Below are 72,089 nucleotides of genomic sequence, written 5' to 3'. Positions count from 1 at the left end.
ATGGGGTTTAAAACAAAATTTGCCCAAAAACTTAAATATTAAAAAGAAAAAGAACTGCAAAATGATGGAATGAGAATGACAATTATATATAAAGGGAAAAAACAGGTCACTGCATAATTACTACATCAAGAGCTACAACTTACTAAAAAAAAAAAACCATGAAACCATAAGTGGCAGGCTTACATGTGAAGTTCTGATCTTCCATTGCAGTTGATCATGTAACCGCTACAGAGATTCAAGAAAATTGGTTAATTGACTGATATTTAGCAACATATAGCAGAGTCTCCAACTGCTCCTATAGGCCTAAAAGCAGAGGCCTAAATGGAGCAAAATGAAAAATATAAAGAGAAAATACCTTTCAAGCTAGGGACCAGGGAAAGAAAAACGAAAGAAAAAATACCAGTAAGTGGAACAGATAATAACTGAGATTTAAATATTGCATCCTTAAATATACTGCCCCTTTAGTACATTTCCTATGTACTGGGCTGTGTTATTTTTTTAATAAAATCTTTATGTTACTTATCAAAAAATATATATACATATACTAGAATCATTTCTACACTTTTAGCTCAAGAATTTGCAATACTAAGGTTGTTACATTTGTCCAACAAAAATGTTCAACTCTAACACCACTCAAAAATCAACGACGTGGATTTCAATCTGTTTTCAACCATACATTGACTTTGAGAACATTTAAAATTAATAAAAAATAAAATTGTTCATCATTATAAAGCTTAACTAAATTCCATCTACAATATGATTCTAAGTAACTTATCATCTAACTCTCAAAATCCACCACCTGTAGGGCCAAGATTCTTGTTTTATTTGTCCCAGTAATACCATAAAGTCTCTTATCAGAATGACTAAAGTGGTTAATGTAGTGCATAGAAGCACTGCATGGGACCTTTGGATGGTTTTTGGCAAAGCATGTTAAGGTTTGGGACCACCAGATCTGCTTCCTTGATGAACCATAGCATAGGGTTTGTGCTCAGTGAAAAGGATAAGTAGCACTTAAATGATATGCAAGACAATTCCATACAGTTTATCATTACATATACTTGTGTTCCATACTATTGATACCTTTAAATTATCGGATATGACAGAGGCATTTAGAACGCGCGGCCAAATACCATATTCAGCCAATAACCCAAGCATGGAAGACATGAAGACATATCTCTCATCCTCTGCAGCCTAGAGAATAAGTATACCATTAAAAAACAGCTAACCAAAAAAAAAATTATAAACAAGATGTGAATAGAAGACGGGGAAAGAAAAAAAAAAGACAACAGATAAGGAGCATTGCAAGAAAATATAAAATGATTTGATTCATCCAAAGCATTCAAGGCATCACCCATTAAGCACTTAAATTCATATATCACTATCAGAGCAATCAACCAGGTTTTCTAGATTGTCTTCTAAATATTCGGGCACTGATGTCAAGTAACTTTATTAATGAAAGATAATCTCTGACATCTTAATCAAGAGTACATTAATATATACATTGGCATGTGACAGAAAATGCATGTTTTCCAAACATTCCCATTTTCTGTTTGACTATATCATGTAGCTAGCAAGGGCACAACTTTACACATTATACAAAGATTAACATATTAACTTTTACTTGAAGGACAAATTGCAAAACCTTTCAAAAAAGGTGGCCTCACTGAACATAAATAAATAAATAAATAAAATGTCTAATCTGATCAGGATAATAATAGCTCACGCGGTTCTTCAGATTTTGAAGTTTCCAAAAGCACATCCAGACATCCTGGTCTTGGAGTGAGGAATAGCCCGAGTCACATCTAAGACAACTATCATTGTAATAGATATAATTATTGAATAAAAATCAAAAAAGGTGAGGCTTTGCTCTTCCTTTGGTTCTTCAAGAACTGTGAACTTATCAGGGATTTTTTCTTGTGGCGTTCAAACTTTATACATTTGGTTCGTGATTCAATTATAATCATTCGATCAAGGTCTTACACTTATACCTTTGGTTCGCGTTTCGATTATAAACGTTGTGTCAGGGTTTCTATCACAAATCAAAATTTTAGTTTTCTTGTGCAAGTATTCCAATATTTTTGTTGGGTCTCAAAGCGTGTCGATTGAAGTTCGCATCACATCTTGTTCAAGAAAAGATAGAAAGTAAAGTTATTGCTACCCCAAATGCATCTACAAGAACTCAAATTGCAAATATGTTTACTAAACCCTTATGAAGACTAGATTAGATTTACTATGTAACAATCTAGGATTATATAATATACCATTTATTCCCAGCTTTAGGTGGGATTTTTATGAGCAGTGTTTACATAATAGGAGTAAATGTGTAATAATGTACAAATGTTATTAGTATAAATACTAAGAATATGTGTAGGTAAATTAACATACCCTAAAAGGACTTTCCCTGTATGCAACAGATATAACAAACTCTATCAACATTATTGCAAGGGTACTGAGAGGCATGAGTTGACTGAGAATATATAAATTTACCTTCAAATCATGAGCCAATTTCAAATTTTCTTCAAGGTCACCTTTTCTCCTAACCAACTCGTTTAAGGCAGAGGTAATGGCTTCATTTTGCTTCTCATCAATAGCCTAAAAAATAAGATTAAATTCATCAATCCAATTTCCAACACCACCAAGTACAATCAAAGGAGAGAGAGAGAGAGAGAGAGAGAGAGAGAGATATATAGGTACTCTCAAAAAAATAAACAACCATTCGTAAGTCAGAGAATTTCATCTCTAATGCATACTTCTCATTCAATAGCCGCATTTCCTGATTCAAAAGACATGTTATTTCCTCTCATTTCAAAAATGTAGAATTACAGTGACTAACAAATTAACATAAGCATGTAACTAAAAGCCTTTGAGGAAATGCTATACCTTCAAACATGCAAGAGCAATTTGTTCACGAAGAAATTGGATCTCCTCTTCTTGCGCTCTGGCTCGTGAATAAAGTTCCTACTTGTGAATTTAGTTAGTGTAAAGGAAGCATATCAAGCATTATTGTAAGTTCAAATTCAAATATTCTGCATGGAAATGTTAGTTAACAATACCATAGCCTCTCGGTCTTGAAGATGACTAAAATTGACATCTCCTTTCAAATTCCTGGAATCAAGTTATTTCTCAATATTAGTCCTACAGAATACAAGAAAAAAGATACACAAACACAAACTTTTCAATATTGACTTGCTTCCTACCTCAAGTGGTAAAGATAGAAAGCTCTATAATGCAGACTACAAGAAGCTCAAGGAAGAGTGAGCTTAGAGACTACAAAAATAAATAAAAAATATACACGCTAAATTTTCCATGCATCCCAGTTAGGATTCTTCACAAACTTGTTTATATTACTGAGTCTATGATTCTAATTCCCTTTGCAAAAGTATGCAACAAGCTTATCATTGGCTTTATTCAAATATCAACATCAATAGTAATTTGGTAATCTTACAGATTTTGGTTGTCTAGTTTCATAGTTAGTAGCTAATAATGAACTTCTGTAAAGTCTTGCCAAGAACCTTATAGCTCAACTAGCACCCCCTTGTGTTCTCTTTAGTGTAGACATCCAAGATTCAATTCCCCTCTCTCCCATTGAATCTATTGAATTATAAAATTAAAAAAATAATNAAATGCACCTTGAAGAGCTGCCGAGGAACTGGGGACCTTTTTGAGCACAGGATAGGCAATTGAGAGATAGAGCTAGCCTATTTGTTATGGGTAATCAATGCTCCAAGCTGAATAGAGCTTATCTCCGGCAACTTTGTGGTCTTTTGATCTGTCAGCAACTTTTGTAAAAGGCTAATGAGCATTTACAGGGTGTTTACAAACTCAGATTGTACAGAATCACCCTTAGATAGAAGATCAACTACTGGAGATTGCACCTTTCTATGAGGGAACTTGATTACCGGAAGCGTAAGAAGCAAAGTGAAAGTGCTATGTCCCGATCTAGTGTAGAAGTTGAGTAGAGCCGTAGCTCATACCTCATACGCCATATGAGCTTATGTGGATGAAGCACCTACTTTGTGGAGTTAAATCTTAACACTAAGTTACCTTTGACCATGTAATGTGGCAACCAGAAAGCAATCCATATTGCTTCAAATCATGTCTTTCATGAGCAAACTAAGCATATAAAAGTGGAATGCCATCTTGATGAGAATCAACAAGCATTCAAGGATCCATTGCATGTTCCAGTTGGGCCTATTACTAAAGCAAGATTCAAAAAGATCAAAGATGCACTTAATGGGCTGATTCAAGAGATTTGGGCTAATTCTAACGGAAGACGTTCCAAACTTGGCCCAAAGGAAGATGAAGGCATAATAAATTTAATCCAAGCTATTGAGGGCTAATTTGGCTTAATTGGGCATGATTTATGGCGTGGATTAATGGTTGATGGATTTTCCAGCTCCATATCAGTTAATAGATATTTTTCCTAATCTGGAGCATCTAATTTTGGACTAAATCTACCTTAATTTTATGCTTTTATTATTTAGAACGTTTTTAGCTATTTTTCCTATTTTGGATCTGCTAATTTCAGACCAAATCAACTTTTATTTAGGGTTTTATTATTTTAGTACGTTTTTTATATTTTCTATTTCCAGTCATGTCTTATAAATAGCATGCACTCATTGTAATAGATATAATTATTGAATAAAAATCAAAAAAGGTGAGGCTTTGCTCTTCCTTTGGTTCTTCAAGAACTGTGAACTTATCAGGGATTTTTTCTTGTGGCGTTCAAACTTTATACATTTGGTTCGTGATTCAATTATAATCATTCGATCAAGGTCTTACACTTATACCTTTGGTTCGCGTTTCGATTATAAACGTTGTGTCAGGGTTTCTATCACAAATCAAAATTTTAGTTTTCTTGTGCAAGTATTCCAATATTTTTGTTGGGTCTCAAAGCGTGTCGATTGAAGTTCGCATCACATCTTGTTCAAGAAAAGATAGAAAGTAAAGTTATTGCTACCCAAATGCATTTGAATTATAAAATTAAAAAAATAATAATGATAATAATAATAATGATATTTAAAAAAAAAAAAAAAAAAAAAAGGATTTCTGTAAAGTCTCATCCCACTCCATTGTCACCAAGACTTTGCACAATTGATAGGGAAAATTGTCTCCACACATGTATAAATACTTGCACGACACATTTCTTCTTTAACAAACTTAATTCAAGTAGTACCTGTCTACAAAATCAGTGCTTTGTTTCTGAACCCCATTATCATCAAGCCCATGCGAAGCACTCTTACTTGAAGACATTGGATTGTATAAGATCCTCTTCCAGACAACCTCTCATTGCATCTGGAATTTTCCATCATCACCAACAGAATCCTGCATTTTACCTTACTTTATCTCCTCTTCCACATTTCTTCATCCAAGCAAAATTAAATTTTCTGTACTATCCGATTCCCACTCCCAGATGTTGCAAGAATCTATAACTAACAATGACAACTACATTATCAGATATGAAGAAAGAACAAAATAATCAAACTTCTGTTTTCATTAGGAAAAACACAATTACAATATATATAACATAAAATCAAATATTGCTAGAAAAAAGAAGAAGAAAAATCAACAAATACTAGTGTCAACAGTCCATATCAATAAATAAGACAACCTATCACAATTGCTTTTTCATTAGCTGAACAAGATTTGCACCTAATAGTAAGAGCACTTCATATTGATGATACTGCAGGTGCATGATGATTGCTAAACTATCAGACAAACAACATCCACAATGAAAATAGTGTACCACACTGAGACAATATTCTCAAATAAAACACATCAAAAGAACATGCACATAGCAATAAACCAATTATTGTGGGAATATTGTATACACCTCATCTCAATATCAACAGCTAATGCAAATTTGAGGCTTTTTATTTTTTTATTTTTTGGGTAAGTTTACACACACAAAATGGGTTTTGAACCCAAAATTTACCCTTAACCCTTTCTTATGGGGAAAGGAGGAATAGTTTGAGCTAGAGCTCATTGGCTTCTTCCCTTCAACCCCCCCCCCCCCAAAAAAACCACAAAAGAGTTAGATAGAACAGAAAATTGCACAGACAAAGCTGACAGAAAAGCTTTTGCTGTGCACAAAACTTTCGTATTTTCCAGCAATTGTTAAACAATCTGACAGCCAACAGAAACAGAAAATTCAAACCAAATTAATATAGCATAGTCAAGTGAATTCAGGAGTAGTCTATGTTGAAGGAAAACTTTGAAGAGTACAACAACAGATGGATACAAGCACAATTTAGCATGGCATATTAGACTATCCCAATAAGCCAATTAGGGCTGCGGGTAAAATGTGTCACACAGAGCAGTTTTTTTTTTTTTTCTTTTTCACAAATAAATATTAATAAAAAGACAAAAAGGCCAAGTAATATATGGAGAGTAAAAAAAAGTACAACACAAATCTACTTGCTGGTAGAATGGGTATGGTGAAAGGTGGAAGCATTGGATTCATTCCTGTATAACTACAGTGCATGGGTAGAATGGGTTTGCTTTGGCTAATGGCTCTCCATCAGGAGTCTTGAAGAATTCTGTGTCATACCTATACCAAAAAAAAAGGGAGGGGTTGAGTAGAATGCTAATGAAAACTATGGAAGAGGGTTTCATATTAGGCTTTCAGGTTGAGGATGGATCTAGTGATAGCTTGATGATTTTTCACCTACTTTTTCTGATAATACTGTACTTTTTTTCTGTTGCAAATGTTGAACATCTCCTTTATATTAGATATGTTTTGCTATACTTTGAAAAGGTATCAAGCCTGACAAAGAGACAAGAGTGAGATTGTTCATGTTGAGAAGAAGATGATACAGATGACTTGGCAGATATCTTGCATTGTAAGGTTGGATGTTTGCCAATGAATTATCTTGCATGCCATTGGGATCATCATTCAAAGTGAGAAGAATTTGGAATCCTACCCTAAAGAAAATATGCAAAGTTAGTAGGATGGTAGAAGTTTAAAATATCCAAGAGCGGAAGGTTGACTCTTATAAAGAGTCCGTTATCCAATTTTAGCAGCTTACTGTCTATTATTATTTACCATTCCTACCTGTGTGGATAATCAATTGAAGAGATTGCTGCAGAATTTTTTGTGGGTGGACCTGGGATGAGTTTTATTTCCATCTCGAGGAATGGAATGGAATACATCGTGTTCTCCAGTTAAGAATGGGGAGTTGGAGATGAGAAAAATGGGTACCTTCAATCAAGCTCAATTTGGTAAATGGCTATGGTGCTATGGGAGACAGGAAACTACTTTGGAGAGGGGATGTTGGCACTAAGTATGAGGAAGCTTGGGAACAATGGACAACGAGGGTATTTAAAAGTACTCAGGGTTGTAGCTCAAGGTGAAGTATTAAAGCAGATGGGGAGAGATTTGTAGACTACATTCATTAAGTGCATGCATTGTTAGGCATGGCTTTTGTTTCATGCCTACATTAAATATATGTCGCTTGCGTGCACGGCAACAGATCCTCCTTTCCTTTTTCTTTTACTTTGGTTTTCTCTTGATCTAGTATATATGTTAGATGCAGCCTGTTATGTGAAATGTGGTGTGGTGCAGCAAAAATGTGAGAGTGAAATACCTCTTTGAAGGGGGTTTTATGAAGGACGTTCTGCAGAAATCCTAGAGAAGTGAAAACTTCTCTACATTTTAGAGATATATGCATTTGATTCTGGCATGAAATTGGCTTGAATTTCCATGCCTCATTGAATACATGCATTGTCAGGCTTGGCTTTTGTTTCACACCTATATCATCATGTCTTTTGCATACACAGCAACAAATCCTCTTTTTTTAACTTTGGTTTCCCCTTGTTCAAATATATATTTATCGCTCTCGTTTGATTTGTGAGGCTAGTCTAATAGTTTGGGTGCCGCAAAATTAGAATGTGAGAGACCTCTTTGAAAGGGGCTTTGCAGAGGGGCTACGCAACCTAAAGAAGAGAACTCTTCTCTTTGTGTTTTAGGTGTGGCCACAAACTTTGTATTTGCATAGAGAGAACTCTGTGTTTGTATGAGAGAATAACTTTTGGTGTATTGAGATTTGGGTTTTGTGAGAGTGCCACTACACTATTTTCTATTCCCTTTGTTAGTGAAATTTATCCTCATTGTTGCCTGTGTACATAAGCCAAAATTCGAACCACATAAATTCTTTCTAGTTTTCTTTGTTCCTATCGTTTGTTTGGAGATCTTCTAAACCCATATTACACAATCAATCTTATGTAGGATTGTTATCTAAAGGCCCTTTCCTACAACAAATTGGTAATAGAGCTTCTATTACAACAAATTGGTACCAGTGGTTCTGCTGTTACAGCAAAATGGTCATAAAGTGAGCTTCTGGCATAACATACAATGTGGGAATCAAGCATATTATATCCATAATTTTATTCAATTGCAGCAAATAAGGATGCTTCTATTCACTCATATTTGGAGCTTCCCAATGACAGGGGAAATGTTCATAGAATATAATATTTATAAGAACTTCCAATGATTGGAAATTGGAATCAATTGACTCTGTCTGACATGTTGTATTCAAACATCTCAAGAGGAGATGAATAATAATGGTAAGTTCAACCTTTGTTTATATTATGAGGTTTTAAGAGGTTCCAATTGTGTGCATTTCTCTTGGAAGAGTATTTGGCGTAATATGGTTCCAAAAAAAGTCACATTTTTTTTGTGGATAATGTGGGAGAAAATTTGAACAGGTAACAATCCTGTTAAGAGAGCTAAAAAAAATTGGCAGAATGGTGTAATATGTTCAAATATAATGGGAAACTATAGATCACTTGTTAATGCATTGCGCAGTTGTCCATGAACTCTAGTCTTTTGTACTTTTTGTGTTTAGGATTCATTGAGTGATGCCTAAGAGAGTTGAGGATTTAATTTTTGATGGGGATATTGCTTTGATAAACACAAAAACTCCTATTTGCGGAGTGCAGTCCCCCTTGTTAATGTGGGAAGGAAAAAGTTTGGCTCCAAACTGATTTGGGGCTATCTTGCTCCAACCATGATGTGGTAATTGAACAAACTATCCATATGTAGTTTTAGTCACATGACCCCTTTAAAGAATCGTGTAACTTGTTTAAATAATACGCATGGATAATCTTATAAATCACCATGTAAGTTGGAAAAGATAGCTCCAAACTAGTTTGAAGCCAAACTTTGTCCATGTGAAAAATTTGGAGAAATAGGTACAAGATGAAGAAAAAAAAGGTGGGGTTATCACCATTTTCCTTTGTTTGGTAGAGAACAAAACTCGTTGAAAGGAAGAGAGGCGGGGAAGTATTTTCTCCCAAAGCCCACAAAATATTTTCTCTCCATATCAGAGAGGAAACTTACAGGAATGACTAGCACCAAGTGACTAGCCCATTTGGTACAGCTTATTTTTCAGATTATTGAAAATGGGATTGTTTGAAAAAGGTTGTACCTAAAAAGGGTGAAGTTGTAAGTTGAAAAAGTGCAGTTTGAAACCGTTTTACCAAAAGGGTTATGGACAAGAATTTCATTTCACATCACCACCAAAAAAAAATTTTTGAAAGGATGTGGAGCACACACCATGACAGTACACCATTTCAGAGAAACAAAGAACCCATTTGCTTAAAATCGGTATTTGACAGACTTGCATCTGTTAATAAGAGAAGCTGACTGACAAATCTATCCTTAATATCAAAACCCACTTCATCATTTCATCAACTACACCAAACTTCATAAATACAACATAGAATAGATCAGTCCAAATCTCACACACTATTAAAAAATAAAATAAAAAATTAATGTAGCCACAAGCATTAATTGTGGACAGTAAAACCATGTGTGAATACCCAGAAAAAAATAATAATAATAAAAATAAAAACTAAATAAAAAAATAAAAACATAGATTCCAGGACTAACATTAAAATTTCAGAAAAGTAGGTAACAGATACATAGAAAGCAGTTATAACTGAAATACACAAATGGGTATGTACCTGTGGTTTGTTGAATTAACAGGTGAAAGATCTCAAGGCTCTATTCTATATATAAGGAAAAGTTTAAAGTCTACCCAAAATTGAAATGGGTTTATTAATATGTATTCCAGGGAGAGAGAGAGAGATAACAGATAGATAGGAGAAGGAAATGATGATGGTGGTGAAGAGGTGTGTGGGCTGCTTTGGTTTAAAAGTCAATGCAGGAAGGTCGTTATGTTTTGTTCCTTCCACGTATTTCGTACTATTCTTGGTATAATGAGGACAAGGGAGTGTCTCGTGTGGTGTGAATATGGGACTTGTTGAAGGGAATTGTGAAAATGACACTTTGAGCTAATCGGGGGGGCAAGATTCTGAGGTTATTGGATTATTAGTTGACCTTTTAGGTCTCTAGATAGATCTGGAGTGATTGCAGGGTTTATACGATGATGATTATCTCTTCGATTTAAATCCTCTAATTTTCTCCTATTTTTAGTCCAATGAATGAGTGATATTTATTTTAAATGCTACATATTTTGCGTTTAAATAAAAAAAAATAAAAAAAAGGGGGAATTGAAGAATTCAATAGGAATGAATGTTATCCAATTATCCGATCTCTCGTTTGTGATTCAAATGCCGTTTCACCTTTCCCCTCTATTTATCTATAAAAATAATAAAAAATTAGACTGAAGTTGTTTTCATTTCTTATATCCTTTCATATTTTAAAATTTTCATTTTGGTTATTTATGTTAGGGTAAATTACGTATTTGGTCTCAATATTTTACACTATAGTTTAATTTGGTTCTTAACTTTTCAATTGTGTTAATTTGGTCCTTAACTTTTTAATATTATGTTAATTTAATATTTGTTATTATCTCTTTAATGAGAATTGATAACATGGCTAATGGCCAAAATAAAAAATTAGTTTCTGCAGTTCAAAGGTTATGGACCAAATTGAAACATGGTGTAACAGATAAAGACCAAATTGAAATATAGCAAAAATGTGACAAACCATAATGGAAGGGATGTTAAGTTGTGAATTTCCACAGATGTTTTGTTGGCTTTATTTAATGTCAAATTTGTTGTAATCTCATGCATTTTTTCCATGTATTTTGTGGGATTTTAATGTAATTGGGTTGGGTTTAGAATTGATAAAGAAATGCAAAATTTGTGGAACACAGGACTGATTCATGAGTGGTTCATAACTAGTAGCACCCACGAGTTTTCATGTGAGAAGCACGTAAGGAATTTTAAAAGTCGGTAAGAGTTGGATAAGCCATGAGTGACTCACTAGTGTGCCCACTCGCGAGTGCTCCTAGACAACTCATGTTTAAAACTTTCGACTGTGCCTTTTTTTCTCCTCTATATATGCATCTCTTTCCCACAAGTTTTAACCTTAAAAGATAAAGAGTTTTATAGATTAGAAACACTCACCTTGAGAGTTGTGCCTTTCATTGTGAGAGCCAAACACCTTTGTTTCTCCACACATCTTCCTTCTCCCAATTTCCATATTCATGAGAGGAAATTCTATCATTCACCTTCTTCACCATATTGAGTGTTGATTGTTGTTTGGACATTTAGGAAGTATTGGAGCTTGATCGCTTTTTCTAACATGGAGGATCAATGGTGCAACCAAGAGGTGTTGCAAGATCTGGAAAGCTAGTGAAGTCTATTAAAAGCTCTAACTTGTTTATTTAATTTTATTTTGAACATGAGCCGAGCTGAAGCTCATCACCAGACAAGATCGGGTGTTATCTTTGGTTTGCTCTCTCTTTACCTTTTGTTGTTTACTTTATTGCAGTGTTCAATTATGTTCACCCTTGCAATTGTCTAGTGGTTCAGTTGATTAATTAGCTAATTATGTAAATTCCTCATTAATTGTGTTTATCCTAAAATTAATTAAGTTTTAACTAATATTAGGGTCTAAAACTGCACTTTCAAGGGATACAAGTACAACATTGATATCATTGTGTAAATTGCAAGTTTTTAAAGTTTACAAATCGATTTAGAAAACCCAAGTAAAATGCATTTTATCCTAACAAGTGCATATATATAGTGTACACACACACACACACACATATATATATATATAAGTTTGGTCCTCTAATGGTTGTTCCAAGTAGATACCCTACCCAATTACTATGTGTATTAATGTTGCTTTAAATAATAGTTTTATTAGTAATTACCAGGGATTATGATTTTTGTTTATCTCTTCTTTTTTAAATCTCCATATAGAGAGAAATTAATACAATTTCTTTTGTTCTTATCAACTTTTTTTAATACACGGCTATGTATAATTTCTTTTGTTTTTACACAGAAAATTTTGATTAGGAACCGTTTTTAATATCTTTTATATATATAATTTCTTTTGGTCTGATCTCCTTTTTTTTCCATCGAGAATTCCTTTAACTATCAGCTTATTAACACACATATAATTTATAATCCAAACTCACAATAAGAATATAACCGTATGAATTTGTTAATTATACTATCCATGTTTAGTTGTTGTTCAAGAAGATCTGAAAAGAATTCACAAAAACAAAACACACAAAACAAAAAACAAAAAAACAAAAAAAAAAACATTTATCTAAAAACTAAAATATCATATGATAATCACTTAGAATAATTAAATGATAAGAGAGAGAGCCATGGATCACATGCTAATTCATTGCAATATTCGCTAGCTAGCCTATCGTTTATAATAGAATAACATTTTCGTATTTTTATGAAAGTCAATTGCAATGTTAACCATTAGATCCATTAATTAATATAATGCAAGTTTTATTTGAATTAATTTTATTTTAGCATCAACTTTTATGGTTTAATTTGCCTGTAAAAAAGTAAAAACCAAGGTAAAAATTTATTATTAACAAAGTTTGGTTCTAAACCAGTTCGAACTATCTTCTCCAACTCACTACATGATGATTTATAAGATTATTTATATAAATTATTTAAACAAGTTATACACGTCATCAAAAAATTTATGTGACTAAAACTTCGCATAATTTATCTTTTCAATCTTCACATAATTACTTAGAAGAAGGTAGTTTTAAACTGGATTGACAATAAACTTTTTCCAATAAAAAAAAAAAAGGACAATGGGAACAGCCTTTTCTTAGTCTGAAAAAAGAGTAGGAAATTTTCTATTGAGATATTTCTTTATTTGATTGAGACATCATGCCTTTCACATTGTGAATTCTTTACAGCTAGCTATATAGTTTAAAGTAAACTTATCTCACCAGTTAAGTCATGTACTTGACTTTGACTTTTCATGTCTTATACTATTACACTTGTGGAAAATCATATCTCAATTCAATTATCGTCCATTTTTTTAGCAAAGCAGTGTGGATGATCCTAACACCGGAGAGATGATCCTTACTTCAAAAGGTAGAGACAATATCACTTGTTGCATCAAATTAACACTCCATTTTCTTTGTTTATTCGGCAAACATAATACACGTATAATTTCTTTAGTTCTTATCTAACTTTTTATTTATTTTAAATGTTTTTAAACAATTTTTATTTATTTATTTATTTGTGTAGTGAAACCCATTGGAGTGTTTCCCTCTTCCTCGGCTTCAATTCCAGTTTTAACTTTGCTTCCAGTGTTTTTTCTTTTTATTGTTCAATAGTTATAATAATGATGAGAGATTTAAACTGTGATTCCGTGAACATCTCCGTTGGAAATATTAAAATGTGTTAAATAAGTTATAAGGCTTTGGACATTTCCAATGTTTTAAATTTTTAGAAACTTGGATTGTTTTTAATTATTGTATTGAAATGACTTTAATTTATTAACGTTGCTTTCAATTATTCAATTATTTAATAATCATTCATTTAATTACTACTTCTCAAATCAACTGTATCTTTTATAAGTTTACCAAAACCATGCAACGCATAGGCTTTTAATTAATAGTATATTAATCACCACATACTCTTAGTGCAATGGTCACTATACAAGGGTTAGAAAAAAAAATTAATAGTATATATATATATATACATATATATATATTGGATACAAGATAGAAATTCTACTCTAGGCTAATTTAAGTGTATATGTGTGTGAAACTACCTCCTAGAGACTTGAACCTTGACCCTTGAACCCCGACTCTTACTCCCCACATCTCACAAGCACTTGTACTTGTAAAGTGACCATCGTACTAATGGTGTGTAGTGGTAATAGCATATTATAAAAATTAGATTTCAACAATAAGATGATGTAGGCAATGATGACATACGTCATTATGTCAAAGCATAAGACAATAACATAAGTCAAAACTCCTATATCATTTCAACAATAGTGATGTTGAGGTGATCTTATTTAGGTGAGTGAGGTAGATATCTCAACTTTCATTAAGAAAATTAAATTGGATACATAACGCAAAAGACAAAGATTATAAAATAATTTGGATTTCATTTGAATTCTAGTTGTGCTTCAACTTTTATATAATATATATACACAATAAGATACCGCGGTGAAAGAAATTAATTTCTTCTCATAAACGTTTTTGGTAAGTCAAGTAAAAAAAAAAAAAACTGACAATTGAAGTTTTTTTTTTTTAAGACGGAAACTATTGTCTCAAGTTAAATTTTTCCTGATTCTCAAATAAAAAGTTAAATTTTTCCTACATGTTTTCAGAGTAGTCCAAGTACGGCAAATAAGTGAAGGCTGACCACATAGGGGAAGCAAACTGAAAAGCTCAACTTTGCGGAGCGGACAAGTCTTTCGTACTGCCCCTTTTACTCGCTCTCTATTAAAAAAGTTCGGAAGAAGTGTGAAGAGCCAAACAATTGTTTGGGAATTTGGATTTTGGTGGAAAATGACGAAATTTGGTTATTAGGTGAAAATTCAAACATTGTTTGACATTCTGTGAACTTAGCCAAATTTCAATCGTTAAAGGGCATTTTGGTCATTTTAACTTTAAACTATTAAATTCAACATCCAATTGGGATTTTTTTTTTTTTTTTTTTTTTCTAAATGTCTCCAAGACCTTATTGTGTAAGATGCAATTTTCAGCATTGTTAAAGTCAAAATTGAGATTTTTGCATGTAAAACTAATGTGAACAAAATATAGTATCAACAAATATATGAAAGACAAGCGGTATAAACCTGTTGAAAGATAATTTCTAAAGTTCAACGTTTTTGTTGAGTTTGAGAGCTTCTTGCTCTGTTTTGGAGTGTGTTGGAAATTCAAACATTGTTTGACCTCTGAACTTAGCCAAAGTTCAATTGTCACAGGGCATTTTGGTCATTTTAACTTTAAACCGTTAAATTCAACATCCAAATCCAATTGGGACAAATTATGTTTTGTTTGACATCACCGAGACCTCATTGTGTAAGATACAATTTTCAGCATTGTTGAAGTCAAAATTGAGATTTTTGCCTGTAAAACTAAGGTGAACAAAATATAGTATCGACAAATTTGTGAAAGACAAGCAATCTAAACTTGTAGAAAGATAATCTCTAAAGTTTAACGTTTTTGTTGAGTTTGAGAGCTTCTTGTTCTGGGAAAGGCAAGGTTTTAGAATGTGTTAGAGAATCAGGAACCCCAATATGTGTGTTGAATCTTTTTCTAGACTATCTAAATTTGTGAGCGGTTTTTCCTAATAACCTCTGGATGTGATAGTCACATTTCAAGTGGGTGCTTTCAAATTGTGAAAGCTGGGTATCACGAGTATTAAGAACCCCCAATGTGTGTTTTGAGTCTTATTCTATATCTTCTTTTTTTGGGAATAAAATATACTTATTTATCTTGAAAAAGTGCCATCCAAGCAATTTGACTTTAGGGGGGGAAATTTTTGAAAACAAATTAGGGGTAATTACACTCTCCTTCTTTGAGATTTGGACAAATGATAATTTACCCCGAATTTGAAAGGAAAAAAAAAAAATCCCTCCGTCCCCTGACATCAATTTGATCAGCCTCTGTTAAATTGATGTTAAAAATGTAGCGTACTAAGAGCATTCATATTAACTCATGTAAAAATTCATATTTATTTTAGTATAAGAACCTAATTTTTCTATTTTATATAACAATATTTCAAAAATACCCACATCAGATTATTTATTCTAAACTCTATTTCATGAACACATCAATTGTTTATTTATTTTTTAAAATGTTTCTCTTTCTTCATACACAACAACCATTATTTACTTTATTCCCCCATCATCGATATGCGTAAAGCAATAATAAAAAACGAAATGCAAAATGAATAATTATAGTGTAAGTTTACATGTTTACTGTAGTTGTGAATCTATTTTACACAATTATACATAAATTGACATGGGAGGTTTTGGTGGCTGCGTTGGGAAAATTGTGGAGCATTTCCTATTTTACAAAGACTAATGTGAATGCTTTAATTGTCTAACATGCCCTTTGCTTAAAGGTAGGTTTCCAAAATTAACCTCCCCTTCAAAATTAAAATTCCATTGTTTAACTTTTTAATTAAAGAGTATTTTAAAATATTCAATTTTTTTTTTTCCAATTGGTTGTGGAGAAATTTACCATTTCAAGTCTTTTGATGTTTGATAAACTTTGCGATTATATTATAAATTTATCACTTTTGTTTTTACTAAACATGGTTAAACTTTGGTAATGAGAATATCATGTTAGTAATATAAACATAAAGAGGAGTGTTATTTTCTTAAAGGCTCAAGGGAGATGAGTGTTTTTCATAGTATTAAAATTCAGGACAGTTAAAGAACCAAAATTGGGTCTGGTTCTAGTTTTTATTGATTTTTGACTAGTTTATCAGTTTTTACTAGACTGGTTTGGGGCCCGATTCCCGTTTGAACCAGCCAGTCCAATTCAGATTTTAAAATAGAGGTTTTTTCCTTTTGAAGTTTGTGGTGGAGCATCATTCCTGCAAATTTGAAGAGAGGAATGTGTAATTAGTCCAAAAATTATATGTAAACTAATTTGAAGAAAATTTGAGTCTGTTTGGTACTGTTGTTTAAACAATAATTTTCTTTTTTTAAACACCACATCACATATTTTCATAATACTTTTTTACCCAAACATATTTTCACAACGCTTAAATTACTAAAAAAATCCAATGACCTACCCAGCCGTTGGAAGCAAAGCCCAACAAAAGCCCAGGTTAGTGGGCTTTAAAATACTCCTACTAATCATATGGGTACGATATATACCTGCCGAGTTGGGAACAAAAATAGGTTGATGAAGTTTTTATAAAAGAAAACAGTGAATTTCAGGCATGGATTTTAGTCCCCTCACAGAGGCTTTGGCTTCCAAATCGTATCAAAACATCGCTGATATCTGTGACAATCTCTTGCTTCAGGCAATTTCTTCTTCTTCGAATTTTTGGTTTATATAATAGTAATTTTGTAATTGAGTTAATAGCGTTGTTTGAACAGGCTGCTGCTGAGGGCGTTGCTTATGAGGACGATTGGCCCTACTCTATTCATCTTCTTGCCCACATTTACGTTGATGATATGTATGATTCTTTTTTCTTTTTCTTTTTTGTTGAAGCCCACAGTACTTCGTTTCATGATGCACCCACTAGTTGATGTTTTTCATGTTTTTTGTTTTTGCTTTTGTTGTTATAATATTGGGTAAAACTTAGATACAGTTACTTAGGTGTAGTACATTTAGTTCCCCAATTAAATGCAAACACATAGTTGGATTGGATTTAGAAAAAATTTACACTGTTTATAATTTGTTGGCCAATGCAACCATGTTTTTTTGATTTAATTGAAGAACCTAAGTTACCGCACTTAAGAACTGTATTATTAATTTTTGTTCTTTCAGATCATACTTTTGTTGTTTTCCCAATTGGGGTTTCATGTAAGCCCTTTTTTGCAACAATGGGTTTCGGTGTTTGTGTTGTTGTTGTTGTTGTTCTGTGAACTTGATTTTAGTGGGATTTAGAGTTTTATATGTGAATTGGTATATTTCAGTAACAGTGCCCGGTTTCTGTGGAAATCGATACCTTCTGCAATTAAGGAGAGTCAGCTAGAAGTGGTTGCAGTCTGGAAAATCGGTCAGAAGCTATGGATGAGAGATTACGGTGGTGTGCATGAGGCTATTCGTGGGTTTGATTGGAGTCAGGAAGTTCAGTGTCTTGTTGCTGCATTCTCAGGCAAGTTTTGAAACTACATCTTACACAATACCACATTACTAATATTTAGCATTTACATGCTTGTTTGTTTGTTTTTGAATGTATTGATGTGTCATGGGATCAAAATCCATTGGGCGCATGTGTAATTTACCAATAAAAAAAATGTATCAGTATTAAAGAGTCAAGATTAGGTTCGACTCCTATTAGGTGCTAGAATCTCAATTAACACTTTGCTAGGTGTTCTTGCTGAAAGCACCTCAAGGCATCATGTATTCTATCTATATTATTCTTCAATGGAAGTTGCAACTTGCAAGCTAATAGCCTCACTAATAGGTTGAAGAATAACCTATTTTCAACCTATCAGTTTAGATTAACCTTCAAATTCATGGTATCCATGGTCAATGCCTTTTTCTTTTTTCATATATATATATATATATATATGTATATAAAATCTTGGTTGCATTATTGGCTACTCAACCTACTTAAATATGTAGCTCACCAGCTCCATAATACTCAACTTCTTAGTACACTCCTTGGTGAGTTTCTATGTTACTGAAACTTGCTCTTTATTTTTTTTCTTTTTTTTTCTTTTTCTTTTTTTGGATAAATAACAGAATTGAATTAATCAAATATCCAGGTACACCGGTGGTGTACATTGGTAACAGTACATCAAACACTTAAATTACAAAGATCAAGCATTTCTAAAAAATTAGAACAAGAAAAAAGATCAAAGGATGAAGCATTTCTGAAACTTGCTCTTTCATCTTCAAAGAAGAAAATTGTATGATCTTTTGACTGTGTTTGTAATGGTGATTGATTTTTTTTGGTTTGCTGGTGGAGATGGTTACCTTAATGGCAAAATCTGGAAAGCTATTCCTTTATTTGTTATCATATTTGGAGAGAATGAAATGCTCAGATTTTTTAGGGCTGTGAAACATCAGCGGCAAGGCTCGAATTTCAGTTTGCTGAGAGCATGTTATCATTTTTTGGCAAATTCTCTCTCTTTTTTGAGTTTTTGTTGTAGTTCACTGAACTCCTATATTTTAAGAACTGACCTGTGTTTTCCTTCTTGTCTATTTCATATATGCCATTGTGTTCCAGTAAAATTATTTATTTATAAAAGAAAATTGTAGGATGGTTTCCCCTTTTTTTTCTCTTTTGGTTTTTAATGGTGGGATCAAAACAACCCTTGTGGCAAGATTCTATTAGGCTTAAATGAAGTTAGTAAGGCTGCTCTTGTTTTGTGAGGCAAATCATCTCAACTTAGATCTATTTGTTTGTTCCTTCTCTTTCATTGAAATCTTTTGGGACCTGTTCAGTAGCAATTTGGATATTTTTAATTGAATAAAAAATAGGGTTTGGGAGGATGGTGATTTGGCTTGTATTGGAGTACCCAAAAGTAATCAAAGCTAATTCATGGATCCATAAATTTGGGGTAGGTGTATGGTTGGGTGGCTAATGTTGTGTTTGAGAAGAGATGAAAGATGGAAGAGGAAGGGGGTGATAAAAAGAGAAAAACCGGGTGGGGGGGGGGGGGAGGGGGTTTAATGATGGGTATTGAGAGAGATTAGGAGTAAAATAGTAATCATATTTAATCTCTCAAATTCCCACCTAGTTTTCATCCCAAGGTTGGGTGAATAAAACATTGGGGCGTGGCTTCCTCCCTTCCCCTTCTCTTCTATACCATATGAGAGAATTCTCCATCCAAATGGAACTTTCTTCTCTCACAAGTGTGGGTGGAAGGTGATGTTGTGGGTTTAAAACACACTGGACACTTGTGTTACTTACCAATAAAATAAGCATGGTTGGATTGGATAAAAATTATAAGTATCAGAGCTCTCAGGACTCTTCAACATTATAACAACTTTTAGCAAATTTGATATAATCACCACTTTTATTTATAATACACCAAGTAGTTCCTGTCCTCATAATTAATCATCTTTTATTTGTTTTAAAATTGTGAATTTATCGTTGAAATGAGATCTAAAGCCTTAAAAAGACTGGTGTAGGATAATTAAAAGGAACTAATACATGTTACATCTCTTAAGTTCGGCTCAAGTTTGGTTTTTTACATATAAAAAGTTGTAATTTTGTGCTTCCATCCATATGTTGTTAATTTGTTAATTGTATGCCTGACCTTGTAGTTTTGTGGTTAAGTGGGTAAATGATTTTTTTTTGATAAGTTTTTAAGTGGGTAAATGATATGATCTTTTGGTCTTGAGTTTGAGGTTTGGCATAAATTTAATCAGCTAAGCCATATAATGGATTTTGTAATTGTGGAATTCTATTGAATTCTGTAAATATGTTTTCATTTTCAAAGCACTATCTAATGTATATAGAATTATAAATCTTACTTCTTTGGTCAACCTGAAACATTGAGATTCATACTTGAATTATTATTGTTTATTGCAATAAGGAAGTTTCTAATTTTCAATATTAAGGCAGTTCTTTGAAATAGAATTAGAATGAGGATAATATATGTTAATTTTTCAAATTTTATTTACCTTGTAGTTTGAAATTGATTTATTTCAAAAGTTTTGGGATTGAATTTTTTTGTTATTGTTGCTGTTGTTTTGAAATTGATTTATTTGAAGATTTTATGGATATTTTTTGCACAATTATTTTCATCTTTTGTTTCAAAAAACTTGGTGGGTCTTAAACCCATTTCCTCACCCCCACTTGACTCTTACAAGGGTAGATGCCATTTGAGCTACATCTCATTGGCTTGTACAATTATTTCTACAGTTGAAAAATCAATGGGCACAAAAATGGGCATGTTGTATATATTAAATTTTCTTGAGTGTACTATAGTTCTATTTTATGTTTTTTGATGATGACCTTCTTTAAGTTGATTTGGCACCCTGACACTTGGGATCACCTACTTATTAGTAACAGTCTTCTGAACCTTTTGCAGAGCTTTACACAAAGAGGATGTTTCACCTGCTGCTTTCTGCTTATTCTACAATAAGCATCCAAGACACTGCTCTCTTTCTAGGAATGAGTGAGGATGATGCCACTAATTGTAAGTATCGTATTTTCCAAGTTTGACTTAAACGGATATTGCTGCCTTCTTAATTCAATGTATGAATGTCTTTCTACTTATCAAAATGTATGAATGTCTTTCCTTTTACTAAATTCCTTTCTGATTTAAGCATGTCTATCTTCCAGATTGTGATCTTATTGTTGTGAGCTGCACAATTAGGAATTACAAAGAGAAATAACTATCCAAAGGGGACTTGTACTACCAGAACCTCAAATATATCGATGACTTCATACCCTTGTTAGGTTCCTGTGTTGCTTAATTCCATACAAAAGATTTATAAGGCCTTTTCTAAAGGTCTTGCATTGTCTTGCTGGGCCTCATAGCATGTTGGCTGATAATGCGTATCTTGTTGGTTGTAGTTTAGGTCCTATCTTTGCTGCTGCTCAGTAGAAAAAACTGTCAGCACTGCCTAATTAGCGAATCCTAATTAACTATCAAAAAATTTAAAAAAATAGTCAATCCTAATTCCTGAGAACTTATGCTGGACCATTCAGGTGAAGGCAGCGCTTAGAGAAGAATGAGGTTCCATGATTGTTCAAAGATAGTGACAGTTGATATATATATCCAAACATGGCCTGCAAAATTATGTTGTTTCTGATACTATTGTTATGATCTGTGGACATTCATTATGTTTCTGCAGAAGAAAATTTTTAAATTAAAATCTTGTAGTAGAAAAATAGTTAGTCACCTAGATGTAATGCTATTGGTTGTGCAATGCTTAATTTTTCAGTAGTTCCCTTGCAACTATTGTTGGCTAGGATTTTCTGATGCAGGCACATTACTTGCAGTTCCATAGGCTTGTTGACAAGTTGAATTGGATTGATTTTCATTGCTAATGGACTTTTGGTTGGCTGGCGTATGCAGATGTCGTGCAGCAAGGTTGGGTTGTGGACCCTGCTTCTCGAATGCTTACTGTGAAGAAGCAGACTATTGTGACAGAGCAAAAACTAGATGCAACTAAATTGCAGCGGTTGACAGAATATGTCTTCCACCTTGAGCATTAAACAAGTTTTGGAGAATGTATGAGCTATGAATGTCTTTTGCTTAGGAGATTGCCTTTCGGTTCAGCATTGTCGTATATACTATATTCCATCACATACTTGAAACTACTCTAGTAATATTTATCTCAGTGAAATTATTGGAAGTGAAAAGCATGTTTCATTGGATTTAATGTCGTTACTTGAGTATTATGAAGTGAAAAGCATGTTTTATGATCTGTACAATTTGCTTTTCCAGTTTTGTTGCCAAAGAAACGCAAAAATTGTTCAAATTTCATAATAAAAGAGTGTCAAACCATTTAATGTTAGCTAGAATGTGGAGAAAACTGTTCTAGAATATAATTTATAAATTTCTCTCTCATTTTTCCCCATTGTGCAGAATTGAAAAAAGTCTTTACCAAATGCGATGAACATCTTGTTCATGTTTGATGAGTGAAAATAAAATAGAAAAGTGGAATAATTTTTATGTTTAACGTTCATTTTTGGGTCAGATGACTACAAACATGAACACCACGGATGGAGACAAAACAAGAAAAACTCAATTAAAATAGATAAAGCTAACCTATTTATCACTACTGTCATTAAACAGGCAACATTTTGAGTTCCTGATGATGAGTTGAAACCTAACTAATTGGAAGTAAACTTTGCCTAGTCTTTGTACCATTTGAGCGATAAGTAGATTTATAAATAAGCCAAGAACTAGAATTTTCAAGTTTGATTCATTTATTTTGTTATAGAACCTGAGCTAAAAGTTTAGAATTGAGCTCAATTTTTTTTTTCTCCTTTGTTGTTGTTGTTGTTGTTGTTCAAGTCGGTTTGTTAATTTCTGTTAATTAAACTAACTTAATGAAGATTTATGTATTTATGTTTAAAAGTAACTAACTTAATACCAGTTTTATATAATAAATCGATATTTTTCTTTTCTTTGTGAATATTAATGATCAAATTGTACACTAAGAATTTACTAATTCATTCATTAAAACTTCAATATTATTTTTTTAAAACAAGAAATATTAATGCATTTTTTAAAAAAAAAAATTACTCATACTAACCACATTTAGAGTCCACGCACATAGATTTTAACTTGACTTTGTTGAGCTTCGTTTGTTAACTTGAGTTGAACTCGAGCTTGGTTATTTACTTATTTTAGAGTATGAATGAGTTCGAATATTATCTTAACGGTTCAAACTTGAGTTGTTTGCAACTCCCAAAGTAACCTGGTTCATTTTATCATCAAAACATTATGTTTTGAGTAGTTATTTAAATTTTTAATGTCTTGACAAATCAATCTTATATCCATAGGTAAGAAGTTGGTAAAGTTGTGATAAAATTTTCATCACTAGATTCACTATAATATGATTCCCCATGAGAGCTTTTAGCAATAAGATTACTTCTTTAGCAGTTTTTTTTTTTTTTTTGAGAATAAAAAAATTGTAGTAGTTAGAGCTTCTACTAGTTTGAGCACTGGGTGGGCTAAAATTTGGTAAGCATATATTCTCTGCCACCAACTGGCCCATGTGATCCCTGGCCTTATTACAAGTATAACTGCAACTAACAAGCCGAATACCTTTATTTTTTGGTGTAAATAGAAGTGGGGTTTTTCAACATTTGGAAAGCAGAACAACACAAACTAAATGTGTTCAACTTCTAGTTTAAAGCAAACAAATTCCTTGGCCTAAGTTCATATACTAGCTATAAAACCAGGATTGAGTTCAAAACGTATAATAATTTTACTTTGATGCTTAAAATAACACAATTCCAAGTTAGTTTACATTCCAAGAGATCGAGTGAGGACTAGCCAAGAGGACTCAGATATTAAGTGATGGGATAGCAAAAATTACTCCCTCTGGTTCGTCCATAGGGATCATCCATGAGCCTTGAGCCAAAATGTTCAAACAGATCGTCTGAGCAAAAGAGTCGTTTATGGGCAAAGTACATGGATGATCACATAACACTCCATCTATGAAAGAAAAGAGTCGTCCATGGGCATAGCACATGGACGACCACACAACACTTGGAAAAACCTTCAAGAATGGACTCACTCATGTATGGAGGATTTAAGCCACAAAATCTTGGAGCGGTTACCCAACCCATATTTATCGCCACAAATTCTTCATAAGTACTTAACTTACACCAGTGGTTGTAACTTCTATAACCGTTGAGGAAGTTATGTCCGGATTCACTGATTTCCATGAATCTTGGGGAAGTTACCAAGCCAATAACCACTCCAAGGTTCTTTATATAAGGACCGATTTGAATCAAATCAAGGTAAGTGCAATCTGAGATTTTACTTCTAAAAAGTTTGAAACTCTTTTCTTGCAAGAAACTAACTTAGCCATCGGAGGGTGTTTGGCCGTTCCACCCTGGTCCCCTTTTGATAGTGCGTTCATCTTAGTAGTCCTTCATAACAATTGTTAGTCCATCGAAGCCGGAGCATTCAACCTACTAATTCTATGCAGTATCAGTTGGCGCTGTCTATGGGAAGGGAGAAACTTCGAGTTTTGCAGTTTATCTTTCTCTGACAAAAGGCTGTATGGTTCAGACAAGATCAAAGGTCACTAGCCCAAGCCACCAAGAGAGTAGGGATGCTTTTAGCAATCCCTACCAAGATCGCCAATTAGCGCCTATCATGCAGCCGGCTTCATCCAACACATATAGTCCATGGCAGCTGCCATGACGGAGTTAACTTGCCAAAACCAAGAGTTGACTAGGGAGATTAATCTGAGGCAGCATTGTGAAGGATATGCAGAAGGACAAACCCAAAGTCAAGAAGATAGAGGGGGAAATGCTGAGCCCGAAAGTCAATCAAGGGGCACCGCTTCACGAACGGTGCCACACTTGGAGAAGGAGATAGATCAGATGAGGAAGGTTATGGACTAGATGAGTGAGAACATGAGAAGGGCAAATCTCGTAGAGGATTTGGTTCATCGAACAAATTCCTCTTTCACGACTTCCATCAATGGTCATCCCTTACCCCCCAAAGTTCAAAATGCCTTCCTTGGATTCATATGATGGAACGCGTGATCCTTTTGATCATATTGCTACTTTCAAGACTACAATGCATCTCCAAGGGGTTCTAGACGAGATTATGTGCAGAGCCTTCCCTATCACCCTTAAAGGACCAGCGTGAGTGTGGTTCAGCAAGATACCTCAAAGCACAGTCAATTCTTTTGAAGAGTTGAGTAAGTTATTTGTCAATAACTTTATCGGAGGACAAAGGCACAAGTGATCCTCATCCAGCTTGTTAACTATAGAACAAGGAGAGAATGAAAGTCTGCGGTCCTTTATCACTCGTTTCAACAGGGAAGCCTTGACAGTAGACGAGGTGGATGACAAGCTATTATTGGCAGCCTTTCACAATGGGGTTAACTTAGACTTATTCATTCACAAGCTTTATGAGAAAGAGCCTCAGTCCATGGTTGAACTCGTCCATTCAACCTAAAACTTTATGAATGCAGAAGACGCAATCATAGCTAAGAAGAGGAAAAGAGCTGAGAGAATGGATGCAAACCCCATGCGCCACTATGAACAAGGGCTTCGTCCAAAGAAGGGATGAACGGAAGATAAGAAGGACCGAGACAACAAGAAGGCAGGCCCTTCAGCAAGGAATCAAAATTATACACCCTTAAATGCCCCACTCGATCAGGTATTCATGCAAATTAAGGATGATCCCTCATTGAAGTGGCTAGATAAGATGAAAGGAGATCCTAACAAGTGAAATAAGAATAAATATTGTTGCTTCTATAGAGATTATGGGCATGACATGGACGAGTATTATGACTTGAAGCAACAGATCCAGAATCTCATTAGATAAGGAAACTTGAGGCACTTCATTTAAAGGGATCATAAAGATGAGAAGTTGAAGGGGAAGATGGAAGAATCATCACAACCCCCACTTGGAGAGATAAGGATTATCATAGGAGGGACTTCTACAAGACAATCTTCCAAATCAAAAAAGATGTATCTCAAAATGGTGCAAAACGTCAAACTCTCTGGACAATCCCCAAGGACGAGAGAGACGGATGAGCCAACCATTTCTTTCACGGACAAGGAAGTTGAGAGAATCCATTATTCATATGACGATGCAATTGTCATTATCCTACTCATTGCAGATCACACAACCAGGAGGGTGTTGGTGGATAATGAAAACTCAACGGATATATTGTATTACCTTGCCTTCCAGCAGATGAGGCTTGGACGAGATCAATTTCGTCCAGCATGTTCACCACTGATAGGATTTGGAGGAATGAAAGTGCAGCCCGTGGGCATATTACATTGCCTGTAGTGGTGGGATCATACCCACAACAGATAACTAAGGAAGTGAATGTTCTAGTGGTGGATTGTTCATCCTCATTCAATGCCATCATTGGGAGGCTAACCTTAAATAGTTGGAAGACAGTAACCTCTACCTACCATCTATCAATCAAATTCCCTACGCAGTATAGGATAGGACAAGCTCAAGGAGATTAGTTGGCAGCCAGAGAATGTTACCTAGCCATGTTGGCTTTAGATAAGCAGGTGCAGTCAATGCGTATAGAGGAAAGAAGAGTTGTCGCGAAACCTACCAAAGTATTGGAAGATGTCTTATTACAAGAAAGTGATCTTGAAAAGTTCACAAGAATTAGAACAAGTATGAAGGAGAAGGCGAAAAATGACCTCGTCCAGTTTCTGAGAAAAAGTATTGATGTTTTTGTATGGAGTCATGACGACATGCCAGGTATAGATCCAAGTGTAATTACTCATCAATTGAATGTGTACCCATCTTCTAAGCCTGTTTGTTAGAAGAAGAAGGTGTTTGCTCTTGAACGAGATAAGGCTATCAAGGAAGAGGTTCAGAAATTGACCACAGCACAATTTATCCGGGAGGTCTATTACCCATATTGGTTAGTCAATGTGGTAATGATGAAAAAGGCAAACGGCAAGTGGAGGATGTATATAGACTTCACTGACTTGAACAAGGCTTACCCTAAGGATAGTTATCCTTTGCCACACATTGATCAATTGGTGGATTCTACAGTTGGCCATCAGTTGTTGAGCTTCATGGACACTTTCTGAAGATATAATCAGATAAAGATGGATGAGACTGACCAAGAAAAGACCTCCTTTATTACCGATCAAGGTTTGTTTTGTTATAAGGTGATGCCCTTCGGTCTAAAAAACGAAGGGGCAACTTATCAAAGGTAGATAAATCACATGTTTCATCCATAAATAGGACAGAATGTGGAGGTGTATGTTGACAACATGCTTGTGAAGAGCTTAGACAAGGGAAGCCATTTGGACGATTTTCAGAAACCTTTGAAACACTTAGGCAATATAAGATGAAATTGAACCTGAGTAAATGTGCATTCGGAGTATCGTCAGGAAAGTTTTTAGGATTCATGGTTTCACAGAGAGGGATTGAAGCAAATCCAGACAAGATCCAAGCCACATTGAACATGGAACCACCGAAGAAAATCAAGGAAGTTCAATCTCTCACCGGACGAGTTGCAACTCTGAATAGATTTGTTTCAAAAGCCATAGATAAGTGTTTACCCTTCTTTAAAGTTCTTAGGAAGGCATTCAAATGGATGGACAAGTGTCAAAAGGCCTTCCAAGATTTAAAGGACTATCTTACCACGGCTTCATTATTAAGTCCGTCTGTGCTAGGAGATGAACTATATTTATACTTAGCAGTGTCCCCACATGCCATGAGTTCAATATTGATTAGGAAGGAAGAGAAGGTGCAAAAACTTGTGTATTACACTAGCCGAGCACTGAGAGGAGCAGAAGGAAGGTACTCACTGATAGAGAAGTTAGCTTTTGTACTAATAACAACTTCTAAGAAGTTAAGACATTGCTTCCAAGTTCATGTCATCAATGTCATGACAAACTATCCGCTCAAAAAGGCAATGAACAAACTGGAAGCTGCAGGACGACTAATTCAATGGGCAATTAAGCTTAGTGAATTTGACATTCAGTACCAACCGAGAACTATAATAAAGGCTCAAAGCCTAGCAGATTTCATTGCAGAATTCACTCCAAGTTATGAGAAATTAGGTGAAAGAAAAGACAATAAAAAATCGATCGTCCATGTAAATGGATCGTTTACACTGCATGCAGGAGGTATAGGAATTGTTTTACAATCATTAGAAGGAGATAAATTGAAGTAAAAGGTTCGCTTGCAGTACCAAACAACTAATAAATATGAAGCTCTTCTTAAAGGGTTGGAGTTGGCTAAATCTGTAGAAGCAAACTCAATACTCGTCTTAGGAGACTCTCAGTTGGTCATAGGCCAAATAAATGGGACGTATGAAGTCAAGGAAGACAGAATGAAGAGATATTTAAAGAAGGTGGTGCACCTTGTGAAGAAATTCAAAGAGACTGATTTCGTTTAAATCCCAAGGGAAGAGAACATAGAAGCAGATACTCTAGTAAAGGAAGCCTCCGCGACTGAAGCAAGGGACGAGTATGACGACATATAATACATGCCAAGCATAGACCTCCAAGAAATGTTATAGATAGAAGGTGAGGAAAATTGGATGACCTTGATAGTATCATACCTAAAGGATGGAAGGATTCCAAAAGGGAAGGACGAAACTAGGAAGCTCAAAGTTAAATCAGCAAGGTACATCCTTATGGACGAAGTGTTATACAAATGAGGTTTTTTCCAGCCTTATCTAAGGTGTTTAGCTCCAGACGAGGCAAATTACGTGTTGAGAGAAGTTCATGAAGGAGCATGTGATAACCACTCAGGAGCTAGATCACTTGTCCACAAGGTCATCCGTGCAGGATATTATTGGCCAACCATCCAAGCTGATGGTAAGGCATATGTTAAGGTATGTGATCAATGTCAACGTTTCAGCAATATTCCTACATAGCCATTAGAGTATCTTACTCCAATGATGGCCCTTTGGCCTTTTGCACAATGGGGTTTGGATATTTAGGCCCTTTCCCAACTGGAACTAGACAAATGAAGTTTTTGGTAGTAGGAATAGATTATTTCACTAAATTGGTAGAAGCTGAATCCTTAGCAAAGATTACGCAACAAAATGTCAAAATCTTCGTTTAGAAAAGCATTGTATGTAGATTTGGAGCACCTAGGGTTCTAGTGTTTGACAATGGATGATAGTTCGACAACACACCTTTCAGGGAATTTTGTGAACAACTTGGAATCAAGAACCATTACTCCTCACCCTCCTACCCACAGGCCAATGGACAAGCAGAAGTGGCAAACCGATCCTTGTTGAAAATCATCAAGACTCGGCTTGAAGGGGCAAAGGGAGTATGGCTAGATGAATTACCAGGTGTTTTTTGGGCTTACAAAACAACTGTGAGGACCTCTGCGGGGGAAACTCCTTTCAAACTAGCTTATGGGAGTGAAGTAGTCATACCTGCAGAAGTGCACATGGCCAGCCATAGGGTAATGAAGTATCAAGATGAAGAAAACAAGGAACAACTTCTTCTTAATCTCGATCTTATAGACAAGGTAAGAATGGATGCAGAGCAGAGGACGGTAAGGTACAAAAATCTTATTGTAAAGCAGTATGATGCCATGATCAAACCTAGGCATTTTAGCATTGGGGATCTCGTCCTAAAACGGGTTTCTTTGGCCACCAAAAACCCAGCCCACGAGAAGTTAGGACCAAATTGGGAGGGACCTTACAGGGTTATCAACTGCAAGAGGCAAGGATCCTACTCCTTGGAAGCCCTGGATTGATGGAATTTGGAACACCCTTGGAATGTTAAACACCTAAGAAGGTACTATAAATAAAGGGTGACCATGGACGAACATTGCTGTGGGATGAAAGTCATGGACGTCTAAAGTAATTTGTTGCCTAGTGTTATTTTCTTGTGTTTGCTTACTACTATTACTATGTGTTTTAAATGTATAAGTATTATATTACTCATGGATGAATTTGTGTTGTATAAGTATTTTTAATTCCTTAAAGGCACTAACTCTTAAGCATGTGCTATGCCTGTGGACGAATGTTGACATAGTATGGATTTCCAACTATATATATGGTTTATTTCCAAGTGTATGTATGATTATATGAGAATCTTCATTTTTGTGATTTCATTCAAAATAATCCATAAAAGGCAAACAGCAAAAGACGAATAAAATCCTTGGATGCAAGGATGTACCGTCTATGAGCTTTCCTCAAAATAAGGATAAAGCGATAAAAATAAAGGTATATTCGTCTAAACGTAGACGAGATAAAACCAAGGTATATTCGTCTAAGCTTAAGAAGAGATAAAACTAAGGCATAATCGTCTAAACCATGGACAAACAATATGTGTAAAAACACCACAAGCCTATAGACGAATCTAACCAGCCTAACAATCCAGTACATGGACGAGCATTTGCAGGAAACAATTTCGTTAAGGACGAGTAAATGATCGACCCAAATTTGAATAACGGATAAATCTAGCAAAAAGACGTCATTCATGGACGAGTTGTACATAAATGGCGAACATGAAGGATTCATTTTACTCTAGTTTGGTGATGTAAGAAAAAGTTTGTCCATATGCTCAAGACGGGATAAAATGTTTTCCTAAACAGACGAACTAGACAGCCATAGAAATGATATGGACGATATTAATAAAGTGTCTCCATAAAGTTTTAAACATATTCAAATATAATGAAAGGTGAAAATAGAAAACATTCATTCATTCATTCATTCAAAGAATTCAAGGGTAGACGACCAACATCCAAAAACCCTTAAAAAGTTATGTAAAAATAATATAGCTGATTGTGTATAAAGCTCGTCCATAAACTTGAATGAGATAATTGTACTTAAATAAATTCTAAAAGAAATAAGAAAAGCCCGAAACACTGGGCATTTCCGACAAAATTAAAAAAAAAATTTTCTGAGGGAAAGATAAAATCACTTGGATAGACCACTGGGAGCATCACCAATCTTTGGGTAGTCTTGTGTCACTTCGTTATTAGCATCGTCCACCACATTGACGTCCTTAGAACTCGTCGCAAGCAAGGAACTCTCTGTGGCGAGGGGAATCTTAAATGTATCAAAGTTCAAGTCAGGAAATGTTTCCTTGGCATCAGTACGGAAGTCCTTATAACCAACAACATAGTGACTGTCTAGACGATTCTTGTACTCGTCAGACTTCTTGAAGGCTGATATGGCTTCCTCACATGCTTTCTCCAAGGACGAGGCAAATCCTAAGACTTGTCCCTCTATATGAACGATGCGAGTATCTTTCTCAATAGAATCTGCTTTAAGTTCCTCAACCTCGTTCTTCAGCTTCATCTCTATTCCTTGCAAACGATTGAGATCCTCAGTCAGTCTGATCACCTCCCCTTTTTACAATAAAACTTATTTGTTTAGCTCTTTGGCCTTCTCCTTAGTCGTCTTGGCTTCCTCGCAAAGCTTTTTAGCCTGGCAGGATGCTATGTTAAACTTTGATATAGCCTATGGATGGACGAAGGAGAGTTATAAATTTTGTTTAATTATTGTTTAAAACTTAAAGAAAACAAAACAAAGACAAATGAAATTTATGTAAACTTAGGAACCTTGGGAAGAGAAGCCTTGCCAGGTTTTTGTTTCTTAGGACCTCGACGACTTGGAAGGTCATCTAGATCCACAACACTAGATATAGACTTAGATTTTCTCTTCCCTGTCTGGATGGAAGTTTTCTGGACGACTGGTGGTGTGGGGGCATCCTCGTCCTCACTAGTTATGGTTTTTTCCTTATTCTCCCTCATTGTAGTCATTCTTGTGACGAGAAAAATCAAGTTAAAAAAGAAAAAAGAAAAAAAAAAGAGAGAAAAAGGAAAAAGAGAAGAGAAAAGAAGAATGGATGATACTTACTTCGACGAGTGGTTTCCTTGTGACCAAGATTCTTAGCAGTAAGTACTGGGCTGAGCCCCCACGTAGCTAGACAACTAAGAGTCACTAGATCGTGAAAAGTTCTCCTAGGGAAGGTACGTACTTGGTTAATTCGATTCAAGTAAAATTTGTCCAAGCGTGGACGAATAACAACTACATCAATAAAAAAGAAAGGGGGGGGGGGGTTAGACGATTGAAAGTTAGAAAATATGTAAAGAGAAATAAAAGTAAAAGGTGGGAAGGGGGCATTATCCATCAACTGGGTCCCTAGCCCAATTTCCAGAAATAATAAAAACTTCTTTTTTCTAGAGCCTGTCAGACGAGCTACAACCCTTTATTAAACTATAGTAGGAGCCTCTGGACGAGAACTGGTAGAAACCAGCAGACTTTTTTTTTTTTATCTCTGAGGGCTTATAATAGTAGAGGAACTCGTCCACTGTGATAGGACAATCCCCTTCCAATGCTGCATGCCATAGCACTTGCATGGCAACTACCGTCCTCCATTCATTAGGGTTGAGCTGGTTAGGTCCAATACCCAACCTATGGAGAAGATCTCTACAAAAGGAATTAAGAGGAAACCTAAGGCCAGCTAAAAGGTAAGACGTATATACTCCAAAACCAGAAGAAAAACAACACCATTCTCCTTCCTTGGGTAGACGAGGTTTGAACTTAATAGGGATCTGGTATCTATCTACAAGGGTTTTTAATTTAGAGGTGTCTAGGGTGGACGCTACTTTAGGAGAACAGCTATATATAACATTCTCCTTTTCCTCCTCCTCGTCTTGAAAAACGCTAGGTGGCTCTCTAGACGAGTTAGTCCCAGCTCCAAATGCCATCCTACGTTGCATCTCTTGGAATTCCTCAAAGGGAATACAAGGGACCCCAGACGAGTAATGCTCATCCGAAGAACTACTATTGTAGCTTGTGCTACCCTCACCACTCTCATAACTCCTAGAAGAAACGTCCTAGTACTCATCTATCCCTCTCTCTATACTACTACTAGACGAAGACATGACTAAAATAAAGATTAAGACGAAAACCTAAAAAGGAAGAGGAAATACCTGACAGAACTAGGACAAAGGGCTAGATGAGGCTCTGGACGAGATGGCAGAGGGGAGATTATGAGAGAGGTGAAGGGCAAGAAAGAGAATGTGCCTATTTATAGGGCCCTGAAGTAGGGTCAGCGAAGTGACATCGACCATTAAGAAGACAACACGTGGTAGTCTCTTTGAAAAATGTAATTGATGCAACAGGTTAACCAAGAAAATTGTGACATGAGGCCCTATTAAAAAAAGAAGAAAGGGAATTAGGTCAGAGCCATAAAGGCGTGAATTAAATCCCCACAATATCCTTAGGCGACCCCTAGATAAGGGGCAACTGATGGGATAGCAAAAATTACCATCTTTGGTTCGTCCATAGGGATCATCCATGAGCCTTGAGCCAAAATGTTCAAACAAATCATCTGAGCAAAAGAGTCGTCCATGCGAAAAGTACATGGATGATCATATAACACTGTTTATGAACCAAAAGAGTCGTCCATGGGCACGACACATGGACGACCACACAACACTTGGAAAAACCTTCAAGAATGGACTCACTCTTGTATGAAGGATTCGAGCCACAGAATCTTGGAGCGGTTACCCAACCTATATTTATTGCCACAAATTCTTCATAAGTACTTAACTTCCATCAGCGGTTGTAACTCCTATAACCGTTGAGGAAGTTATGTCCGGATTCACTGATTTCCACAAATCTTGGGGAAGTTAGCAAGCCAATAACCACTCCAAGGTTCTTTATATAAGGACCGATTTGAATCAAATCAAGGTAAGTGCAATCTGAGATTTTACTTCTAAAAAAGTTGAAACTCTTTTCTTGCAAGAAACTAACTTAGCCATCGGAGGGTGTTTGGCAGGTCCACCTCGGTCTCTTTTTGATAGTGTGTTCATCTTAGCAGTCCTTCATAACAACTGTTGGTCCATCGAAGCCGAAGCATTCAGCCTACTGATTCTGTGCAATATCATTAAGGTTATGTTTGGTAACAGTTTTTATTTTCTATTTTCAAAAATTTGTTTTTGGGAATATAAAGAAAAAACAATTTTCTTGTATTTTTGAAATAAAAAACATGTTTGGTTAGTTGAAATTAAAAAAGATGGTTTTTTGAAGGAAAAAAAAAAATAGAAAATACTAAAATATGTTGTTACTAGGATTTGAACTCTAATGCTAATTTATTAAATGAGACAGATTCATTAAATTAAATGCGTGTTTTCATTGAATTTTGGAAATTAGAAATTGAAAATAGTCTTTTGCATGTTTTCAGTTTCCTTCATAAATTGAGTTTTAAGAACAGTTTTTGTTTTTGCTGTCTATTTTGAATTGCCAAACAAGTTTTTTAGTCTAACAAATAAAAAATTGTTTTTAAAAGAAGAAAATAAGGGGAAAAAACCCTAATTACTATACAACAACTTATATAGGCTTGGTGGAGTAGTACAAATTATAAATGGATCGAAACCTCTTTTTCCTAGAACTAAAAACTTGATATTCTTCTTCTTCTTCTTCTTCGATATGATTGTTGGGAAAGATTACATTGGTTATAGATAAATGATCAGCTGCATATACTTCGTTATTGCATTGTTCTTCTTCTTCCACGCTGTTATTGTTGGTGTGGTCTTGGTGGTGACCTATAGCTATAGGGTCTGTGCTCATCAGTTGTATTAGCTGCTCAGCCACGTCCATCTCTGTGACTGAGAAATCCATGCACTCCTTCTTCTTCTTGTTCTGGGTTCTTTTCCTTTTGCATGCTGCTGCTGCTGATTTCGCCATTACTACTTGCCCGTTGAGAAATAATCAAGGCTTAAAAGACTTTTATTTGGGACGCAATCTTATGCCTTTGCCAATGTGTGCATATGTCTATATATAGGGCCGTGTTGGAAACCGCCTTGGACGATGTCAAAAAAAAAAAAAAGGAAAAAAAAAACCGCCTTCGACGAAAAGATATATGTTGTTTCCTATTCCTACTAGAATTCGGAAATCGATTATGTGGGCCACCCCAATATATTTATTTCCTACTCCTACTGGGTTTAGGAAAGCTATTATAATTACACCGTGTGCGTGTGTGCCACGCGATTATTATTTATTTATTTTTAAAGTTAAAATTTGAAATTATGTTTTTAAGACATATTTTGCCTTTTGTCAGTTTTGTGCCTTTGTGTGTACAACAACAATTTCCCAAACTTACTACTTAAGGAAAAACTCTCATGGAGTACAATGCACGCCTGTTAAGATTTTTTTTTTTTAATAAAAAAATTATAAGAATTTAATTTATCATCTATTTTTTATTAAAAGATTGAAGGCTTTATTGATTAATATTTATCCTCTATGACAATCGTCTAACCTTTTAAATCTTTATTAAAAAAAAAACAAACTGTATACTCTTACAAACAATATATAAATTCTATTTTTTTTAGATCGACATATAGATTCTAGTCTTTTTATATATATTAAAAAGAAAGTCAATTTGGAATAAATAAAGCTTTATTATAAAAAAGAGTACAAAAAGGGCTAAAATTTATTTTAATCCCTTCAACAAGAGTCTTATAGCTCAATTATAATTTTTTGGTGTCTTCAACTGAAATATTCAATGTTCAAACCCCTTTTCTCTAACTATTAAATTATTAAATACAAGTCAAAGAAAAAAGAAAAAAAAAAGGGGGAAATGTAATCAAGATAATATTGATGTAATCATGTATACCCAATTATAGTGTGAACTTATTTGATTTGACCCATTTTGAGATCTATACTACTATATCTAGCAAAATTGGATTTAGATTTGATAATCTGACCCAAATTTAAAGGAAAATTCCTAATCCAAATATGAAAATCTTGACCCATATAGTAAAATTGGGTTGCCCCATGGCGCAACTCGTTTTTTAAACTTTTTTTTTTTTTTGGTGTGTGTGTGTGGGGTAAAAATCATACCATATGCTACCATGTAAATGTATCATAATGTCAATTATTGAAATATAATGATTACATTGAATTAAATAGCAGCCACTAACAAGTTTTCTTTTTAGTGTGAGTACTTGGCAACAAGATTTAGTATTTGTTTGGATACAGTTGCCAGAGTTTGCATTTTGGCGTTTTCCTTTTTATTTTATTTTTTTTGCTGGGAAGAGCATTTCACGTGATTATGCACTGTTCAGTGGGTCCCGTGCACTGTTCATGGGACCCACAAGTACTTTATTAAAAAAAAAACTTTAAAACTAGATCCCACAGTATTATTTACACATTTAAATTTTTATTTGTTTCAGTGTTTTTACTTTTCAGCAAAATAAGCGGTATCTAAACACTTACAATACAAATTTTGAGAGTATGAAATATCTTAGATTGAAACAATATCAAATACCTTCTCCTCCAACTATTGATGTAAAAAAGAAAAAGAAAAAGAAAAAGAAAGATTGAAACAACATGTCTACAATCTTAGGTGTGATAAGTGTTAAGTGCTTTGGTCTAAACTCCAAGATTTTGCAATAAGACTCATAGGATCTTTGCTATTGTCAATTTCATCTGTTATAAGTGAACTAATATTTTTTTTTCACGGTCTCAAAATGGAACAAAATTTGTATATGAGAGGATAAGAGTTGAAGGAATGGACCGTTGTCGCTTGAATTGCCACCAAAATAATGGCCATTTACTGTTCTATTTCTTTTTTTGTTTTTATAAAAAAAAATATTTATAATGTTATAAATTTTTCAAAGTAAAAAAAAAAAAAGCCAAAAACTACATCATTTCGGGGCATTTAACCGTAAATTACCTAATTTTTATGGTGATAATATTATTAATACAGTAATGAATTTAAATTATGTAAACTTAAGATTTTTTTTTTTTTGAGTATTTTATTATTTTTGACTCAGGACTCACTGACTCCATTCACTTACAACCCGTTCAAAAGAACTCTATATTTTTTTATTTTATTTTTATTTAGGTAATGTAGTTTTGATAATGGCGCGTGAGTTTAACGGAGAAAAAAAAAAAAAAAAAATCCTAAACCAAACCCGACCCTACCCGACTGCCATAATTTTAAAAGAGTGGACTGTGACTGTGACTGTGAGTGGAGCAGTGAAGACGACCTCGTCGTTAAGGGATCTTCCTTCGAAATTGAAAAGCAATTAATTATTAAAAGTGTCATTTACTCCAAAACTCCTTTTTTTCAACTTTAACCGGTAAATCTCCGGTTACCCCCACCTTTTCCCCCGGAACTAACCGGTCAACCTCCTCCGTCTCTTCCTCCACTTCTCTCTTTCCATCTGATCAAACTCAGTCGCACACACAATGCCAACTTTATAATCTGAAAAAACCGAAAGAGAAGAATTTCACAAATCAAAAAATGTCTCAGAATTCAAACACAAACACAAACGCAAACACAAACAGTAACAGTAGTAACAGCAGCGCGATTCCGGTGAGCGAATTGTATTGGTCATTGGTGGACAAAGCTGACAAGAAATTCTCTAAGATCAGAGACTTGCCCTATTATCAACGCAACAGGTTTTTCAATTTCCCTTTTCCCCTGTTTTTTCTTTATTACATTTGGCTTAGGGCTTTCTTTTTCTTTTTTGAAAATTGATTGCATCGGTTATAACATATGGTTACTTAACTATCAATTAAGTTTAGATTAGTATTAGTATCTTGTACCAGACTTAAATGCTAATTGTTGAAATTGGCTTTTAGTCTCAAATGGACATAACAATTTTCATGACATTTTTCGCAACAACTGAGTTGTCAGTTTTTTATTGGTTCTTATTTGGGCCCATTACTTATCATTCACTGCTTACTATCTAAACAGTTGTAAAATATTTCGTGAAAATTGTTCAGATTTGATATTTATCTTTTAGATTTTAGTATTAGTAAGTTTTAGGAGACTTGATGCTAATTGTTTCATTTGGCTTAGTCAAATTCGAGGGGGTGATTTTCATTACATTTTTCACAATAGTTGAGCTGTCTGGTTTTTATTGGTTCTTATTTGGGGCCATCACTGACGCCACTTTATTATTTAAACTTTCACAACTTGCCACCTCAACAGTTGTAAAATATTTTTTTTGTGGAAATTGTTGTGATTCTAGATTTATTGTTTGGTGGAAAAGGATCATTTCCATTTGAAATGAATATGTTTTATGGTTTGGATTAAATATTACAAATATAAAGGAGTACAAATTGTCACTTTATTTAAAAATTTATATGACTTGTCAGTCTATAGACTGTTAGATTCTAGAAATAAAATCTTAACGGTGAAATGGAGAGGATATTCTTTTGTAGTTTTAAGAATACAGAATTGACCAAATAGAAGTTAATAATTTTTGAAGAGAGACATTGTATTAAAGTTAATGCAAGGAGTCCACATAGAGTGAATAATAATGTGATCTAGAAGAGGATGGAATAAAATTTCATCATTTTGAAGAAACAAGCTATTTGTTATTGATAAAGTACTTGTTATGTTTTTGTGGCTTCGTTTTAGGTATGATACATACTTCTATAAGGTATTCAAAGTGTACACGCAGTTGTGGAAGTTTCAACAGGAGAATCGGCAGAAATTGGTGGACGCAGGGCTTAAGAGATGGGAGATTGGTGAGATTGCATCTCGGATTGCGCAGCTTTATTTTGGGCAGTACATGCGGACGAGTGAGGCGAGTTATTTGTCAGAGTCCTATGTATTCTACGAAGCAATATTGACTCGTGAATATTTCAAGGAGGGATTGTTTCAGGATGTCAATCTCGCGAACAAACAGTTGAGGTTTCTTGCTAGGTTTCTCATGGTGTGTTTAGTTTTGAACCAGCGGGAAATGGTTCACCAGTTGGTTAACCAGCTGAAAATATTGGTTGATGAGTGCAAGAGGACATTCCAGGTCTTTTAACTTTTTAACTTTCTTTTGCATGCATGTTTTGGTTTTGAGCTTTATGGCTTTTTTGATACGCTCTCTAGGGGTTTGTGTTGATAGCTAATGAGAATTGAAATTACTTGTTGTGTTTTATATATAGTTTTGATTGTGAATTCATAGTTTTGATGTTGTCATTGTTAATTTGACAATTTTGTCTTCCCATGCGAATTGGAATTTTCAAAAGCTCTTTGTTTTGTTTTTGGGTTTTCTGGGGTCCCCCCTTTTTTTTCTCTCCTCAAATGTACTATTTATTGTGCAAATTCATCTTTGGCGATTGGGATCATTCTAGGAAATGAGGGCCATCTCAATAAAATTTGAAAACAAAAAAAAATGGCCTCAATTATGATTCTATAACAGATCATGATGCAAATAGTAAAGAGTTTTGAGGAAAAACAATAGCAAATACCAAAAGGTTTAACAATAGTGGTTTAGTTTTGATTTGTGGAATTCTTGGCATCTTTCATAGGCTACTTTAGTTATTATCGAGTCTTAGTATTAAGTTTCTTTAGGAAAAAAAAGTTGCTGCTTTAGTTTTAATAAAGTCTTACTAAATTATGGGTTGTTTATTTGGTTTAGAAGTTCTTAATTACCTTCCGTTATTGTTAGGAAACCTAAAAGGTTATTTAGGAGTCCTAGTCCTTCTAGTAGTAGTAATGGCAATTTGCTAGGGTCTATCTTACTTTATTTCTTGTTATATTCACTATTTAACAGCAAATAACCATCAAACTCATTCAAGATTCATTTCTTTTTATTACCTCACACTACCTAAACCCTTAAACATCAAACCCTATTCAAGAACTCTAATTTAGTGTTGAATTCGTAAAGATTAGACATAAAAATTGGTATTAGAGCATGTGGGTTCTAATGAGCTCAACTAGTAAAGTCTCTTGTTGTCAAATAAGGAATTTGGGATTTATATCCTGCCTATACCAAAAGCCGACAAGTGTCTTGGATTGATAATAAAGAACAATCATCATGGAGCAGATTTCATAAGTTGAAATTTTATTGTGTCTATAAAAAAAAAAAATTGAAAAAAAAAATGGTAATAGAGCCCTTTAAGACTTATGTCTTGTGTTAGATCCTATACCATTAGATTTGGTGTTGATTTTAAAATTTTTAAGTGGTCTCACTATAGATGAGGGATTCTTGTTTCCAAATGCTATGTGAATACAAGGGAAGCATGGAGCCACTCAATTTCAAAGTAATATGGCAATACGTTAGAATTTAAATTTCCATGAATCTCTGCATAAATTGTTTTCACATTTGTTTGCAGAATTGACAGTATCTTTGGATAATTTTTGTTTCCAGGAAACTGACTTTAAAGAATGGAAGCTGGTGGTTCAGGAAATAGTTAGATTATTGAAAGCTGACACAGCTTTTATGAATATCAGGCCCTTGAGATATAGTCTTGTATTGGACCCTCATCCTGATTCACTATCACATGTTCTCCCATCTGTTCCATTGAGAAATTTAAGATTACGAGATGCAATATTGAGCAGCTACCATCATAATGAGGTATTACTATATTTCTTTTCTTTATATATATATATAATTTTTTTTTTAACCTACTTATCATTTTTTTTTTTTTTTAACCAACCAAAAGATATTGTTCTATAGAGCATGCTAAATTATGTTTTGAATTTTCCTTTTTCTTGTCTTTGTTGTTCTTTCCTGATCAGGTCAAGTTTTCAGAGCTTACTCTTGACACTTTCAGGATGCTTCAGTGTCTGGAGTGGGAGCCTAGTGGCTCATTTTATCAGTCAAGCGGTGCAAGAATTATCCAGAATGGATCCTCGGGGTCTAGTCGTATGAACTACTCCCAGGATATTGCCGATCCTACTTTGCCACCTAACCCTCGGAAAGCCGTCTTATATCGTCCATCTGTTACACATTTCATTGCAGTAAGTATGCAGAATTAAGTTACCATTCTAGCACAATGATAAAGAATGTTAGATTAGGAGCTTTGGAGGATTATGTTTTGTGATTTTCTAGCATTCACAATGTTAAATGTGATTTAGCTTTCTATGGGCAGGTTCTGGCCACAATTTGTGAGGAGCTTCCCCCTGATGGAGTTCTCTTAATATATCTGTCAGCTTCAGGTACATAAATTATTTTTATTTCTCAACTCATTGTTTCTACTTTTCGGTTTATTTGGAGTGTAAGCCCGTGAGGTGTTCATGCCTCTTATGTCATTTAAATTGCTTCAGAAGAGTTGGACTTACTATTTTCATCTACATCAGGTACTGGAACTTTTATTGACACAACAGGGAATTCTGCCAGGAATCTTCAGTTGCATGCCACCTACTCTGATGCAACCTCTGCTTCGCCATTTGGCCCCCATTGTGATGTCTTGGACCCTTCTCAGAAAAGTCAAGGAGATTGTTTGCAACACCAATCTGGTTGCTTGCAATTTGGAACTCGTGGAAGTGGAGGTATTTCTCAGAATTTCTTTGATAAACTCTCAATCTTTTACCATTGACTGAGATGCATTCTCCAATTTCCAATTATTTCATAGAACCCCCTTTTGAGGGATGTCTAGGCGATTCTGTTAGTTTCCATATATGTAGTATTTTATTTTTCAACTTTTATTCATTCCCTCTTACCCTCTTATAAGTGGTGTGTATGTATGCCTTGAAGCTTCATGCATACCTTTGCACGTGACATTTTGTCCTCTAATATTTGAGATGGATTAAAGCTAGCAGCAAGCAAAGGAAAATAAACTAATTTCAAAGGTAGTCTGCTTTGTTATTTTAGTGTATAGAGAGAAATTGGAAAAATCTTTAAGGATTACAATTGTTCATAATCAAGATTTGTTCCTTTTATTTTTTCTTTTTTAGGATTACACTTGTCTATAAAAAGACCCTTGTTTTAGGAAATTGTTCTGTAGGCCAAATCTAGACCGCTTCAATTAGACGTTTGACCTTTCCCTGTTTTAATAAAATTGTCATTCATTTGAAGAATATCTTCTTTAATTAGTATATGAACAAACATTAGTTCTATGTAATCCTTTAATTATCTTCTTCTTCTTCTTCTTCTTCTTCTTCTTCTTCTTCTTTTTGGGTGTGTGTGGCTAAACTGCATTATACTCCCTCTGAATTTGATGTTGTTGCTAAATTGATTTCACAAGTTTCAAAACTTAGAACTAAGACCTTGAACTTTCAAGTTATTGTCAATGTCACTCTTCTGTCATGAATCATCAATTGTTAGAACTTGGACTGAACTGTTAAGTGATGCAAAGTATGTCATTTTATCATAAAAAATAGACATAATAAATGAAAATAAATATGGAAAATCCCAAAATTAGTTCTCTCTCTCTCCCCCTTGTCTTCCTAATTTATTCCCCTGTTCTTCTGTCATGAATCATCAATTGTTAGAACTTGGACTGAACTGTTAAGTGATGCAAAGTATGTCATTTTATCATAAAAAATAGACATAATAAATGAAAATAAATATGGAAAATCCCAAAATTAATTCTCTCTCTCCCCTCGTCTTCCTAATTTATTCCCCTGTTGGCAGGGGAATAAATTAGGAAGACGAGGGGAGAGAGAGAATTAATTTTGGTTCTTCTTTTTTTTGGGTTTGTGTGGCTAACTGCGTTATACTCCCTCTGAATTTGATGTTGTTGCCAAATTGATTTCACAAGTTTCAAAACTTAGAACTAGGACCTTGAACTTTCAAGTTGTTGTCAATGTCACTCTTCTGTCATGAATCATCAATTGTTAGAACTTGGACTGAACTGTTAAGTGATGCAAAGTATGTCATTTTATCATAAAAATAGACATAATAAATGAAAATAAATATGGAAAATCCCAAAATTAATTCTCTCTCTCCCCTCGTCTTCCTAATTTATTCCCCTGTTGGCAGGGGATAAATTAGGAAGATGAGGGGAGAGAGAGAATTAATTTTGGGATTTTCCATATTTATTTTGAATATTTTTTGCATCTAGCAGTTTTTGAATATTTTTTTCTTACCTATCAAAAAAAAAAAAAAAAAAAATTATTCCCCTGTTGGCACTGCCACCTCCAGCCTTTGATGATTCCATTATCTCCACCCCTAAGCTTTAATACATGTCATCCTCTATCAACTGCACTTTCCCCTTGCATTACCATTCCTAAAAGAAAATTTATTAAAAGAGAAGAAAGAGCACACCTGAAGTGCACGGGTACTTGATACGCACCACAAATCATACAAGGAACATAAGATGATTAGCTTAAGATATGTTGTAGCACGTGCAAGTCTTTCAAATGTCTTGCAATTGTGTATTTTCCAAATAGTCTACATTATGTATCTCCAAAGATCACCATTGCGATGGATAGCAAACTGCCCCTTTCAACAAGCCAACAAATGAACTACCCTATTACGCAGAATCCACTGCACCTGAAATAAACATTACACTAGAGACCATAACTCTCTGCTGATATCCCAAACTATAAGTAAATGATCAACAGAGTCCATCTTTTTTGCACGTACATCACCAAACCACAACAGTTAAGTTTCTTATGTGTGTTATCTTTCATAATAATTTTTCATAAAGCAGCTGTCCAAGTGGAAAAAAGGTACTTAGCAGGAACTTTAACCCTCCAAATGTTTTTCCAAGGAAAAAAAATCATACCTCTAGCATAACGCATGCTATAGGACTTACTGTTTGGGATTAACTGGATAATGCCAGGATCTATTGGGAGCTTATTGTTTAGTTGGAGGAATTGGTTCAGGAAGCATGGCTTGGATGTGTGGAGATTGGTGCCGGGTTGTTTGATGTGGACTGTTTGGAAGGACTGGAATCACCGTTCGTTTGAGGATATTGAATGCTCTTTGGATCAATTAAAATCTTTGTTTGGTCATACTCTTTTGGATTGGTCTAGGGCTTGTGGTTCCTCACATTGTTCTGATATTTTTGAGTTTCTAGATTCTCTTAGATCTAGCATTTGATTCATTTGTATTCTTATGATACTTTGTGTTCGTCATTGTTAGCACATTTTTTCTTTCTTTATCAATAACATTGCATTCTTAACTATCAAAAAAAGACAAAGGATAAAAAAGCTTGCTATAGGAATTTACCTCAAATAACTTGCTTCTGGTTGGCATCCAACATATTTGGTCTTCAGCATCTCTTCTAATCTTTGTGGAATAGATGAGATTAAGAAAGTCTGTTAGCATATCCATCTATCAATTCTGAATAGCTCTAAAACCAAAGTAATATCCGACTGAAGGTTGCCTGCATTCCATCTTGTAACATCATCCAAGGTAGCCTCCCTCTGAGCAATTCCATACAAATCAGAAAATGCCTCCTTTAGAGAGCCCCTTCGCCACACCAATGGTCATGCCAAAAACAAACATTAGTGCCGTTATCAACCTCAAATTTAATGATTTTGGAAAATGTACCCCAGTCCCTTCTAATATACTTCCAAATACATACTCCATAAGAAGTAAGAACCCCTTCCAATATCAAGCACCAACTAGCCCATTCACTGCCATCTTTTATCCACTAAATTCCTTCAAAGAGCACCTTTCTCTGTTACAAACACCAAAGCCCTTTACCTAATAAAGATTGGTTGAAAGATACCAAACTCCTTAGGCCCAATCCTCCATGTTGAATTGGTTCAAAAATCTTCCTTTAATTGAAAAGAAGGAATTTAACCTCCTCTCCCAAGTCCTAACCCACCCCATATAAGATCCCTTTGCAGCTTCTCAATATGTATAGCAACACTTGAAGGAATTGGAAAAAGTGAAACAAAATACGAAGGCAAACTTGATAGCATGCTCTTTATAAATATCCTTGAAACACAGTAGCACTCATCTTAAATTCTGAAGTTGTTCTGGATCATCTCCACAAAAATCAAGGTATCATCTGCAAATAAAAGAAGGGAACCATCAACAAACCATTATTTTTACTACTCACCTTCAAACCAGCAAGGTGCTGCCCCTCCACTGCTCTGTCTGACAACTTACTCAATTGCTCCATCATGATGACAAATAGCAATGGTGACAAAGGATCATCTTGACATGGTCCCCTCGAGCTATCAAAGAAACCACGTGGGATTCCATTAATAAGAATTGAAAATCTAATTGTAGTGATACAAAAACAATGTATCCAAGTTTTCCATTTCTCCTCAAATCTTCATCTTTCTAGAAAGTAGAGCAAAAAAGTCCAATATTGTGGTTGTAGGCTTTCTCCAAATCCAACTTGCATAAAACACCTGACATGCTCGATTGCAATCTACCATTGAGACATTTATTTGCAATTAGGACTAAATCAAGAATCTATCTTCCGTTCGGTAAAATAATTAAGAATGAGAGTGGAGCTTCCCAAATATTGATTTCAACCTATTAGCCAACACTGAACACCCTTGTCAAAATTTGTAGATGGAGCCAATATGACTAATTAGTCTATACCTTTTCACCTGTATTTGTAAAAGCATCAAGCGCACATCAACAGTTGTCCCTCCTAGAGCTTAGGTGTAAAACACAAGCACAAGCATGTGTGTGATTGAAGTAAAGAGTATATTTTTCAAATATAATTATAGTAACCTTTATCATATATATTCATAATAATTAAAAAAATTTAATAAACTCAAAATATTAATATATATTGCCTATTTACTCAATGGTCAATGCAGTTGAACAAAGTCTATAAGTTTAATTTTTTACAAAAATTGTTTCAATTCCTTGAGATTCTTTTCGTTTGACATGATTTTGATTCCTAAGAATTTAAAATTCTCATGAGTTTGAATTCTTAAGAAATTAAGGGCTTGTTTGGTAATGTTGTTTGAACAATAGTTTTCGCTGTTTAAACAACACAATACTTATTTCCACAACATTTTTTCACCCACACGTATTTTCACAACACTTAAACAAAGTTACTAGAAATCTATTACCAAATGGGCCCTAAATTTTAGTGTTTGGTAAATCTTGAGAATTGATTTCAAAAATACTAATAATTTAATATAAGTTGTTTGGTAAACTTATGTTCTATTGAAGGGAAATGATTTTAGCCTATTTCACATACAAAATATTCACACCTATATACAATTTCATCTAAATTGAAAAAAAAAAAAATAGGGTGTCAAGTGAATATTATGAGTCTCATTAAGTCATCTTCTTACGTACTACACCAAAAGAATAAAAAATGTTATGTTTATATATAAGATCAAAACATGTGTAGAACACCCATAAATTTTTATTAACAGAGTTAAACTCTGTACATTTTGTAACATAGCTGAAATAAGTTAGTTTGTTATGAAATAAAATCTTAGTGATAACTACCAAGTATATGAGTCAAAACAAAGCTCTATCTATTGGGTATATGAGTTTTTTTTTTAAAAAAAAACACTACATAAGTATCAGCCAATTTGATGTAAAAATAAATAAATAAATAAATAAATCTGGAATTTTTTTTTTAATGTTAAGGTTTTTTATCTTTGAAGAAAAAATATATGTTAAGTAAAGAAATCTGTCATCATGAGAAAAAAAAAAAAATCAATATGATTCACTCAAAAATAAAAACTATCAATTTGGAGAAAAAAAATCCTAAGTGCAAGAAGCAATTTTAATGATTCCCACTTAAGCATAATGCATGAGATATCAAAATTCCTATGTTTTAGGTTAGAGTTCAAAATCCATAAATTCTAGTAAATTGAAATATCCCATGATTTTCTAACTCTCACCATGAGGTTCAAAAGAACATCTATAATTTACAAAACTCCCAAGAATTATGAGTTCTCCTTTTAAATTCCTATCAATTGAACACCTCCAAAAAATTTTTATATAGAAAATTTGAAAATGATTATCAATGGATAATATGATAACAATTTTGTCTTATAAAGTTTAGACATGAATGGTCTATTCTTGAGATTAAATCTTTTTTTCTTCGTACTAAGCTTGAGTGGAGTTCAGTTTTACAGAGTTACTCATGTTTTTCAATTTCTGTTTGATCTTTGTAATTTGGGGTTTTGATTGTACTGCCCCCATAGTACATTCCCACTGTACTTGGGTTGGCTTTGTTTTTTAATAAATTTTTTCCATTACTTATCAAAATAAAGTTTAAATGTAAACATTTTAGATAATTTGATTATGCTTTATATGGCAAAAGACCGAAAAGCACAAGAATAGTAAATTATCCTTGTTTGTGTCTTTTTATTTGTAGACAAAAAATTATATGATAGTACCAATGTTTTGGGTTCTATTCCATTCTGGATGGAATATATTGTTGCGGACATGAACCATTGCATTAGTCAGTCATTTTGGGCAGAATATGCATTCTGGATTGAAATTGCTTTTATGGCTTTCTATAATTTTTTAATAAGAAAGAAACCAACTTTTTATGAGATTTTATGAACTTTTTTTTGGGTTAATTATGTATGAGATGTTTAAAAAAAAAAATTTTATGAGAGTTTGAGAAATTTTAGTTTGTTTAATTATGTCTGAGATTTTATGAACCTTTGTATTTTGTTTTGTTTTTTTTGTTTTTATAATATTTATAAATGCTATAACTTTTATGAATTTATGTTGTTTAATAACATGGCATGAATTATATAGAATGAACTTATTATATTGTTATTGTTATATATAGCAGTAATCCCCGAAATAGTACTTTAGTATGTACTGGAACCGAGATATTCAATTCCAATAGCCAAATCCGAAATGGACTTCTGAACAGAATTCAAAAATTTGGATAGTACTACACTTAAGAATAATGTTTGTATAACAAATTAATAGTCCATGCCATTTCCCTCATGATTGTGGTGTTAGTTTTGATGATTCACATTTTTCAACATAAAGGTAAAAAAGCGCACCTGCGTGCTTTGTGTTTCTTCAAAAAATTCAGAAAAAAGCGTGCTTAAGCGTGTTTCATTAAATGAGTTTAGATCTTGGGCTTTGACCTTTGATATTTTGAGTTTTAAGTGTGCCTAAGCATGCTTTTAACAACACTATTCTATTTGACCGTTAAAAGAACCCAAAATAATTCCCATGGCAAATTCACATGGGTTAAACCAAGTGAAAAGGGTGACTAAAGTATTCAGCCAATACCCATTTGATAGGTTTGGTCTTGGAGCTTTGCTCGTTGTTCCTATAAGCTGAAGATTACATGAATGAGATGATGAAAAGTGATGTATGCTTGAATTAAAAAAAAAAATTTGGAAAGGCTGAACTACTAGAGCAAGGTATTCTGTGTCTAGTGTTTGATAATACAGTCCTATTTGATTAATGTTATGATAGCTGCTTTACCATGTCATTAGTACATGAAATCTCAAACAATGAGTTTGCTTTTGAATTATTTCACCCATGATTTTTCTGGGACTATAACACTATTTTTCTAACATGAAATAACCTTTTTCCAGGATTAAACTGCATTTACCCTAGTGACTTTGTTCCGTTTACAAGAAGGCCACTTTTTTTAATTATTGACAGTGACAACAGTGCAGCATTCAAGGCAAGTCTCATGCTCTGCATTTTTGATATCATGAGTTTTACATTTATATACCATATGCAAAGTAATAAGTATTTCCCTCTCCCCCAACTATCAAATTATGTATTTAAAAAAGTATTTATTTCCAAAGTTTAAAATTGTTGATATAAAGAGGATTCTGAAAAAAGAGATGGTGTTGGACAGATTGATGGTTAATAGAAGTTGAGGTTTTTTTTTGGTGGAGGCGGAGTGGGGGATGCGTTGTCTCCAAAAGCCATATGTTAAGAGAAGTTTTTTATTATTATTTTTTAAATGCCCAAATGTTGGCCTAGGTTGGTCTCATGGTGGCGGTGACTGGTTTGATGGGTGATATAGCTTGGATGGCAGCTTGGGGTTTAGTTTGCATGTTGGTTTTGTGTGTGGCTGTTTTGGGATGATTTATGGGTGGGTTTGGTGGTGGTGATGTGGGTCTCAGTTTTAGTGGTGGGGGCAGTGACATATTCATGATGGCTTTATGGAAGTTTGGACGCTATGATTGAGTGTTTATGTGATTGGGGCTGGATTGAGTAGCCTTGAGTATGCACTGGGTTTTTGGGTGCTTTTGGTTTGTGGGTTTGCCTTATATGGGTGGTTGGTTGAGGCTAAAATTGTGGCTGGTGATGGGTTTTTGATGGTGCTGGGTGCTGGCTAGTTGGAGATTTCAGGCATGGTGTGTTTGATGGAGTTTCATGGGAATTTAGAGTGGGTTTTTGATAGAAGAAAAAAGGGAAAAGGGCATGCCGTGTACGAATTACCATGTTTTCCTGGTTTATACCATTTTTACTTGTCTTTATTTAGTGAGAATCAGATTGATATGTGTTCAGAATCAAGTACTCAAAGAATATCTTTCTAACATGATCTTGGTGAAGCAGATGTACCAATTGATCTCAATATGTCTTAAACCAGCTCAAATTTTAATTTTGAGTTCAGCATGTGCAGCACCTTTGAGCATGAAGCTTGTTCAGCTCATGAGCTTTTCTCTAATGGAACACTTCTTCCATTTAAACTTAAAGAGAGATTTTCTGCTTCCAAAGAAATCTGTAGCAGTGGTTGACATCCCCTGGTGTCTCCAAAGGAGATGGCCAGGGTTTAAATCCCCACTCTCCCAATTATTGAATTATATATATAAAAAAAAAAAAAAATCCATGGCAGTGAAATTCTGATGATAGTAAAATCATGTTAAGATACAATTTCAAAATGGATAATTAATTAATTAATTTTTATATAAACTTTTGTCAGCTTGGCCACATCAATAGAATAATGCAGAAATTGTGTCTTGAAGACATAAGTTTAATCTCAGAAATACATGATGTAAAAATAGCACCAGATTTTCAGTTATTTTTTAAATCAGCACAATATTTACTTTTTTTTTTTTTTTGAAAATGCACTATTTTCCCCCCTAAGCCACATTTATTTAGAGTCACTGCCAAACAACTTCAATTTTTTGCTAAACTCATGAGAAGTAATCATCATGGTCATAATTATGTGCAGGCTATAGTTGGAGCAGAAAAAGGAGAGCCAGTTGCTATGCTCCTATCTCCAAGCTCTTCATCTCCCATTGCTGCTGCTGATTCCTCACGTCACACAAGTGGAAGGCTATTCACCATTTTTCTCACTGCTCCGTTGCAGGCTTTCTGTCTGCTACTTGGTCATTCAGGTTCTGATATTGACATGGTGTGTAATGGACAAGTCCCCTCACTTGATGCTTGTTAGTTTTTTTTTTTTTTAAATAAATTTATTAAAAAAAAAAATGTTTCAGGATTTGTTTAACAAGGCTGAGAAGCTGCTTTCCTCATCATTAAATGCTTGGGGATCAGCTTTGGCAACATCAAACACTCTAAATCCTGTTTGGGCACAGACCCTGAGTGATCCATTCCTAAGACGACTTCTCTTAAGGTATTGTTCATTTGTTCATAATGTTCTTTTCCAAAGCTTGAAATTTTGGGGCTGCACAATGTGGAAAGCTTCATGACCTCTCTCTCTCTCTCTCTCTGTCTCTCTCTCTCTCTATATATATATATTTATTTGTTTTTAAATTTTCTTTAGCCTCTCCAAAATTAGGGATAAGTTTGCCTATTAATCACCTCTCTTAAATCTTGCAGAAGTGAGAATTTTGCGCACTAAGTATGATTTTTCCTGCTTTTTTCTTCCTCCTTTTTTTGTGCCTATTAGATTACCTAAGACCTAGCTATACTGCAACCCACTGCTTAGTAATCCTAGACCCCACAGAAGCGAGAGCCTTGTGCACTAAAAACAACTATTTTTTGAACCAAGTGGAATTTTGACCAATTAATAGGCCATATATGGACTTTCTTAATATTGCAGTTCTGTTTTAGTGTGTGTTTTATTTATTTATTATTTTTTATGGTGGTAATTATTGTCTTATTGAGCAATAAATAATACACAGGTTATGACTGATTTCTGGCTTAGTTAGGTATTGTTAACACTTCTTAGATGCGATTTGCTTGTGGATTATTAAAATTATTGGCGAGAACAGAGTTGAAAGAATTTGCATTAGAAAGACATTGTACTTGCAAAATTGATGTCTATTTATGTAATGCTGAAAGCAGATATTAATTCGTGGTACAGGACTTGCCAAATATTGCTTGCTTATTGGTATAATTTCCAATCCTGATCAATAAAAATGTCTATATGAATATGATATTATAAATTTAACTTTCGTTTATTTGTAGATTGTGTATTGTTTAATTTTATATTCTGTATGTTGATACTAGATGCCTGCATGTATTTTATTTGTATCAGTAATTATTGTTGTAAGTTGGTGACTCAAAATTTTCATTGTGATATTTAAATTGGCTGCGGCTTTTTTCATTCAGTCTAAAAGTGTAAAATGGTGGCCTGTTTTTGTATTAACTCAGAAGTAGTGTTTTTAAGTCTAGATTCATCATTCAGCAATATATTTGATGACTTGAATCTGATAATGAAAAGTATAGTGATACACACTTTACCACAATTTGCACATTTCATGTGGTAATTGGATTACATTTCACCAAGTACTAGTGGTGGATCTATGTGTAAGTGATATAATCCAATCACAGGTTGACACATGTGCAAGTTGTGGTAAAATGTGTGGTTGTAGAAGAATTAGAAATTTAGAATGATAGATTTCTTCTTGTGAGCATGCATTTGCAAGTTTCACATTCATACATCTCTCTATGCATTAAATATGTAGATTTTTTTTTTGGAGACAAATGTCTTAAAAGAAAATTTATTTATTTATATTTTGTTTTCTTTTTAATGCTTATACTTAAGTTAAAAACACAAGCCTCGGGGTTTCTTGCAGATTCCTCTTTTGTCAGGCAGTCCTAACGCTATATGCCCCAACCTTCAATAAGAAGGAATTCCATCCTATGTGTATGCCCCCTCTTCCGGTGTCTGTCCTGCCAACAACCACCAATTCTCAAATGGTAGTAATGCAGATTGCAAGCATCTTTAATGCAGTGAACAATTTTATCTTCTCTGAAGAAGTGGTGCTTCCTGAAGATAAACATGATGACACTGATGCGATGTCAAGTTGATGTACATTTCTTGCAGAATATGAACTTCCAAGTTTAAAATGTGTTTTTATTTGTGGGTTTTGTAATCTTTTCATGAAAATGATCCTAGCCATCTTAGGATGGGTTCTGTGCAGGAAAATAATTGCACAAATACAGAGCTTCCAGGTTGTGAATTTGTTATTTGTGTAGAACAACTGGGTGATGTTGATATTTTTTGAGTGGAGAAAAAAAAAAAATTCAGTATGGATGCAATTTCGCCACATTCAGTGAAATGTAGATAAATTAAAATATTTTCTTACTAAAAGAGCAAAGAAAAATGTCTTCCTGAAGGATCAGCCCTCTGGTGCAGCTTCCAGGTATTTTACCCTTTTGTAACTAACTTACCTGAATATTATTTGCTTGATGTAAATGACTATATACGAATCTGCAATTTCATTCCAGATATGTGGCATTGTGGCAGTGTCAAATTCTGTATCAGATATTAATTTGATTGCTTCAATTGAAATGTCAAAATAGTTATCGGAACAAAGTGTGGTGGTTGAGAATTTATTAGATCGGACCATACAGATGGTGCCATGGTGGCACATGAGACAAGACAACCATGTTCCTGCATCCCTTATCAAAAGAATTTTTGAAGTCATTTTATTTTGTTTATTGGTTTGTTGACAACCGCATTGGACACCTACGGTTGTGTCCTGCAACGGCGGTTGGTTCAGTGTGGTGGCGGTCAACTCCATTGGTGTTGGGTCATCATCAAAAGCCCTAATAGCAACACCTACATGCAGTTCAATGGATTTGTGAATGTTTCATACGATGCCTGTTAGAAAGGGGAAAAAAAAAGGGGTCAAACATGCAACTAGTACATTTCTAGTTTGTGAGATCATACGAAGCAAGCTTGCAACGTAAGGAGATTTGGGGTGTTGTCGCAAGTTTTCTAACAAGGATGTTAGGTATTTTTTGTCCGATAGATATAATATAATTTCAATCCATGATGTTCTCTCCATGATGAATTCTAATATATGAATTTGGATCATGCAAATATTGAATAGGTGTGTGAACATTATTACATTATGTGAACTTGGGTTATGTAAGAGATAAAAAGAAAAAGAAAACTTAAATAAGAAACGGGGGTTACCAGACAGCATGGAGCAACGTACCATCAATCGAACTTATGACCCACACTACATCATAGATGCAGCCACGCAAGCATGTACATGGGAAGGGAACATCCGGAATTGACGTGCATGTTGCTGGTATTGATGGAAACTAACGTACATAACATATATGGGAGGACTTCAAGTACAAACCATGCAATAGGATTCAAGTGAACTGCCATGGAAAAAAAAGTGTAGTCTTTTTGACTGTTTCTAAATATGAGTCATGGTGTTCTCAATTTGAATTTGATTTGGATCATAAAATATCATTTTTTCTCTCACAGAATATTGTTTTCATTTTAGTGAAGCGTGCACCTATCTGAAATCATTGATATCTTTGAAATAAATGGCCTTAAAAAGTATAAAATAATATGGGAAATATTGGCCGCCTTTCCTCAATTTTCTCCCTTTATTACACGATATGGGAAATATTGGCCACCTTTCCTCATTTCTCTCTCTTTATTACACTATATATATATATATATATATAGGTTAGGTTCAAGTTATATCTGATGTAACTTTAAGTAATGTTACACCACTCAATAATTTTTAATTGGATTTGAATATTGACAAATTCACCGTTATATTACATTATCTTCATATATTCTATATGCTTGAAAAATTTTAAGGTGATCAAAGATTAATAGTTATGTTATCAATTAATTATTAAAATTCAAGTTTTTGTAGTTTAAAATAATGCATAAAAGATGAGTTTATGGATCAAATGGTAAATAATATCCGATTGGTATGGAAATTGGTATGCATGTTAAGAACATATAATTTAACGGGTGGATTTTCAAAATATTAATTCAATAACAAGTTATTGGGTGGTGTAACATTACTTAGAGTTACACCAGGTGTAACTCTACAAGAGTTACACCTTTTTTAAGCTGTAGATTTATGAGAAATCCAACAGATTTTTTAAGCCGTAGATTTATGAGAAATCCAACGGATAAAAATAAAACACCATTATCTATTATAACATTAAATGCTTACTTAATTAATAGTCTCCTCATTATCTCTCTCCTCATTAAATATTTCTTATGTCTCTTTTTCTCTCTCTTTATTAAGTATTTCTTTCCATTTTCTTTGCAATTTCTCCTACGTTTCTATGTTCCAAAATAAAGAAAAAAAAAAAACCATTCACATTAGCGACTGAAATGAAGCAAGACATATAAATTTTGAAACTTTTAAAATTAAGAGAGAAAATTTTAACGTATGTTTTGTTTCATTAAGCCATTCAAGGAGAGGTAGGGTAGATACTTGTGTCATAGCTACAGGACATGCTTAGTACGTAGTGCCATCTCCACCATAATCCTTTGTTTTTGACCAATTATATAAATAAAAAAAGGAAAAGGAAAAATGGAAAAGAATTAGTAATAATTAAATGTATATGTTTCAGTAAAAATATAGGTTCCATATATTTCACTAAACGCAAAGATATTATTGAAGCAATATGGTGATTTGGTGTCACAAACACAGTCTTCATGATACATAGGATAAAATGTACATGCAATTGAAGTAAATGAACATTAGCTATCAAAAGAATTTGGCAAAAGTCCATTCAAATTCAATAATTGCATATAATATTTATACTGAATCTTCTGCAAAAACATAGGGATTTAAACAAAGACCTGTGACAGAAGAAGGGAATTGCATTGGCATCACAATTTTTCTAAAAACAAAACATAGGTTATGTTTTGCTTCATTTTAGTTGCTTCATCCCTGAATAAAAATGTAGAGAGAAAACGTAGAGAGAAAAGGTAATATTTATAAACTATATGTCTTGCTTCATTTCAGTTGCTTCATCCCTGAATAAAAACGTAGAGGAGAAATTGCAAAGAAAATGGAAAGAAAGACTTAATAAGGAGAGAGAAAAAGAGACATAAGAAATATTTAATGAGGAGAGGGATAATGAGGAGACTATTAATTAGGTAAGTATTTAATGTTGTAATAGATAATGGTGTTTTGTTTTTATCCGTTGGATCTTTCATAAATCTATGGCTTAAAAAAGGTGCAACTCTTATGGAGTTACACCAGATGTAACTTGAACCTATCTCATATATATATAATATATATATATAGAGAGAGAGAGAGAGAGAGAGAGAGAGAGAGAGAGAGAGAGAGAGAGATGAGTTCAAGTTATACTTGGTGTAACTTTTTAGAGTTACACATTTTTTAAACAATTGGATTTAAGTAGATCCAACGGTAAAAGAAAATCTCTCATTAATGCTAATATTCTAATTAGGATTTCATTAATTATCCCTCATTTATTATATTTTATATTTATCTTTAAACCCAAAAAAATGTTATATTTGACTCTCTCTCTATATGTTTCTCTCTCTATCTCTTTTTCCTCCACCATTGTTGATAGATTGCCGGCAGAAGAAGGAAAAAAAAAAAAAAATAATTGCAGAACACTACATTAGATGTTTGTGAGAAGGAAAACAAAAATGAAAACAAAGAGAAAGAGATAGAGAAGGGAAACAAGTAAATGCAAACAGAATGCAAGAACTTGCATTAATCAATAGAAAAGTTTCAACAGATTCTGACAAATGCGCAACTTTTCATGATTTTTCCCTTGGAACCTTTGAAGATTCCTTATATTTTCGTGCCCTGAATGTTGGCCAAACAGTTCTTCTTATGCTAGTACAATTATTTGTGATGTTGTAAAACTTTGTCCCTCTTGTCAATACTCATGAACAAAATGGCATAAATACAGTTTTAAAATCGTGATTTTTGGAAGGTGCAGAGATGGTGAATTTTGATATTTGGTGATCCAAAATCATTTCTTAAATTTTTGATATGGTGATCCAAAATCACCATCAGATCAGATATTTTTGATATCTAGTGTAATTGTAAATCAGAGTATATTTTCTAAAGATGTGCAGAGAAGGTGCAGGTGTACAGTTTTAAAATCGTGATTTTGAGGAAGGTGCAGAGATGGTGATTTTTGGAGTGATTGTCAAGTTTTTGAAAGTACTCGGAGTTAAGTTTAAGAGCATTCTAATTCTTGTTGTGAATTGCAAGATGGTACAGGTCTAGTCAAGAAATTCTCTAGCCTTAATAGGTAAAGTTTAGAGAAAATCCAATTAGATTCTACAATTGAAGTCCAATTTTGTACCATGTGTCCTAAATTATTTATTTTTAGAGAGTTTTATTTCTTAATTTTGGAATCAAATATAGAACCATATCATAAATATCCATTTAAGTGAGTTATTGTGTACAAAAATCAAAGAGTTTAGAATTAATGAACATAAAAATATTTAAAAAATGGACATTTTACATTTTTTACCTAATAACATTCTTACAAGACTTTTTAAAAAGTTAAAAAAAAAAAATAAGAATAACTATCAATAATATTTAAATTATATATGTAAGATTTTTATACTATGCATTTTAATGTGTATCTTTTAAGTATATCCATGCATATGCATGAGGTTACAAGCTAGTTTATAATAATAAATGAAACATTAAGATTAAGATTAAGTAGGTATGATAAATGACATGAGCCTTGTATCTTAATTGACAATTATGGTGTTTCTAATATAGATGTTTAGAGTTCAAATCTCTCATTTTTCATTATAACTGAAATTATGAAAGATAGGTATGATAAATAAATAAAACATATAATGAAGAAGGGCTTTCATTTTCTTCACATAACTTCTTTCATATTGGTTATTTCACATCCACTTTATGTGTTAAAATGTCGATATTTTCATATCAATTGTAGAAATTTTCCCTAATAATAATTACAAATCATATGGTACTGACCATAAAAAAGAGAGAAAATAAATAAATAAATAACATGACATATGAGATTATATGGAATCACATATAAACATATCAGCCTTAAAATTCAAAACAATAATGCAGACGACAGTGCTGCATTACATATATACCATGACAGTTGATATGTTTTGCGCCAAGTTAAAATGGAAACAAATGAGAAACGCCCCTTTCCCTTGTTAGTGAGCTATATTATCATTCCTAGAAATGCGCTTTGATATTCGTAAGGAAAGTACACTACAGCTATGACATTTATCTTGGAATCAAATTATAAAGGACAAAGTATAGTTACAAAATTGGTTGTAACTTAAAGCTACAAACTCACTCAATAAAATAAATATTATAACATATTTTAAAAATTTAAATGTTGAATTGCATATTTTTTACGTTTTTAATACGCATATTAAATTTTGTGGTAATCAGATATTATTTACTATATGATTTATAAACTTTTATTTTGTGTATAATTTTAAATTACAAAAATTTGTAATTTAAAAAATTTATTGATTACATAGCTATTAATCTTTAATTTTCTTGAAATTTTGTAAGCATGGAAGATATAAAAAGAATATGTAATCCAATGGTGGATTTGTCAAAATTCACTACAAATAAAAGGATATTAAGTTTGTAACCTAAAGTTATAACTTATTTTGTAACTAAACTTTATCTTATTATAAATATCAGGTAAAACCTCTTCAGTGTTGCAATCCCACACAACGCCTGCTATGTCTAGTACTATTTCCCTTTACCGTTTCTTTGTGATTCTCACGGTTGCTGCCCACAGCATTTGCTGTGGTGCAACAGATAATTAGAAGGATGTTTACATTATGTACATGGGTTCACTACCAGAAGATCAATATTCACCTATGTCTCACTATCTCAGCGTTCTTCAAGAAGTTCTTGAAGAAAGGTATAACTGTTCATTGAATTTTTACCTTTTATCTATATTCTATAGTACTAATACAGTAATACTGCATCTCTCATTCCAGTTAATTTCCATACATTTTTGTATATGTAAAATAATATTGTTAATTGCTTCACACTCCGTACACATGACGTCCTTAATTTTGTTAGCTTTGGAATAGAAGAGAACAATGATTTTTGATAAGTTTGTGTAAGAATTCACTATCAATTAGTTTTTTCTAAGAGGATAGCATGTATTTTTGGAACGAGGGAGAGAGAATAGGGCGTAGTTTTCTTCTTCTTCTCTATTCAATTGATTCTCTACTACAGCCAATTAAATGGATATCTTGTTTAAACATAAATGACAGCCCTTACACTTGTCCGTCATGCACACACCTAGATGCATGCTAGTAAATGACCATATTGGGCACAAGTTCAAAATACATAGGAAACAACTACATTCGTAGAAAACTACAAATCATTAATTTTGATCAAATTTCACGCTTGATGTACACATTTTTTTTGTTGAAGCCTATGTTTTAAATGTGACGTGGGTGATGTTTATGCATGATACATATTAACAAGTGTGAAAGAATCAATTCCCTTTTATAGAAGTTCCAAGGACAAAATGGGCAAATGTCCTTTTCTCCCAAACTAAGCAGCGTTTTGCCTCATTTTTCAAACTAATTAGGGAAATGTCCATTTTTTGTAACTTGATTTGTGATAAATCAAGTTAAAAAAAAAATTGCTGGAGCTCTATAGCAGCGTTTTTAAGGAGTCTATAGTGATGTTTTAAGGACCTATAGTGGTGTTTTTTAACTCGACCTCCATGAAATCGAGTTATAGGCAATTATTATTATTTTTTTAACCTATAACTTGATTTCATAGAGGCCGAGTTACAAAACGTCACTATAGATCCTTAAAACGTCACTATAGGCTTCTTAAAAACGTCGCTATAGGGTCTAACTCGATTTATTATAAATTGAGTTTTAAAAGAATGACATTTTCCTAATTAGTTTGGGAAATGGGGTAAAACGCTACTTAGTTTGGGAGAAAAGGGCATTTGCCGATTTTGGCCAAAGTTCCAATCCAAAAATCTATACAGTGATGTATTGCTAAAGAACAGGGTAGCCTTCAACAACCCTCTTTACTTTTAACCGTTAGACTTTTGCATATTCTAGTACCACTAGCACATCATGGTCTTGTCTCCTTTTATTTGAATAGAAAGAAATAGTAAAAAGAACGAAAGAGTGAAACAGATAAAAAAGAATGAAGGAGTTAAGGTTTTGACCTTTTCTGTCCTTGTAGTAACGCCACTGAGTCAATGTTGACGTAGGACAACCACAAACAACAATAGAATAAAAGATAAAACCCTAGAAATTAGCACCTAAGGGTTGCTTGGAGTTAGCACCAAGCAAAACTGGAGTTGACACCAGTGAAATGTTTTTTTTTTAATAATTCTCAAAACTGTCTTATAATAATTCCAGTAAGTGTTTAAATAGCTAACAATAAAAATTCATAAAGAAACCCTAAAGAAACCCTAATTATTAAATGTTCGGGCTTGCTTAAACTCAAGCCCAATAACTAATAGGCTCTATCCATAAGGCCACAGGTTGGGCCGTCTTCTTTTTGCACTTCCTCCTATATGTGAGTGTAATTGGGGGTTTGTACCTCATGTCCACACCAACTCCCCCCGGGTGAGAAGAACTCGACCCCGTCGAGTGAAAATCTGAAGAGCTTTGATAGTACTCCAGCAAGTCAGGATCCAGTCCCTGTATCTCATCTCGAGTAATCCAAGTGCAATCAGAATCTGGTCGCCCTCGCCACCGAACTAGGAAACGGTGAACTCCTCCATCCCTGGTAGCAACAATTTGCTCGTCTAAAATAGCATTAATAGATTCTTTATGTGCATAAGGTAAATTTAAGGGTAAAGGGGTGGGAACAGGGGCATCAATAGGATTAGGCAAAGACTCATCAAAAGGAGTATCAGGAATAGCTGTGGGGCTTTTATAAGCAATTAGATCCTCAATATTAAAGGATGAGCTACTACCATAATCATGAGGAAGGTCAATGACATATGCATTTGGGCCCATTCGTTTCAATTCCCTGAATGGTTCAGCACTACGAGCCTGCAATTTCTTAACGGTCCCAGAGGGAAACAGTTTAGGTCGAATCCGAATCATGACATAATCCCCTACCTAAAACTCTGCATGACGTCGATGAGTGTCAGCATGAATTATATTGAGAATTACTTGCCTGAATTTTGTTGCGAATCTCAGTATGCAAATCATGAATATGTCATGCAAATGCCACAACAGACTCAAAAATCCTAACATGTAGGGACATGGGCAAAAGATCTAAGGGCTTCCTAGGTGTATATCCATGCACAACCTCAAAAGGACTAGCGCCTATAGACCTATTGACAGAGCTATTATATGCAAGTTGGGCTACAGGAAGGATTGAATCCCAATTCTGATTGGCTTCACCCACTAGACATCGAAGGAGGTTGCCTAGACTACGATTAACCACCTCAGTTTGACCATCAGTTTGAGGATGAAATGCTGTGGAAAATTTTAATTTGGTGCCCACTAAATGCCATAAGGTCTTCCAAAAATAACTCATGAAGCGAACATCCCCATCAGACACTATGGTTTTGGGAAGACCATAAGGTTTGACAATCTCATCAAAATAGAGCTTTGCAATCTTAGAAGCATCAGAGATCTTAGAACATGGTAGGAAATGAGCCATCTTAGAGAAGCGATCAATAACTACTAGAATAGAATCATGCTTCCTAAAGGTGCGGGGCAAACCTAACACAAAGTCCATACTCACATCTTGCCACGGGCGGTCTAGCACAGGTAGAGGCGTGTATAGGCCAGTGTTTTGCTTGGGATGTTTAGCCAGTTGACAGGTACAACACTGACCAACTATCTTAGCAACGCCCCTTTTAAGACCAGGCTAATAGAATTGATGCTCCACTTCCTCAATTGTTTTGTCTCGGCCAAAATGACCTGCAAGGCCTCCCGCATGTATCTCCCAAACTAGGAAACCTCTTACTAAAGATTGAGGGATACATAATTGGTTAGCTTTAAACAAGTAACCATCTCGAAGGGTATAATCATCCAGGATTGGCCGTGGGGCATTGCTTAGGCTAATGTAGAGCTCCCTAAAATCTGGGCATGACTCATATTCATCCTTGAGTTACTCAAACCCAGTAACCTTAACACTCATGACAGATAGCAAAAATGCCCATCGACTTAGTGCATCAACAGCCTTATTCTCAACTCCCGCCCTATGTTTCACCACAAGGTAGTAGCATTGCAGAAATTCAACCCAACTACCATGCCTAAAATTCAGCTTCTTTTTGGAATGAAGATAGCGTAAGGCTTTATGATCAGAGTAGATAACAAATTCTCGAGACAATAGGTAATGGCGCCAATGCCAAAGAGCTCGAATAATGACATAAAACTCTTTGTCATATGTGGAGTACTTTTGCTTAGCGTCATTCAATTTCTCACTGAAATAAGCAACTGGGTGGCGCCCTTGACTAAGTAATCCCCGTATACCAATACCTGAGGCATCACATGCCACTTCAAAAGGCTTGGTAAAATCAGGGAGACGCATGACAGGGGCCTCAGTCATCTTTTGCTTTACCTCATGGAAAGCCTTAGTAGCAGCTTTAGTCTAAATAAACTCCCCTTGTTTCATGTAGTCAGTAATGAGGGACATAATGGTACTAAACCCCTTGATGAATCGGCGGTAAAAGGAAGCGAGCCCATGAAAGCTTCGAATTTCATGGATATTTTTGGGCTCGGGCCACTCCACAATCGCTTGAACCTTTTGGGGGGCGGCAGAAATTCCCTTAGAGGATACTATGAAACCTAGGAAGACAACTCTATCGGTGAAGAAAGAGAACTTCTTGAGGTTGCCATATAAACTCTCCTTCCTAAGGGTAGTACAAACTTAAGTTAGTTGGTTTAAGTGTTGCTCCCTAGACTTACTATAGATGAGGATGTCATCAAAGTACACAACCAATAATTTCCCCATAAAAGGCTTGAGTACTTGAGTCATCACTCTTATAAAGGTACTAGGAGCATTGGACAATCCAAAAGGCATGACCATCCACTTATATAAACCATCCTTCGTCTTGAAGGTAGTTTTCCACTCATCACCAGAACGAACCCTAATTTGATGATAGCTGCTTTTCAAGTCTATCTTGGAGAAGATCGTTGCTCCAGCCATCATATCCAACCGAGGGATAGGAAAATGATATTTCATAGTGATCTTGTTGATGGCATGACTATCAATACACATCCTCCAAGTTCCATCTTTCTTTAGAGTTAAGAGTGCAGGGACTGCACAAGGACTTATACTTTCATGAACAAAACCCTTCCTAAGTAGTTCTTCTACTTGCCTTTGCAACTTAGCATGTTCTGCAGGGCTCATCCTATAGTGAGGCAAATTAGGTAAGGTCGCTCCAAGCACAAAATCTATTGTGTGTTGTATGTCACGCATGGGTGGTAAATGATCGGGGAGTTCCTTGGGGAAAACATCCTTAAATTCTTAAAGCACTAACTTCACTTCTTCAGGTTGCTCCTCATGGGTCTCTCCATAAACTTCCTTGGCAACTAAGACAAACACAATAGATTCTTAAACTGCTACCCTTTCAAATGCCTTTGGGCTTATGATGTTCAGGCTTTTCGCCATTGGTGCTTCTTTCTTCTTGCTCATGTCGATTGGCTTGGGTTTTAAAGGATTTAGCACAATCTTCTTACCTTCAAACATAAATGAGCAAGAATTGGATCGCCCATAAAAGGTGACATCCAAATTCATAAAGCCTAGGTCTACTCAAGATAATATGCCCTACATCCATGGGAATTACATCACACCATATTTCAACCTTGTAGGTGAGGAATTGAAGTGGGACAACACATCTTTCTTTTATGGCTATGAAGGAAGTATCCATCCAAGAAACTTTATATGGGTTAAAGTGAGGGGTCAATTTCAAGCCTAGGCGGGAAACAACGGTAGAGGACACCGCATTAATGCAACTCCCACTATCTATAATAACCTTGCAAGTTTTGTTTCCACACTTAGTGTAAGTTTGGAAGATGGCACTCCTTCGCCAATCATCAGTGCCCCTCTGCTCTATTAAAGTGCACCTTACCACATTCACTCTAGGGACACCAAAGTCCTTGAAGTCATCAACCTGAGGAGAAATGGCTCTAATGCATGCGAGGTAGCTAAGGTCATCTTCCCATTCTGTCTCAACATCTTGGGTTCCTTCAACATTTGGATCATACACCAGTTCCTCAACATCTTCAACCTTTTTATCATCCTCTTGAATGACAAGGGCCCTAGAGGGACACCTAGCTGCAATGTGTCCAACCCCATTGCATTTGAAGCATTGGAGGCTAGAGCTTAATCTTGAAGGCTTATTGATCACACCTTTTCCATTGTCCTATTTTTCTATTGGAATGCTATTGGGGTTGACCTTAGGGGGTAAGGCAAGTCTAGATTTGCTACCAAAAGGTTGAGGGTTGGTGGGACTACTTCGGAGCTCAGAATGTCGCCAAAAGATAGATTTGGATGCTAATTCACAATTCCTAGCGAGGTCATATGCTTCTCTTAAGGTAGTGACTCCTCGGGTAATAATCTCGCCTAGTAGGTTAGCATTTAAACCTTTCTTGAACTGATTGAGTGTGACAACCTCTTCCTCGACTATTTGAATTCACCTCTTGAACTCCTTGAACTTCTCTATATATTCAGCCACAAGAGCAGTGCCTTGCTTTAGGCGATCCCATTCCTCAAGGAGGGAGCTCCTATAAGTTGGAGGAAGATAATTCCTCGAGAGTGCGTCCTTTGTCTCAAGCCAATCAGTAATGGCTGGCTCATGTCGTCACCTAAGAGTTTCCTTAAAGTCCTTCCAGAAAAGGTCAGCTCTTCCAATTAACTTCATCCTGGCATACCCTCACTTTCTTGTTCTCAGCCCAATGGTAATAGTCAAAGAATTTCTCCATTTGACGCAACCAATCAGTGAAAACCCATGGGTCTAGGCAGCCATCAAAGGTGGGTGCTTCCATCTTTTCCTTAAACATCTTATCATCATAATCCCTAGGGCCATTGTGATTATAGTGATCATGTTCAAAGTTTGGAGCCCTATTAAAGTAACCAAAGTTAAGTTGCCTAAGCATGTTATCTCCTTCATAGTTAATGGTCTCTTGTTGAGATGCTTCAATTTGTCCAACCCTATCCAGTAAATTATGGACACTTTTTGCTAGTTCTTCTATGGTTTGCTCTAAGGAGGGCCTAGACTCGGAAGTGGATTGATGTTCATAGTTTGACATGATGCAACCACTACGTAGATGCATGCACACTATATTTATGAATGCAATTGAGATTCACAAAAGCTCAAGTAACCAATTCTCAATGTAAAATTAAGGTCAAGCAAGAGTGCATGTAGAGATTAGATCAATGAATCAAAGGAGTAAATTGCAGTCAAGTAGTGACAGTTGACATGATGCAACCACTACGTAGATGCATGCACACTATATTTATGAATGCAATTGAGATTCACAAAAGCTCAAGTAACCAATTCTCAATGTAAAATTAAGGTCAAGCAAGAGTGCATGTAGAGATTAGATCAATGAATCAAAGGAGTAAATTGCAGTCAAGTAGTGACAGTGTTCACAATATTGAGAGATAGCCCAAATAAAAGTCAAATTCCAATAAGCTCCACAATTAATAATGAGAATCAGATATTTCAAAGATATTTATTTATTTTTTTTTGGAAATTTTAGAATGGGTATTGAAAGAAAGCACAAATAATAAAATAGCTAACTTGAGCATAAAATGGGTAGGCCAGTGGGGTATGGTGGGACATGCACATAAAAAATATAAAGATATTATTTTTTAATGAGACAAAAAAGAGAGTAAGAATTGTACCCTTGTTAGTGGCCAACTTACTGCACTTGATAGTCACGGGCTTGGCTCCTCAATTAAGTGGTTCTAACTGGATAATGTGAATTTGTGAAAAGCAATGTAAGGCCCATATGTAAATGGGCTCAGTAACAACACATTATTTTTATTATTATTTTCCTTTTCTTCTTCTTCTTCTTCATTTTTTTTTTTGTTCTCTCCTTTTTATTTTTATTTTTTATTATTTTTAATAATGAAATATAATAAAATACAGTACATGGGCTTAAAACTTAAGAAGCTACAGATACGGACTTTTAAAAGAAAGTCAAATGAAAGACTCTAAATTGAAAGACACGGACTCAAAGTACAGGCCTATGAAAAAGAAACCATAGAAACTAATGAAGGAGAGTGGAATCTCTAAAGCGAAAGAAGGTTGCTCGGCGATGGGCTTGCGGGGCTAAGGGTCGACGACCGCGGTGGCATGACAACAGGGACATCAGCATCGACGAGGAAGACAGTGACGACATGAGACCTGGAGGTGGTCGACGTCCTCAGTAGTGGTTGATATCTTTAGCGGTGGTGATGGTGTCGGTGGCAGGTGGCTGATGGGTTGGTGGTAGGTAACTGATTTGTGGGTTTCGGCGGCTGGTGGGTTTGCGATGGTTTTTTCTTTTTGGTTTTGTTTTTTGTTTTTGTTTTTTGTTTTGTTTTGTTTTTTTTTTTTGTTTTTTTTTTTTTTTTTGGTTTTGTTTTTTGTTTTTGTTTTTTGTTTTGTTTTGTTTTGTTTTTTTTTTTGTTTTTGTTTTTGTTTTTTTTTTTTTTGGGTTTGTGGGTGTGGGTTCTGTGATCAAAGGCTGGCACGGATGGTGGTCACCGACTTGGGAGGCGTCACTGGCTTCTCTGTTGGCTTGGGGATGAAAAACTCATGTGGGGCTGCGGGGTATATACGGATTGCAGGGGCTGGTTTGGGCTTGTTCAAGATCTCATGAGGAAAATACTTGAAAGATAATGTCATCCTTGGCTGGTTTGCTCTTTTGATGGCTTTGCTTTCAAGTGGTTGTCTACGGTTGTGTTGTATGGACCGAAAGTCTGCTTTGATACCAAAACTGACGTAGGACAACCATAAACAACCATAAACAACAATAGAATAAAAGATAAAACCCTAGGAGTCAGCACCTAAGGGTTACTTAGAGTCAGCACCAAGGAAAACTAGAGTCGGCACCAGTGAAGGAAAATACATTTTTTTAATAATTCTCAAAACTGTCTTACAATAATCCCAAAAAGTGTTTAAATAGCTAACAATAAAAATGCACAAAGAAACCCTAATTATTAAATGTTCGTGCTTGCTTAAACTCAAGCCTAATAACTAATAGTCTCCATCCATAAGGCCACAGGTTGGGCTGTCTTCTTTTTGCACTTTCACCTATACGTGCGTGTAATTGGGGGCTTGTACCTCATGTCCGAACCAATTGTTAGAAGCTATACTAGGAGTTTCAATGCATTTGCAACCATGCTCAGTGATGAAGAGCAGAAAAGAATGGCTAGTAAGTGCTTTACGATTTATTTTGTTATCTCTCTCTCTCTCTCTCTCTCTCTCTATTAGAACTAGATGATATCCCACGCGATGCGTGGACTACTTTACAATTTTATTTGAAATCATTTTTATAAAATCTACATATAATACTTAATACTTATTTTGTTGTATAATATTTATGTTTGCCCACAATATTGTTAAATACTTTTAAACTTGATTTTTTTTTTAATTCATAATTTATTTTAAAAAATTGTATAACGTTGTAACATTATAATATATTATAATATTTACCGTTAAAAGTAGATTTTATTTTTCAAACTGATTAAATGATTTTGAAATCTACGAATAAGAATTCAAAATATAAAATACTTTTATATCCTAAAATTACATAAATTTAAGCAACCTACCAAACACTTTCTTAATCACTCTATTCTCACAACCAAATATGGTGACCTTGATCATAAACACATTATCTCAATGGAATTAAGGAAATCATTTGTAAGTATCAACATAAAGAGAATGTAATTAAAGAAAGATAAATTTGCTAAAAACACATTCATTTATCAAAATTCAATTGACTTTAGTTGGGTTTCTGTATCCTTTTAAAAAAAGTGAAAAATACTTTTTAAGTCATCATGGATTTTTGGTTGTACCACTATGCCTACATACAAAGAAACCTACAAATAATGAATTCTAACACAAAATTTAAAAAAAAAAAAAAACCCAACTTCATAAATAATTAATTAGAATGTTTCTTTTTCTTTTTCTTTAGTTCTAAAATAAAATACATTTATAACTTTCCTAAACCAAAATTTTGAACACCCAAAGACTCCAAGCGAATCATAACCTTCACAAAATCTATAATATCTGACTTCAACATCAAAACTGTAAGCTACCGTCATTGAATAAAAAATGCAAGCCCCCTTCCTTGGTCATAGCTTACTCATACGGGTTACAATCAAATGATACTGTAATGTTGGAATTATGTAGGTGTCATTGAAAGGTTAAAGCTAAATGACATCATTTTTTTCTAAGTGTATTTGAGATAGGATGATATGAAAGGCTATGGACATGTGTATATAAAGGAGTAAAAGTGAAAATGATAAATGGAAATGCAAAGAGTTTTTTGTGTGTGAGAGATGGAAGGTCTTGAAACATTGAACTAAATGAAATAAATAGTAGTCTTAAAACATTGAATACAAAATGTAACAAAAATTAGTCTTGAAAAATTGAACTAAAGGAAATAAAGAGTCTCCACTTTTAAATTTGTTCTTATTTTTAATATGGTTTAAGGGTATTTCAATTCTCTTTATAGAGTACGCCACATGGCAGAACCTCATGCTTTCTCACATGAGGTCTTTGCTTTTATATATATATATATTGATATTGATTATTTGAATAATTACACAACTAATCACTGCATTTTGTTATGTTGTATTATTGTAATAACTTATTTCCAAGTATAATGACAATAATGTGCAGGCATGAATGAGTTCCTATCAGTGTTTCCAAGTAGAACTCTCCAACTTCAAACGACAAGGTCATGGAACTTTGTAGGTTTAACTGAAACTGCAAAAAGAAATCCCACTGTCGAGAGTGATGTAATAGTTGGTGTTATTGACAGTGGAATTTGGCCTGAGTCGGAGAGCTTTAGAGATGAAGGTTTTGGTCCATCTCCTAAGAAATGGAAGGGTACCTGTGAAGGTGGCAGTAACTTTACTTGCAACAAGTAATTTCCTTTCTCCTAGAATTATGTTGTGATTTTTCTTTTGAAAAATTTTCAAGCCTACACCTTAGAAAAGATAAAAATTGTAGTAAATTTTTTGGATTTCTGTTTGTACTAACAATACTAACATATCTGAACAATATACTAAGAGCCTTGTAATGTAACTGACACTTTCTAGTATTTTCATTGAAAACATTCAGGGTTTAAAATTACTTTTATAAAAAAATATACTATGAAATGTAAATTCTGCAGTAAATTTATTGGAGCTTGAGCTTACTCCTCGGGTGAAAGTACTTCCGCAAGGGATGATGAAGGTCATGGTACCCATACTGCCTCAACAGCAGCTGGTAGCAAAGTACACGGTGTGAGTTTTTTTGGACTGGCAGAAGGCATTGCACGAGGAGGGGTTCCATCTGCAAGGATTGCAGCATACAAAGCCTGTGATCCACTTGGGTGTAAAGAACAGGACATATGGGGTTGACTTCATTACCATTTCAGTCAGTGGAGAGCCAATACCTTTTAAATCTGATGCTATTGCTATTAGTTCTTTTCATGCAATGGAGAAAGGTGTGCTCACCCTTCAATCTGCTGGAAATAATGGCCCTATTGCATCAACTGTATCAAGTGTTGCACCATGGTTGTTCTCCCTAGCAGCCAGCAGCACAGATCGTGAAATTATTAGTAAGGTTGTTCTTGCTAATGGAAAGACACTCATTGTAAGTATCTTCATCTTTTACATTTAATCTATTTGATCCTCATCATTGCCTTAAAATGTTCTTTACTTTCTAATTGTGCACGAATTTGACATTCCCACCCATTGGCATCTTTACATTGTTCTATCCACGGATTCTTACACTGCTTTAATTCTATCATACATCTAATTATAGGACATCCAACCTATGTAGTTCTATGACTTACTTGGAATGATTGTATTCCTTAATCCTATTTGAACGAATCAGCTAGTTTTGACTGTAGTTCTAAAAGCCATTATGATTTATTTAATCTCTAAATACTATCTGGTATGAAGTGGTGTCCTGAAAATCTCATCCTTGAACATCTTCTACAAATTGTGATATTGTTGTTAAATTGTGATATTTGATATCTGCAAGTTAATCTTTGGAGGAGACAGAGAAAAGCTTGAGAGCACCATGGACAAGATGAGAACGGATAAAATGACAATCAATCTCAATGTGTTTAGTCCGTTCATGGAAGACGTCATTGTGAGCAATATGAATGGCACTCTGGTTGTCACAATAAAGGGGAGTAGCATATACCGAGAATTAGGAATAATTTGACTTAAAATTTTTTTATTATCACATTTTAATTTTAATTTTTTGTTTTCACGGAAGTGCAGTAAATTCTTTCACACTGAATGGAACAAAATTTCCTTTGGTATATTGGAAAGATGCCTCAAGCAATTGTAATGGTTCTGATGCTCGGTAACTTATATTCTTTTAATTATTGTTAACCCAAGTTTTCTTAAACCAGTGAAAGGTAACAATTTTTCTTGTCGTGTTGAATATCAGGTCCAATGCTGAAGGTTGTTTGGATAGCAGTTTGGTGGAAGGAAAATTATCGTATGTGATGATATACAAGGATTTGAAGAAGCTTACAGAGCTGGCGCCCTTGGGGTAATCATGTTAAATGATGAAAGAAAAGATGTTGCTCTTGTATTTCCTTTACCTGCATCTACTTTAGCAATCGACCAATATGGTGCACTTCAATCTTTCTTAAGTTCTACAAAGTAAGGATTCTATTTTTTATTTTCCTCTGTAATTTTGCAATGTTTTACTTTTGCAGAATATTTAGATTTAAAATTGAAATTTTGTTTGAATTCATTAAAATTTTTATATGTTGTTTAATGGCATTCAATTTTCTTTGGTAAAAAAAAATGCTACATGATCCTGAAATTAACCTCTCAAGGTCATGTTTTTTAGAAACCCAAAAGGAAGTATACTAAAAAGTGAAGCTACTAAAAATACACATGCTCCTGTAGTTGCTTCCTTCTCTGCACGCGGACCAAACAGCGTTGTAGGATACATTTTGAAGGTTAGGCATCGTAAGTTTTGTAGGATACATATATCCATTTCTTTCTCTAGCTCTCGTTTGTTGTGACTTTTGGATTCTCTAACACTATATTTGATAAACACTGTAGCCAGACATAAGTGCTCCAGGAATAGATATTTTGGCAGCATATTCCCTGATGCTTCACCTTCTGGTGTTGATGATGATAAAAGGTCTGTGAAATATAGTATATTGTCTGGAACCTCCATGGCTTGTCCACATGTAGCAGGTGCAGCTGCTTATCTTAAAACATTTCACCCAGATTGGTCTCCATCAGCAATCAAATCTGCCTTGATGACCACTGGTATATCACTTGCCACATTTTCTGCCATACCATTTTTTGCTAAGATAAGTTAACTTGCTATATGTTCTTGTTCTTACAGCTTGGCCAATGAATGCCACAAAGCAAGATGAATATGCAGATGGTGAATTTGCTTTTGGGGTTGGCCATATCAATCTTGTGAAAGCAATAGAGCCTGGTCTGGTGTATGAAGCCTCTAAAGATGACTACCTCAAAATGCTTTGCAGCTTGAATATTAGTTCTTTTGGTACTTGTCCAAAGGACGTTAGAGGATCTCCAAAGGATTTGAATTACCCGTCAATGCAAGCTCAAGTGGAGGCAGTCAAAAGTTTCACGGTTGAATTTCCGAGAACTGTTACAAATGTAGGCCCTGCTGTTTCAAAGTACGAGGCAAAAGTAGTTGTTGCAAATTCTGAGATCAATGTTATCGTGAAACCTAGCACTCTCTCTTTCAAGTCTTCAGGTGAGAAGAAGTCTTTTATTGTGACTGTGTTTGGGAAAGGATTACACACTAGTAACAGATTATCTGAATCACTTGTGTGGTCGGATGGCACCCATAATGTAAGAAGTCCAATTGTTGTGTATACAAATGAATCATAAAATGTTTTGTCATTGCCCTTTCATTTACTTTTTTTTTTTTTTTTTTGAGAGACACCCTTTCATTTACTTAAATAACGGTAATCGAAGCCTTATAATTATTGTGTAGTTTTTTTTCCTGAATATTATTAGGGGCCCCCAACTATTGGGCCATTCATAGTATCCTCCTTAACTATAAAATCAATCAATCTCCCCCTCAACTATTAGAAATAAGCAAATAACCTTCTGCCGTTTATTTTTCTATTATGCTCTGCTTGTTTCAATGGAAAACCTTATGAAAAAAATAATTTTCTGTATTTTTTAGTGTTTGGTAATATAAAAAAAAATGAGTCAAAGGAAAACTATCTTTGGTCAATATTGTTGATGCCTCGCGGCAGTTTGACCAAACATTGCAGTGGCGCTTGCGCGCCCTTGAAGTGCATACACAGGGGTGTGTTATGCCGGCCCGGGAGCTTGGGTGTTGGGAAGAAGGGTATACCTCTGGTGTGTGACTGGAAAATGAGTCAATTTTAATTGAGTTACCAAAGGTAAGTAAAGTCACCACTAATTATTGGGTTTTTTCTAAGGTGTGATTGGTCATCTGACTCTATTTGATTTTATTACCAATCCTAGGCTAAGGAAAAGGTAGTTTTTCCTAATCTAATATGGATGGATAAAAAATCTTAATTCTTGAGTTTGGAAGTTTAGTTATGTGTGAGGAAGGTGATAGGCACCCTACAATGCCTGTCTAAGGACAACCCTTTGTTTTGATAAAATCTTAATTTTCGGACATTGGCAATTAAAAATAAGCTATTGGTATTAGCTTTTGGGGCTTTAAATGAATTGGGCTTTGAGGTTTGGTTTCAGAAAATGTGTGGTCTTGATTGATGCTTCCCTAGTGTGTTTGGAATCATTGCCAAATTTCTATGACTAAAATCTGGCAGCATTTCGCCTTATTTTCATGGCAGAAATCTAGTAGCGCTTTGCCTCATATTGGTATTAGCTTTTGGGGCTTTAAATGAAATGGGCTTTGAGGTTTGGTTTCAGAAAATGTGTGGTCTTGATTGATGCTTCCCTAGTGTGTTTGGAATCATTGCCAAATTTCTACAACCAAAATCTGGCAGCATTTCGCCTTATTTTTATGGCAGAAATCTAGTAGCGCTTCACCTCAGGTGCATCATAGTACACAAAATACTATTCTTGCCAATCTTTTGCTGTGAGAATACGGTAACAGAGGTGCCCCATTTTCATAGCGAAAATCCAGCAGAGTTTCACATTTGGTGTGCTATGGGTGGGGTTTCATGCCTGTGTATACAATGCGTGCCAACATGCTAGTACTAAGATAA

General features: G+C 34.5%; 3 protein-coding genes, 1 long non-coding RNA gene and 1 pseudogene across 8 annotated transcripts in view; 4 read left to right on the top strand and 1 right to left on the bottom strand.

Moving 5' to 3' along the window:
- LOC111997618 (uncharacterized) overlaps nt 1-10,267 on the bottom strand; it is a 17,641-nt gene extending 7,374 nt beyond the window's left edge. The window contains exons 1-9 of one of the 5 annotated variants that reach the window (XM_065780904.1): nt 9,967-10,267; nt 5,177-5,432; nt 3,446-3,591; nt 3,054-3,105; nt 2,881-2,958; nt 2,714-2,773; nt 2,488-2,592; nt 1,081-1,191; nt 184-225 (exon numbers count right to left, since the gene is read on the bottom strand). In XM_065780904.1, coding sequence (XP_065636976.1) covers nt 184-225; nt 1,081-1,191; nt 2,488-2,592; nt 2,714-2,773; nt 2,881-2,958; nt 3,054-3,105; nt 3,446-3,468 — 471 coding nt within the window. In that variant the 5' untranslated portion in view covers nt 3,469-3,591; nt 5,177-5,432; nt 9,967-10,267. Of the gene's footprint in view, nt 1-183; nt 226-1,080; nt 1,192-2,487; nt 2,593-2,713; nt 2,774-2,880; nt 2,959-3,053; nt 3,106-3,445; nt 3,592-5,176; nt 5,446-9,966 lie in introns of all 5 variants that reach the window. The other 4 variants (XM_065780902.1, XM_065780900.1, XM_065780901.1 and 1 more) reach the window with 4 other exon arrangements.
- Nucleotides 10,268-11,328: 1,061 nt separating this feature from the next.
- LOC136070668 (uncharacterized) lies at nt 11,329-14,861 on the top strand. The gene is made up of 3 exons (XR_010631897.1): nt 11,329-11,702; nt 13,278-13,329; nt 14,582-14,861. It is a non-coding gene; the product is annotated as an uncharacterized LOC136070668 (long non-coding RNA).
- Nucleotides 14,862-17,086: 2,225 nt separating this feature from the next.
- Nucleotides 17,087-22,367, top strand: LOC112000763 (COP9 signalosome complex subunit 8). Its single transcript, XM_024032956.2, has 5 exons — nt 17,087-17,238; nt 17,315-17,394; nt 17,858-18,039; nt 20,933-21,040; nt 21,926-22,367. The coding sequence occupies exons 1-5, from the start codon at nt 17,155-17,157 to the stop codon at nt 22,063-22,065; spliced, it is 594 nt and encodes a 197-aa protein (XP_023888724.2). The 5' UTR covers nt 17,087-17,154; the 3' UTR covers nt 22,066-22,367.
- Nucleotides 22,368-36,993: 14,626 nt separating this feature from the next.
- Nucleotides 36,994-52,255, top strand: LOC112003458 (uncharacterized). Its single transcript, XM_024035691.2, has 10 exons — nt 36,994-37,427; nt 38,395-38,782; nt 40,124-40,330; nt 40,495-40,716; nt 40,848-40,914; nt 41,056-41,247; nt 48,154-48,245; nt 49,752-49,934; nt 50,020-50,156; nt 51,565-52,255. The coding sequence occupies exons 1-10, from the start codon at nt 37,270-37,272 to the stop codon at nt 51,797-51,799; spliced, it is 1,881 nt and encodes a 626-aa protein (XP_023891459.1). The 5' UTR covers nt 36,994-37,269; the 3' UTR covers nt 51,800-52,255.
- Nucleotides 52,256-55,875: 3,620 nt separating this feature from the next.
- LOC111999543 (subtilisin-like protease SBT4.4) lies at nt 55,876-70,767 on the top strand (annotated as a pseudogene).
- The last annotated feature ends 1,322 nt before the right edge of the window (nt 70,768-72,089 follow it).

The sequence above is a fragment of the Quercus suber genome, unplaced genomic scaffold (genome assembly GCF_002906115.3).
Source record: "Quercus suber isolate HL8 unplaced genomic scaffold, Cork oak 2.0 scaffold_250, whole genome shotgun sequence".
Classification (NCBI taxonomy): domain Eukaryota; kingdom Viridiplantae; phylum Streptophyta; class Magnoliopsida; order Fagales; family Fagaceae; genus Quercus; species Quercus suber.
Note: the sequence above shows the minus strand (reverse complement) of the source record. Positions and strands in the feature narration are given on the sequence as shown.

Bases quoted from the DNA above. Each gene is read 5' to 3' on its own strand.
- LOC112003458 (XM_024035691.2), top strand. From the start codon at position 37,270: ATGTCTCAGAATTCAAACACAAACACAAACGCAAACACAAACAGTAAC. The intron at 48,246-49,751 runs GCAAGTCTCATG...AATTATGTGCAG, and splicing joins ACAACAGTGCAGCATTCAAG to GCTATAGTTGGAGCAGAAAA. The intron at 49,935-50,019 runs GTGTGTAATGGA...AAAATGTTTCAG, and splicing joins CAGGTTCTGATATTGACATG to GATTTGTTTAACAAGGCTGA.
- LOC112000763 (XM_024032956.2), top strand. From the start codon at position 17,155: ATGGATTTTAGTCCCCTCACAGAGGCTTTGGCTTCCAAATCGTATCAA. The intron at 17,395-17,857 runs GTATGATTCTTT...GGTATATTTCAG, and splicing joins CACATTTACGTTGATGATAT to TAACAGTGCCCGGTTTCTGT. The intron at 18,040-20,932 runs GCAAGTTTTGAA...AACCTTTTGCAG, and splicing joins TCTTGTTGCTGCATTCTCAG to AGCTTTACACAAAGAGGATG.